The sequence below is a fragment of the Lissotriton helveticus genome, chromosome 5_1, assembly GCF_964261635.1.
Source record: "Lissotriton helveticus chromosome 5_1, aLisHel1.1, whole genome shotgun sequence".
NCBI lineage: Eukaryota > Metazoa > Chordata > Amphibia > Caudata > Salamandridae > Lissotriton > Lissotriton helveticus.
Window position 1 is genome coordinate 297,344,885 of NC_136065.1, and position 72,089 is coordinate 297,416,973.

Here is a 72,089-nt window from a genome sequence, read left to right on the forward strand (position 1 = left end):
GGTGGGGTTTCCTGTGTAAGTATTTTGGGATTCCTAAAAATGTTTACAATTCTAAAATCTCCTTCTGTTTGTTTTTAGTAGCTTCAATGGCAGCTGTGTAGAAGTCCGCCTTTGCGCACCTGATAAGGGCATGATATTTTCTCCATGCCATTTTATAGAGACCTAGTTCCCTGATGTCATAGTTACGACGCCATCTTCGCTCAAGTGTTCTCACTTCACTTTGCTTTTCTTTCAAGGTCCTAGAGAACCAAAGTGCAGATTTTTTCTTGCAGCGGGGTCTGGTATCTGGACTTAAGGGATCCATACGTTGGCACTACTTGGCACAGGTCAAAATGCTTAAAATGTCTGATGAATGTAGGCAATTGTTGGATGGGGAGATCACAGTTGGTGGATACTTGAAGCTATAAAGGAACTATCATGGGGAAATGCTTCTGGGGACGATGGATTCCCTAGTTAGTTTTATAGCATTAACAGCACATAGGTTGCAAAAATAGCACATGATAACTTCAATGAATCATAGACATTTGGTTGTCTCTGACTAGAGTTCAAATAAGACACTAGCGTATCTTCTCCCTAAGCCTGGAAAGGACCTATACTACTGGGATAGCTTTCGACCTATATCTCTCATCAAAACCGGCGTAACAATTTTGTCCAAAATATTGGTGTCCTGTCTCTGACAAGTAAAACCTATTCTTGTACATTGCTCACAGGTTGGCGTTGTACAAGGCTGATTCTCCAAGAATCATCTCAGGACCCTCTTTGATTTTTTTTATAGAATGTTAATGCTGATCAGAAATACATTGTAGCAGTTTCTGTGGATAAAGACAAAGCATTAATATCCTGTATAGTAAGAAGGGTTTACCAGATAGGGACACATACCCACCCACCATGGTAATGATCAAATATAGTTAAATGTATGCCACTTAATTCACTCCGACTCTCGACTATGGCATAATGCTGGTCCCGAGGTTGATAACGCCACATTTCACTGTCTGCATGGAACACAAAGGGCATACTTCGAATAGCAGATATTTGGAAGGACAGTGCACTGGAAACCTTTGTGGGACTGAATTTGGAATGCCAGCTCCCATATTCCCATGACTAGCACTATACATAAACTGGGTGGGGCCTCATCTTTGCATATTGCTGGCTTATATCCTTGCATACATTACCAGCGGGGGCACAGCCAAAGGAGTCATAATAGGTGCCTGTACTCATTTAATAAACAATATTCTTGAAGACTGTACAAAACGACAGTTGAATTGACTTGCCAGAAACGATTGAATCTAGATTGCTCAGAAGATAAATGGTCTGAGGTTGCTTAGACATGAGCTTCATGGCATAATCTTTCGGCATTATCAGATCAACTTAATGCACGTGTATTTTGCGGACTGAAGGAGCTATATTTTGCATAAACCCTTTGTGTATATAAATTAGCACCCATCTGGGAAGAAATGTTTTAGTCCAGAATGGCACAAATTGCGGAGTGTGTCTGCCAAATATAGAACATTTTAAAATGAATACTATTTGCACTTGGGGCAAGCCAGAAACTAATCTGCATCAGAGGAAAACACTGCCAGAAAACAGATTGCTTCCAGAAGCAAACACAGCCATTTTAACCAAGTACTGAAGCACACATTTCTGTAGATGCACGAGGATCAAAACTGACAGAGAGGAACAGCTACCCTGCTGAACAAAAACGGAACTCGAAAGGATGTTTCACCATCAACATGTTATGTCACTTGAGTTTAGTAAATTTAAAAGGGCGCTGCATCTGGGCAAAAGAATATTGTTTTCTGATTCCTGACTTTACTTTCTTAGACCTTGTGACCTTGGACAGGTTTTTGTTCACTTCTGCCTTTATAAGCAGCTAGCGAATTGAGTTAGTGCTTAGACATGCTCAATGTCTTTGTTCAATACAAACAAAGATTTCATCGTGCCAGCGGGGAGGAAAAGTTGCAAAACTTGTTTGCAACTCTTGAGAAGGCATAGTGTTTAGTAACCTTATGAGAAGGAAGTTGAAATCCTCAGGATGTTGCAGGGTATTTCCACACTGTGCAACAGAAGGTGTGCCCTCGTTACTCCTATTCCAGCACCACGTTAAATGTGTCTTCATCATCAGACCCACTTTACTGCTTTCTATTTACGGAAGCCCTGCACCTGTTTAATCTGCCCCGCCTTTACCAGGAGTTTACATTTCCTGGTCATCTGGCTGCTCGGGTGGCTACTTTGTATTCTGGTGTCCTGCATGTTTCAGTATTAGTTATTACTTTTTTTTGTGTATTGTGCGAGTTATTTACTACGAGTTAGTGCAAAATTATACGTACGACTCCATAATTGGGTGAAAATATACTCTGAAGAAGATTTTTAGTATAGAGTTTTGTCTCCATTTTTGTAGAAAATTTCACCTGCCAAAATTCTCAGTTTGTGAAGCGTCTTCCAGGAACATAGGCAAAAGCTGAAACAGAGGATTATTTTCAAAATCCGTTTTTATCAACTTTTCTCTGTGCATATTCCTAATATTTCACAAAAAGTGCTGAAAATGAAGTTTTACAGTTTTGCACACCCCTAACTGTAGGCTCATTTTGACTGTTTTTATTTGTCTTCTACCCGAGTTAATAGTCCGTTGACCTGGGATTGAAATGCCACCCAATCAGTTTATTAATTAACGGAAGTCCTGTTTAAATACACCAATTGCAAAAGCTAGATTTGGAAGCAATATTAGAGATGGCAACAAACGAAGGGCCTCCATGATTTTTTAAAGGCAATGATTAGGACAACTGTATTTTGCCAGGAAGAGTGTAATTGAAAGAAGGGGTACTGAGCCCACAATCTGGAGCATGCCATCGGTCTGGACTCCCGGCACGCTAGTTTCAGTGCCACTACGCGGACACACTCCGGAAGAAGCATCACAGCTCAACTGTCATTGGATATGGTCTCATTGCAACGCTGAATGTGTCTTTCTGGATATATAGAAAATATTCAGGATTGGTATGATCAACACCACTTCAGCTAAGTCTTGAGACCAGATGTGCATGCAGAGACGGAGTCCTGTGAAGGACAGCAGACCTTCACCTGCAGAAATAAAATGGTCAAACGGAAAAAGGCAATTTACACATTGTGAAACATTTTGGGGGGTCCTATGGCAATTAGTAGTCAGTGGGCAGTATTCAGTCTGGGTAAAGGTTACAGTTAGTGTCCCAGTGTCACAAACACGATTACCCTCCAACCGAATAACCAAGAGCAGTGACTTGGGCATTTTCATGCAGTCTTATCTTTATGAAAGTTTTTCTGGAAGTATGGGGAAAGATTGCCTGCTGCTAGAGGCCTTTATCAGTTTCTAGTTATGGTTAGATGTTCAAATCAAATTCCTCAAGAGTCTTATGCATGAGTTTCAGTCCTCTTTATTGACGTTTATTTATTGTAACAGTTACACATCAGCCCAGCCAACGCGTTTCGTCTATACGGACTTCATCAGGGTTAGGTAATTACTCATTTCCTATTGCTGAACGAAATGTCAAATAGCTGTGTTCCAGTAAAAGTTCAATGTAGTAAGTTGGGTGGTATAGGACCCCCTGTTCAATCTCATTCGTCCAAGTCAAAGTTCCATATCCCATGCAAAACGGCCTTTATACACTTGTCATAATGCTGTTACTTGAGTTAAACTGATTTTATAATTTGATGCCCCTTTTCGTTTGTTATTGTTGGTATTTGGATTGGATTGTCAGTGACTGCAGGGCAGTGGGGTCACTTGAAGTTGAGCATAGGCAAAACTTTTAGTAACACTATTATACACTAGTGCAGCATCTGATTGCCCACACTGCTGGTGCATCATATTTGTAGGTCTAGTTATGGATTATTAACAGTCCTTGCTTGAGATATTGCAATTGAATTTTTAGTGTGCCCTCCAAATACCCTGCAGTGATGTGTCGGGGCTAACCATAAATCAAAGAACAAACAACTGAGATGATCGTAGATCTGGTTAATGTTGGCTTCCCAGATAAGTCAGCATCTCATCCAAAGTACGGGGTACTGGTTGCCTAGTCTCATAGGAGAGATATTTGTGGAGCTGGGCTTTAGTGGAGCTCTCTAGTCCCTGCTGAACCATGCTTGCAGCTTTTCCTGACGAGGGCAGAAACATGTTGGCCTCTCTGGATGGGTCTAATAAACCTTCATATACTTTAAATCCTATCCTGCAGGGAATGGAATAAAGCAGATCAACGTCGAACACGGAGGTAGTTTTAATAATTTTCCACTTTACCCAGTTAGCCCCACACCACCATTGCCTGACTTCATCAAACAAAGGGCACCCATTGACCATCCTGTTCTCCCTACTCCCAGATTATAGCTCGCACTTGGATGTGAAAAACCAGTACAAGGAGGTGCCCAATGTTGAAGCGGGCCACATTTCAGTTAGTCCACCACAACCAACAAAGGACAGCCAGCAGGGAGGCCACAATCTTGTGCAGCAATGCACACAATGTCCCAATGGACACCCATAGTTCAAGATCTAGAAACACACATACGGATAGGCTATTGACTTAGAGACACCTGGATGGAATGGCAAAAGGAGAGAAAGTAGGCACTCTTTGCAAGAGGGGGACATTATAAAGCACCTCTGAACAGTAATTTCGCTGACTCGCCTCCCCAAGAATGTAGGGTGGGCTGGAATGGATAAACAAAACCTCTTAGGGGAAGGTAGGCTCCATATAACCATAAGAGGAGGAAATAAGCTCTTCATGGAGTGAGTAAAAGGAGCAAGGGGTGCCAGGGAGGGGGCGTGCAAGACGGCCACACTCTTGCAAGGCTCCGGCAGTCGAAGGCCCCAATCCCCAAAAAGTTGCGCAAATGCTCTGGAACCTGAGCAGCCACTCACTATGATGAGCCAGAGAGAGGGCTGTTTTCATGGAACTTTCCCCGGCAGTGGTTTGCTTACCTGATGCCTGCACTCTGGCAGCGGTGGCCTGGCTAGGCGGTGCTGTAGGCAACTTGGCTGCAATCTGCCCTGGGCCTGCTGCGAGGAACAAAGTGACATCTGCGCCCTCTCCTCATCCGTGTCTCTAGCTATCTGACTGATGAGGTACGCAGGAGGGGGACGATGATGCAGTCAGCGCCCGAGGTTTCTTTGGCAGGCTCTGGCCCAGTGGGAGGGATGGGTGCAGTATAGAAAACTGACCACTGTTTGTGTGTGAAAAAGGCTACTTTATTGAAGCAGGTGCACATCACAAATATTCCTGGCAAAAATGCCTTACAAGACTAAAATCTTGCTCTACATCTAGTGAACTAGCCCCAACTACCCCACCCCTACAGTCCCCCCAACATACCCACCCTGCAGCGAACTCATTTAACTGTATTGCATTTCAAAATTTCCAACTTTCTATTTCTCCTACATCCTATGACTATATGTATGAACCTGTAAATAACTAGATGTCCTAAACTGAACCCTGAACTACCAGCCTTCCCGCCCCTTGCACATGGTTCCCCAACTGGCAATGTCAACCATCTTTTACCCACTCCTGGCAAACTTTTCATCCCCCCTCCAGACAAGGGGGGTTGGGACCCCCCCCCCCCCTTTTCTGCCCCTCTCTGCCTTTACATGAGGTGGGTGATCTGATCGCCCACGCCTAACATTCAAAGCCTTAGCCAACACTTCTCTGATCTCCAGAAAGAATAAGTAATTTCCCATCTGAGACGGATGTACCCTGATCCCCACTGAAAAACTCTGTTAATCTCAAATGTAATGTCCGAGTGACAAATTTGACCAAAATCGATCCCACTACAAACATGTGACATCTCCATATTCAATTTTCTCCAGGCCTTATCTTTTGCCACTGGCTTGCACGTCAGAAGTGGCTGCTCTATTGAGGCCATAAGGGTGGCAAGCCCCCACAATCACGGGTCACTTCTTGTATCTAATTTATTACAATACTATAGCATTTACATGTAACAAAATGATCTCACTGATCATTTGTGTACATGTAAAAGCTGCAGTATCAACTTGAACCAGAAGAGGCTCCCCTGGGATGTATTGCACATGTGTCAGCCCGTCCTTTCACAGATGCAGTACATTTCTGACATGCTGCACTAGCGTCAGGCAGTGAAGAATGTCAGAGAAGGGTGATTTGAGGCCCGTCAGTCAAGCGCCCTTATGTGACATCAGATGCCACGATATAGGAAAAAAGACAGCCTTCCTTCCTAAGGAAACTTCTCATGGGCATGACGGTGTGAGCCTCACTCTGGCGCCTTGTTTGTTTGATGTAAAAGTTGGAAATCGACATGCAGAGGAAACTGTATGCTGAAGACTTCCCCAGGTAAGTTTCCATGTTTTGTGTATGAATGAGAACATGATTATTTATTTATTTATTTATTTCAATGGTTTTATATAGCACTTGCTAGACCCAGAGGTATCAGAGCGCTTTACAGAATCAAGAGCAAGTCAATAATCATAGGTTACATACAATTGTAAGGGAAGTGAAAGTCAACAGAGGAACACACATTAATATGTTTATGTGCCTGTCGGCAAGCTTGTGCTAGTGTGTGTGTAAGTGAACGTATGTAAGTGTTTGTTTGTATGTGTCCTGACTATTGTTTTATGCTTTTGTGTGATAGCCCCATCACTTTCTAAATTGACCAGCCGCCAGTGGTGAACATTCCTCTCCAAGACCACCGCAGCACAAACTCGGTCCATAAAACATAACACCCTGCCCAACGTTCTATTATTTCCAACAAGTTTCATTTCATAGTCCTCAACAACAAAACCCCCTTCTCCTTCACTATATCATTCTCCCTGAGGTGAAGAAGCAACACATTCGGGCACCTTGCCCAGACCATCATGCCATTCAATGTGTGTAAAAGATCCCTTACCCTTCCAAGTAACCCTAAAAAGACGGTCATTGAAACCCAGATTAGATCCCAAACCCCTCTGGATGCCTTGATAGCTGCCCACTTAATGAAGGAGTGGCGGACCACCCAGATATCTCATTCCTTGGCCGCAATTCCACGGTTGCAGTGAAGTACCGAAAATTCTCTACCACCTCCCAATTATAGTTACAGTAAACCCCAATTACCAATAATTAGTCAGTTGGCAGTGTAGAAGTTCCAAGCATTTATTATGACAAACAAAACTCTGCCAGAGGAGCTTCCTGCGACCTAACCCCACGAGGTCCGCCAAGAAGACTGCTGGCACACTGTCAGTACATCACATATATACAGTCGCATTGGCATCATCATATCCCAACATGGAAAAGTACAAATTGGTACAGGCTGGCACAGACAGAAAGGGAAGCCCATATATGGCACACAATGCGCTCCTGGTTTCGCTCATCCTAGATTTAGCAAGGTCGAACGGGTGACTCCCTTCTGCTGTCTCCAAGACAGTCCGCCCCGTACCCCTCCCGGAATGTGCTTATCGGTCCTTCTTCTGCTACCTATAACCTTGACAGGCCTAACGAGCTGAAACAGCAGTTTTAGCAACAGTTGAGTTATTTCTCAGGAGGACGACTCTGGTGCAGGGAACAAATGGGGCTTGTTAATGCAATGCTTTCAGCAAGGCCACAATATGGCGTTAAAGCGTGAAGTGGTGCAAGGAAATAACGTGTAAGGCTAATGTGTACGTACATAAACGAAAGTATTTAGTGACATTATGCTAACCATAACATATCGATTATAAGTAGTGCTTAATCGGAAATCAATTCCGGTTCCTCAAACCCTCCTTTTAGCGTGGTGTATCTAAATACAAAGTCAAGCAGTCAATCTTCAAAAATCTCTTCATTAATGGCTATTAGTTCATGTATCCCTTGTTGCAGCATTTGGTGTTTAGTAGGGACAGTGGCAGGCACGCAAAGCGTAGTGACTCGGGAAGCACAATAAGAGCAACATGCTGGACCACATTGTATCAGGACACAACAGGTAAAGATGATACCGGCTGCCCCGCCCAGGATCAATAATAATTTCCATCCCCAAGTGGACAAGAGTCCCCGAAACCAACCCGACAGTGACCAGGACCCATTTTCGGTGTGCATTTCAGAAGCAATGCAGTGCAGTTTCTGGATGGCCAGATGAACAGAGGGGGCGGAGTCAGGGATATATACGCAGCAAGAACTGCCAATCACGCGGCATGCTCCACCCCGATCAGCCAAGATAACGTCTAAAACCATGCGGTTTTGGAGCGCCACGAGTCTTGTCGCCTGAAGCTCCACAGTGAGGTTGGCTAGGATGTCAGTTGTTATGTTAATGACATTTTCCACTATTCTGGACAATCTCCTTATTTCCCTGCTATTAAATATGGGACCCCAGAACGGTGTCAAACCCCTGCTAAAATCCGTGAATTGCTGCAAAGAGGTGTCTGTTTGATCAACTTCGGTCATATCAAGTTGCCTGCGCTGTCTATTGGGTAATGCAGTGGAAGCAGTGCTTATCGGGAGTGACCGCACAGGGTGTAGCTGGTGCGTCTTGTGATAGTGAGATGGTGCTATGTATACAGGCGGGTAGAGGAAAGACAAGTAACAACGTCCTGCCCAATTGTGTGGTAACCAAGTATATGCATTCTCTCCACAGACAAAATACACATTGGGTGGAGTTATCAAAGGAGGGCTAATGCGTTTCTTCAGACGATAGGTGTAATTGCAGATACTATCTCCAACCTGTATCCGGCCCACCCCTTGCACACAGAATCCAGAAGAAACATTCAAAATAGGAATAGGGACAACACGGTCTCTGGTAACATTGCGTTCAATAAAAAGCTGAAAATATTGTGTGGCATAAAGTTCGTTCTGTAACCAGTATTGTTCATTGCTACCAAATACAGCTGTATACACGCCTGTGGGTCTTTCATTCCGCGTCCCCCGTTTCCTGTTTTGTTGAAACCATAGTGTGCGCCAACATAGTCTAGAATTATATTATGCTCATTAACATCGAAATCCCTGCGATGTTCACCCCCATATCGGTATATGGCTGAGAACAGTTTGTACCATGCCTCGCAGCTGCCCAGATAGGACAAGGGTAGTGAGAGAAACAGATCATGATTGTGTACTGCAGATGGTAGAAGCCCACAAACCCAGCAATCAGTAGTGTTGGTGACACTGTGCGTCTGATGAAGCATTTCAACAAATACATTTTTAGCATATTTCTGACGGTGTCGTTCTTTGTGGGGTGCCAAAGTGAACAGCAAATGCTCAGAGGGTGCAGCAGTGGACGGTAGGAACTTCTGCAAAGGGTATTTATACTCCAAATATACGAACAAGCCCACGAACACCGCTACAATAACAGCTATAACCACTACAAATGCTACTTTGACCATCGTGGTCCATGTGGAAAACATTGGCTCATAAAAAGGTACGTGTCGTGGGCAATTGGGAATTCTTCTTCTAAAACAATACGGCCAAAAGGGTACATTCCTAGCTAAAAGTCCAAAAGTAAGCCTAGCAGTCCATCCTGCCAGAGGGTTCTTCTTCCCTGTGTCCGTCAGAGTCTCACAGGCAGACTCCTAGCGCTCATCCCAAAGAAAACCAACAAGCAGTGGTCCGAATCTTCTCCGTTGCACAACCTAGGCCTTTTGCAGAGTTGAGTCTTCTTTCTGAACAGAGCACAATATTCAAAGTTTCAGCTCTCAACGAGTTCAGTCCAGTGTCTTGCTCAGCACCTCAGACCAAGAAGCTAGCAAACCCTGTCTATGCACTTGAGTCTTTCCCTATCTCCTGAGGATGGGGTCTGAGGCGCCGTGTTTTGGCTTTCTTGGCCGCAGGTTGTATCGCACATTACCCGGCACTTCCTGATCGGAAAAGAGTGTGTCAGGTACTTTTCGCACATGGGAACTTTCACTTGCCGGGGTACTGAAAGCAGGATTCAAAGCAATTGCAGATTTAGTGGAGACCAAGTCATCTGGTCTCGCCTCTCCCTCCTCTAGCCTTGGTTCAATCTCACAGGCGTCAGAAAAGGGTACGAATGCAGCGGCTCTCTCTGTTTCCTGCGTCAGAATTCCCCCTGGGCGTTGTCGATCATAAGGAAGCGGAAAAGGCAGCCTTTTTAGATGGGAGACGTGGATCCAGTGTTTTCTCCCGTCCACTTTAACCGCCGTCCGGGTAGCCAGGAGAATCTGTCGTGGCTCGGACCACATTGGAGCCAAACTGGTGTCACGTTCAAATTTCTTCACCAATACCCACTGGCCGGGTTGCAGTCGATGACCGGGGCCCTCTGGCAGCGGCTGCAGTACAGAAGTTACCTGCTGATGAACAGAACGAAGGTCTTTAGTCAAAGCATAAAGGTAATCAATCAACATAGGATATTCAATGTCCGCAAAAGATCGTGGTCTGGGTACCCCCCATACGTTAGCAGGTCTGCCAAATATTATCTCATACGGGGAGAGACCAGAACGAGAGTGTGGGGTAACACGTAATGACATGAGGGCTAAAGGTAAGGTGTCAGGCCATTTTAACCCAGTGCTTTCCTGTATCTTGGCCATTTTGAGCTTAAGGATGCCGTTATATTTTTCCACGAGCCCTGCTGAGTGCGGATGTCGGGCAGCGTGGAACTTTTGCTTAATGTGCAGACCCTCGCAGATATGATTGACAAGGGCCCCATGGAAGTGCCCCCCATTGTCCGACCAGATCAAACGGGGCAATCCAAAGTGGGGCACAAACTCTTTTAAGAGGGCTTTTGCTGTGGCCATTGCAGTATTTTCCTTGGTGGGGTGGGCTTCAACCCATTTGCTAAAAGCACAAACCACCACCAGGACGTATTTCATGTTATTGACGCGCTCCATATGAATGTAATCCATCTGGAGCACTTCAAAAGGCAATGTGGGAGGTGCAAAATTCCCGTTTAAGACACTTTCCCCTTTCCCTGGATTGTGTTGCAAACAGACCATACAGTATTGGACCAAGCGGACAGCCGTCCTTTGGATATTATGGTTGTTCCAAACTGGGTCCAGGAGCCCGCAGATACCTTTTGCTCCTATGTGTGCAGGTCCGTGTGCCATGGTCACAACAGCCTGTACTAGTGCATTGGGCAATAGCCATCTCTGCCTTTCTGTCAAGTCAATCCAACAATTATTTTCATCCAGTCTTCCTACCTCCGTTTCCCATCTCTCTAACTCTGCAGGGGTAGCCTCTTTCTGCAACTCTCTCACACTCTCCATAGTATTATCAAACAATTCAGACTCCTCCACCCATCTTGCAGAGGAGTTGACAAACATAGCGGACATCGGGGTTTGTGCTGTCTGTTTGGCCACCTGATCCCCAAAAGCATTTCCCTCCCCCACCTCATCCACTATTGCTTTGTGTGCACTGCATTTGATGATAGCTACCTTTTTGGTTAGGGCGAGGGCGTCTAACAGCCGCAAGACCAAGGGACCGTTCTGTATTTTCTGGCCATGGGAAGTAAGGAAACCCCGCTCCCTCCACAACCGCCCAAAACTATGGGCCACGCCAAAGGCGTATTGGCTGTCCGTGTAAATGTTGACATCCAATCCCTCACTCAACTCACAGGCTCGCAACAGGGCCATAAGTTCGGCAGCCTGAGCTGACCGGTGAGGTATTCGGAATGTTTCGACAACTGTCTTCAAAGTCGTAATTGCATATGCAGCTGTTGTTGTCCCATCTGCTAGTTTAAAACAAGATCCATCCACATATAACTCCCATTGAGGGTCACCTAAAGGGGTGTCAGTAAGGTCAACTCTGCCTTTAGTTTCTTCTTCAGTGCGATAAATGCAGTCATGGAGGTCTGTATTATGTTCACTCGTAGGGAGTGGTAGCAATGTGGCAGGGTTTAATGTCGCACATCGAGTAATCATAATATGTGGTGCAAACAATGTCAGTTCATATCCAGTGAGACTGCACTTGTAAGGTGTTGCGTTTTGGTTTTATTTAGTAATGTGTCCACTGCGTGCGGCACCATTACGGTCAAATTAGAATTCAAAACGAGCCCGTCCGACTGCCGGATTGCCACCGCAACAGCTGCTGTGGCCCTCAGACAGCTAGGAAGTGCTCTTGCAACATTATCCAATGTGGCTGACAAATAAGCGCACGGTCTTTGCTTACCACCAAAGTCCTGCGTTAACACTGAAAGTGAGCAACCGTCGACCTAGTGTACGTATAGTACAAAAGGTTTACGATAGTCAGGAGTGCCCAAGTCAGGAGCGGAACACAAAGCAGTTTTTAAAGAGTCAAAAGAGTGCTGACATTCATCCGTCCAGGGTAGGGGTTCATGCACATCTTTGGTAGTCAGGTGCAACAGAGGCTTAGCAAGCAGGGAAAAGTTAGGCATCCATTGGCGACAGTAAGAGGTGATGCCAAGAAAAGCACGAACTTCACGCTGCGTGCAAGGTACAGACATGTTAGAAATGGTAGTAATACGTTCAGGTGATACCTTGTTCCCTTTAGCAGCCAGATGGTGCAACAATTTAACCGTGGCCTCTTTACAGCCTTCTTTCGTGTCGGAGGCAATGAGCAAGTCATCCACATATTGCAAAAGGACATTGCCGTCCGGCATGTCCAGATCGTCCAGCAAAGCCTTAAGGGCTTGGCTATATATACTCGGGCTTTCAGTATAGCCTTGAGGTGCGCGACAGAACCGGAAGCTTCGACCAGATAACGAGAATCCGAAAATCTGCCTGCTATCAGGATGAATGGGAATGCTGAAGAAAGCATTTTTCAGGTCAATGACCGAAAAATATTGGGCAGGTTGGTGGGATCATTGTGAGAATCGTGGTGATGTCGGTCACCACGGGATACTGTGGCACCACTATTTTGTTAACAGCTCTCAGATCAATCACAAAACGGTAAGCAGCACCCTGCTCACCAACATCAGAGTTCGGGAGGATCGTGCTATTGCAAATATTAGCAGCCGTTTCTTCTACCACTCCTTTATCAATCAGGTCCTGAATAATGCGTAGCAAAGCTCGTTCTCCTGCTGGTGCTATTTTATACTGCGGGATGCGCGGTAATTTGGCGCCTTGTTTCAATGTAATGTGAACCGGAGGAATATCCAGCTTACCCACATCCGCATCTCCTGCCGCCCAAAGTGTGGCTGGAATGCCATCGAAGTCAGACGGAAGGCGTTCACCTTTAGCGAAACATTGTTTCATGTGATCAGCATAGGGTCGGATCGTTAAATAAACCCCGTCCGCAGAGCAATGAATTGTTGCATTTATTTTTTTTAGCATATCTAATCCCAACAAATTTTCCCCGCAATGCGAGGTCAGTAGTAGAGGAGTGTCAATGGTGGCAGGACCGATCGTGAAAGGGAGAGGTCTAGAGATGGGACTGACAACTGGGACTCCCGAGAATCCCACTGAAACATTATTTTGCCCGGACAGAGCCGCCCGTGGAACCAATGATCGTGCAACGGAACTATTCATTGCTCTCGTGTCAATTAGGAAATTCTCAGAAGTCCCCAACACTTCCCCTTTTACATAAGGTCCCCTTTGATTGACCGGGATCGACACTTGGCCCCCACTCTGTCATTGGCTGTCCTATGCTGTCACATATGCGTCTTGATCCTCATATTCATAGCCATCGTGATAGTACTGTCTGCCTTGGTGACCGTCAAAATGGTTCTTTTCTGACTTGCCTGATCTCTCTTCTCTGTGCATATCACTTCGGTCGGAGCCGCCTCGTCCTCGTCCTCGCCCTCGGACCGCTCCGTTCAGGGCAAGCAGAAACGGACACTGTGCTTTCCAGTGCCCCTCCTCTTTGCAATAGGAACACTGGTTCAGACCTATTGTCGGGGCTCCTCCCCTACCCCTGCCTGTACCCGCCCCTCTGGGCATAGTTCCTCGGCCTCCTCTCCCCCCTCCTTGTCCCCGAACTACTTGCTGCAGCAGTACTCGAGTTTTAAGATCTTTGGTCTTCTTCTCCACCTTCTCTTTATTCTCGTTCTCCCTATGTTCATAGTACTGGGCCATGCTTAGAATTACAGACGGGGTAGAGGTAGTCCACGTACTTTCCGCCGCCTCTAATCGTGCTGAAATTTCCAGAGCCAAGTTCGTAACGAATCTGTTAACGAACAACCTACTTCCACCTTCAGTCGCCAAATCTTGCCCACTAAAATCAACGAAAACTTCCTCAAACCTCGTGAAGAAGTCTGACACACTTTCATCCTTCTTCTGCCGGCAGGCAGACAATTTATCCCAGTCAACCTTTCTTGGCGGTAGCAAAGTATGCATGTAGGCTATAATTTTTGCTGGCAAGGACGTTATTTCAACTCTTGGTTTGTCTCCTGGCTTGCGATCCTGGTCCCACCGCTTCAACTACTCCCATGACCCCCCTAGCTCAACGTGATCTGAGTCGTGCACCTGTCGCCATACGTCAACAGGTACTAATAACCCAAAGAACAACTCGACGTCTGCTAATGTCATTACAGCGGAGGCAGCTGCCTCAGTCAATTCTTTATAGTATGCGGTAGGATTCTTTCGGGGGTCGGGTAGTTGGGATTTCAGGGCCAGAACCTCACTTCTCTTCCACGGGGTGTAAACCCATTGTTCCTGAAACCTGGCGGCTATTCCTGCCCGTGTGATTGCCTGATTATCATCTCGTAGTTCAGGGACCTCGGGATGATAAATGGGATGAACCTCCCGCATGGGATGCTGTGAAGTCCACTGAGGACTCTTCAAGAACAGTCTACCTCGGTACTGAACCAGGGTATCTATGTTCTTGAATACCTCCCTAGGGGTCAGACTAAATTTATGGGACCAGTCCCGGATATTATACAATATCTGAGGGGCAGTTCCATCCTTGAAACTGACCTCCCAAGACCAAATGAGTGAATTAGACATCTGGAATATCACGTGTTGCTGCATTACCGGCTCTAAGTCTTTGACCGTACTCCATATGTCAGTCACAGTGTACGCGTCACTCCTTATACACCTAACGGCCTGATCTTCTAACACTTCCTTCTCGCCATATCCCACGGATGATCTAGTGAACAGTCGTTTGCCGTCCATCCCTCCGGATGCCCCTCTGGGAGTCCGCTCCGAGACGCCGGGGGTGGCGTCGGCTGAGGAAGGAACCCACTCGGGAGTCGGGGTACTTAGTTGTATACTTGGGGGTGCTGGCGCCTGCATGGAATCGGGGACAAGTGTGGCCAGAGGGCATGGAACGCTAGCATCTCGTCCAGAGGTGACAGAGCCCCTTTCCCCTGGCTCGGATGCTCGCGGTCTGGCTTCGGGCTGGACAGGTATTGCGGGATATACGCGCTGCGGGGCATATGGCGGAGGAGGTCTCGCATCCAGCAGATCCTCTATCTCATCTTCAGCTCCTTCTCGAGTTACATAGCTTTTGTCCACCTGTAGTCTAAATTGTCTGTCTGCAATTTCAATATTCTTTTCTATTCTATTTTTGTCATGGGCAATAGCTTTCTGAGTTATAGTCTGTCCTTGCTGTATCTTGAGGAGCTTCTCCGATCGAATGCGCCTCCTCTTTGCCTCTTTCTGCCATTTGTTAAGAGTGTCGAACATAGACTGTCGACTTCGTTTAACAAAGAGGCGCTCTTGTAAAAACTGAAGCTTCTTTTCATCAAAAGATCCAGTTTTTGGCCACTGCAATTCTACGTTGTCCTTAGTGTATTTGTGCCATAAGGAATTAAAAATAAGGGGGCCAATACCGTGCTTGCAATACATATCATGGCTGGGTGTCCCTTCCGGAGGGGCTGGCTGACTCTCGTCCAGCCTTATGCCATCGCTACGGACACAGCCGAAGCATAACTTGCTAAGACACGGCATTTCCCTTTCCTTTGTTTTATTTCAGCTGAAAAGGAATAAGTTCTATTAATTTACAAAATAACTAAACCAAATGTCATTCAATCACGGTGCTCTCATTCACATGGCCATGTCTTCATTTAAAACCATACACACCTTGCATTATGCGGCTTCGAGGTGACATAACATGAAAACACAAAACGTACTAACAGGAACACAAATATTTGCAATCAAAAGGTGGAGCCCGTCGACTCCCACCTATGGAGAACCCTTTTTCTACTATTCAAAAAGCTGCAAAGAACATTTTCCAACAACAGTCTCGTCCTCAGACTGCCTGGAGATAGTTACACAGGTTTTAAACCACAGACCGGCCTACAGACCATCCAACAGTATTCATGGTTCACCTCCCGAACTATTCTGGCTGAGCCCGCGTTTTAAGCGTCGCTCCAGATTTGTCCGGGTGCTACCCAATCTCAACCATCGGCCTTCCCGAGAACAGTCCGGCAGAGCGAGAACCGCAGTTCCCCTGAGGCGTGCAATCCTTATCTCCAGTATTTTACACCAAACACACCAGGAGCGTCCGCACGTGCAATCTCATCATTGCCCCCGTCAGACCCCCTATTCAGAGTTTCTTCGTGACCATAAGTCACCAAATGCTGAGTACCAAATCTATTCAGAGTTTCTCCGTGACCACAGGTCACCAAATGCTGAGTACCAATATCCAGATCTGCAGACGTAGTCCAACACAAAACGAGACACAACACTCACCTGGTGCACGCAGGTCTGATTGAACGTTCTCCACTGCCAACTCTCGATAACTCTCGATAAGGCCAACGTGGCTGGTTCTCGGGTCACGCCCGAAGGACACTGCGTGGGGCTACTAGCAGCTGAGGTCCCCTGGATCGGGAAGGCGGAGCAAACCCCAAATTCTTGCTGGTCTATTCTGAACCCCCCGAGCGAGATCACCCCTTTCAATGTCCCTCCGATCGTCTGTGAATACACAGGGACAGCCCCAACGCGGAGTCCCGGCGGAGTCGCCAACTGAAGTACCGAAAATTCTCTACCACCTCCCAATTATAGTTACAGTAAACCCCAATTACCAATAATTAGTCAGTTGGCAGTGTAGAAGGTCCAAGCATTTATTATGACAAACAAAACTCTGCCAGAGGAGCTTCCTGCGACCTAACCCCACGAGGTCCGCCAAGAAGACTACTGGCACACTATCAGTACATCACATATATACAGTTGCATTGGCATCATCATATCCCAACATGGAAAAGTACAAATTGGTACAGGCTGGCACAGACAGAAAGGGAAGCCCATATATGGCACACAATGCGCTCCTGGTTATGCTCATCCTAGATTTAGCAAGGTCGAACTGGTGACTCCCTTCTGCTGTCTCCAAGACAGTCCGCCCCGTACCCCTCCCGGAATGTGCTTATCGGTCCTTCTTCTGCTACCTATAACCTTGACAGGCCTAACGAGCTGAAACAGCAGTTTTAGCAACAGTTGGGTTATTTCTCAGGAGGACGACTCTGGTGCAGGGAATGAATGGGGCTTGTTAATGCAATGCTTTCAGCAAGGCCACAATATGGCGTTAAACCGTGAAGTGGTGCAAGGAAATAACGTGTAAGGCTAATGTGTACGTACATAAACGAAAGTATTTAGTGACATTATGCTAACCATAACATATCGATTATAAGTAGTGCTTAATCGGAAATCAATTCCGGTTCCTCAGCAGGGCCCGCTACTGCACCTGGAAGGAAACAAACAAGCAGGAAATAATTCATCATGCATCACCCGCTACGTGTCCCTCATCCCCATAGCCCCCTCATAGCGATTTTAGCGTTCAGACGACCAGCGGCCCAATTACTTGATATCTTTGCGCTCCCAACCCCTATTTCCAGCTTCCGACGCTGCCCCAATGAGAAAATAGTGTGTGCTGTACTCTGCTGCCTGCAGTCCAAGACAAACCAATGCCTTTCGCAGCAATGCTAGTAGCTGATAGGCCGTTACTTTACCCCCAGTGATGTGTCGAAAGACTGGACCACCGTCTGCCGTACAACAAGGTGCCAAGTGCTCCTCCCTTGCCACTGGACATGGGCCCGGCGAACCCACTGAGTTTAAAATGACCCTCTTCCCAGCCATATCTCCAATCTCCCTGTCAACATTCTCCCTACTGACTCCATCCGTGCCCCTGCCCTATAACAAATCAGACACTCTGAAGTCCCCTAAAAACTTCCACATCATCAGTGTTGAAAATAAGCAAGTTTCTCCAGCTTCCCTACACACTTCAGACTGTTGCTGCAGCACTTTTCCAAGTAAATTCCAGGACGAGGGCTTTCTAGCCCATCCCCTCTGGCCCTGCTCCTGCGCCCAACCTTCCAGTATCCTGCCTCCAAGCTTGTAGATGGAGGATATTCCTGTAACAATTTTCCCATAAAAGCCAGTCCCACCAACTTTCCCACAATGGGCACCTGCGATAAACCCTTGTCTGCTAGGTTCAAGGTATAATGTATCACATCATCCACCTGTAAATGACCATCCTCCCAGGGCTGCGCACTCAACGCTAGAAATTCCTTCCATGCCTGAACATATGAACTGCGCTTTGATTCTGCGAGAGACCCTACCACCAGCCGTACCATCCTGCATTGCCAATGGACCACAACATCTCCAGCTTGGGCGTCAGGTCTCTGTCTGCGTCCTTGGCTAACCCACGGAATCTCCCCCACTGTGAACGAGACAAAGCATCTGCAATGTAATTGTCCACCCTGGGCACCTGTTGCGCCCTGGAAGAGATGTCTTAGCACAAGCAGTCCAACACAAATACCTCCAACATCTTCAGGACCTGCATGTTCCTAGCTGATTGTCAGTTGACCACCTCCACTACTGACATGTTGTCGACCTGAAAAAAGACTTTCCTGTGTGCTAACTCCGCGCCCCATAGTGTCACTGCTGCCACCAAAGGAAACACTTCCATGAAGGCAATGCCCCTGCCCTCGTTGCTCCACTGTCCCGGCCATGGCTCTGCGCACCATCAATAGACTCCAAAACTCTGCCCCCCTTCTGCATCTGAAAAGAATTGTATGTCCTAGTCTACAGTCTCCCGTCTTGCCAAAGGAATGCCATTGAAAGCAAAAACACCACATTCTCAGGTCCTCCTTGACCCCTGCCGAAAGCTGGACATGGTGATGAGGCAGTGAAAACCCGGATAATGCCCACCCCAACCTACTGCAGAACATCCTCCCTGCCTATACTACCCTGCGCACAGAATTGAGGTTACCCAACAGGACCTGAATTGCCCTAATTTTCACTTTCTCCCTTCCCAGCATGCACATTAACAGTGTCAGCATTTTCGCCTTTTTGTCTTGTGGTAATCTGGCCTCCATCCGCATGGAATCAATCTCCATGCCCAAGAACGATAATACTATTGGTGGATCTACTGTTTTCTCCTGCGCCAATGGCATCCCTGGTTCACCCATGAGTTCTTGGAACCTTGCCAGGAGAGCCTGGCAGTCCACCGAATTGGGTGCGCCCATGATGAAGACATCATCTAAATAGTGGGTTACCAGCTGTTGACTTATATGCCATGCAGACAACCTTTGCAAGAAGGGACTGAAACACTCAAACTAAGCGCATGAAACGTAGTTACCCATTTTAATGCTTTGTCCATGTACCATATTCCTTCAAATTGCAAACGCAGTAGTTGAAAGTCCTCAAGGAGTATCAGAAGCAGCCAAAAAGCTGACTTCACATGGCATTTGGCCAGTAACGCTCCTGGGCCTGCTGTCACCACCAGTGACATGGCCACATCTACCGAAGAGTAGGAAACCAAAGCCACTTCCTTTGCCATGAAATCATTCACTGACCCACCCTCGGGCCAAGACAAGTTCTGTATCAAATGAAATTGGCTCTTCTCTTTCTTTGGCACCACTCCAGTTGGTGACACAATCAGATCTGCCATTGGCCAATCATGAAAGGGTCCCACCATTCTCCCCTCTTTCTGCAATTTCTCTTGCACCACCTGTCTGTGCTCTTTTGCTGAACGCAAATTGTCTGCCCATGCCCACTTCCAAGAACCCCTGTGCCCCAAGCAAAAACCTCAGTGAAACCCCACCCGCAACAGCTTTGCCTCCTCAGATCGCCCGTAAAACCATAGTCAGTACTACAACCATTAGAGATTAACCAGAGTACAAGCCTTTTGCATCAGATCCCTGAGCCCCCCTCCCACCGCGGGAACCTAAGAATTGCCGCTGATGCCCTCCTTGGCTACTCCCATATGCTGTAACCGTCCCTCACACTAGCCATAATATACATTCCCTGTCCCGTAACAGTTGACAAGGGATTGCCGCTCTGCACATTTCGACCATGTCTGGCGGAATTTGCGATATTGTCATGTTCACATTCCTTTATTAAAATTCCAGCAGGTGCCCACTGTCCCTGGTTGTGCCTTTGGTACCCCTCCCATCCCTCCTTGGGTGGGACATCTCTGAAAGGAGTGATATACTCTAGGCAGACAACGCGCTGTAAAGATGGTCTTCCCCAGTTCCCTGGCCCCCATGGTTTGCGGCCAGAGATCCAAATCCAGTTCTCCACATTATGCCTCTGGATTCCAAGCCAGTGGCGCCCTAAATGCCTCGTCGTATTGCACCCATGCATATCCCCCGCCCATGAGTTGGGCTTTCCGTACCACATCCATGTACTTGAACATGGCTGCTAATCGCTCTGAATATTTCTCGCAGTATATTCTGCCATAAATCAGAAATGCTGCGGTCCAATTTTCTATTGTGAGGGGTACCCTTGGCACACTGCAATGTTTAAATTGCTAAACATCAAAGAGGTATGCAACGTTTACGACGCAACCATTACAACGCCGTTCCATTACGACGCGGTCATAACAACGAAAGTTGTTACAACGTATTGCGCTGGGGGGCACTCAAGGATAGTAAATCATTTAATTTACTATCCCAACACCTTCCCTACTATCCACGGGGACTGGTGTTGGAATAGTAAATTCAATTTTTTTAATTTGCGCCCCCCCAACGCAAGTCGTTGAAATGACTTGCGTTGTTACAACCGCGTTGTAATGGAACGCGTTGTAAAAGTGTGCGTCGTAATGACGTACATCCATAACTTACTTCAAAAATGGCACGGTACTCATCCAATCAGCCAACAAAGATCTTGAGCTGTTTGATGACTTCTTTGTCACGTTAAAAGATTGTGTTCATAACATATCTCCCTCAGCTCACTAACAAGGCGGCACCGCAGACACCATCCCCATACTCCACTGAGGGTAACGGATAAGAGTGATAGCGGGACAGATCAGGAGAGTCAGCACCCTAGAACCCCCGGTACAAGACACAGTACACAGACACACCTTATAGCCAACAATCCAAGATTGCATATACACAAAGCAATTATCAATGAACCCCTGGAAGCAAACCAGTTAAATTCTAGCAAGCTGTCCAATCGGCACACCTCAGGGTCAACTACCTCCACAACTTTACAAATAGCTGATCTCTGGGATACAGCACCCATCAGACAATAGTCCAGGAGGATAAATCTCAAGACCGATAATAATAAAGGGCTTGCCCCTCAGATTAAAGAAAAAACTACAGAAAGAACTAAATGTATCCACAAGCAGTCTGAAGTTGAACCATCCCGCATACCGTTTCACTGGTCAACATTCAAGTTTCAAAAGCATTATCTCTCTCCTCCCTCAAGAAGGGAATTAGACATTCTCAATGCCTAGACAGATAGTATAGCTACGGACATGCAAAATGCTATTAGGAACATGAAGAATATTCTTCTTCTCTCAGAAATCTATCTCTCCAAACTTATCCAGAGTAAAAAATCGGTACACACTCTCCACAATAAGCTTAACACTACCCCACTGCCTCTGTTGAATAGGATGTACTGTCCACTTATTTTCCTTTGATCTCTGATGGACTTTGAAACTCAAACCTTACTACTATCTTAGGAGGCGACATCCATCCTCCCTGCTGAGATAAATGAACAGAAAATTCAAGTTGTCCCAATTAATGTAAACAGAATAACACAAACTAATCACAGAAAGCGAATTCCCAATACCCTGAAAGAAATAACGCTAATTCCCGCTGGGCAGGACTCTAACCTAGATAACCCTACAATAAAGATCTCATGCCTAATTATTAATTGCCGCTCAGCAATGAAACATGCCGCTGACATTGCTGACCTAATCCTGAACCAAGACATTGACATGTTTATTCTAACAGAATTGTAGCTATCTGAATCATCATTTCCATGCCTAAACCTACTTGTGCCACCAAACTACAATATTATAAGACTAGACAGGCTAAACAAAACTTGTGAAGGTGTGGCCTGTATCCACAGATCAGACATCACCATCTCTAAAGTTCTCTCATACCCTATCGATTCATGTGAATACCTGGGGCTCTTGGGACGATTCACAGATAACCAACTGTGCAAATGACATGCATTCTACCACCTCCCAGGCAAAAACCTAAATTTCTTAGATCAGCTAATGGAAATTAATATAGCAAACTCAGAACCTCACTCTAACGATATTTTCCTAGGGGACTTAAAACTTCATTGGAACAACATCAAGGATAATCAGGTCAATATTCTTAAAGCATTCCTAGCCGACTACTCACTAGTGCAAGCTTGTGCTCTGCCAACCCATAGATTGGATCATCTCCAAAGAAAACGCAATCCAATCATTTTCAATCGTTCCTTGTGACTAGTCAGATCACCACATCATCACTTTCCAAATACCATCCACAAAACAGAAAACAATCTCACAACCAGTCAAACCCAAGCATTGGATTAGAGACACTAAAAGTCTGAACACGAAGAGTCTAACAGTATGGGGCGAGAGTAAACTTCAACCCCTTCTGAATTGATAGACGTCAGCGAGCCTATGGATCATTACAATTGTACAATGTCTAAAGTAATTGACAATATAGCCACTCTGAAACTTAAAAGAATACAGGTTAAAAATAAGAACCCATGGTTCAACGGTTCACTTGATCAAGAGAGATGGAAACTCAGACTAACAGAATGGAAATGGAGGCAAATTCCATCATCCCCCCCGCCTAAATCAATTAAGAAAGTCCAGGAAAACCTACAATTAAAGCATACTTGAATCAAAATAAGAATTTTTTAGAAATGAGCTTGATAACACAAAGAACAGACCAAGCAATTTCTTTGATTTGCTAAAAGAACAATCAATCAAATTGGCCAAATCCTCCCTATTAACTTCTAAATTGGAATTGAGCTGTGAAGATTTTTCAACATTCTTTACCGATAAAGCCAGCTCACTGGAGAGAGAACTCAAGAATACCACTGACAAAGCCTTGAATCTAAAGAATAAAAAGATTGAGAATCCAGCCCTACCTGCACAGGCAATACCCAAAAATAATGCTCATTGGTCAACCTTCAAACTTTATGACCAGCATGACATTGCCAAAATCTTACTAACTTTGAAACCGAATAACCATTACAATGACCCTCTTCCTGCAAAATGTTGGCCCACATTCAACTACATGATCATCTCCTATTGGACTAAGATAATTAATGAATCACTAGTCCAAGAATCTTTTCCTGACTGTCTAAAAATTGGCCAGGTCATTCCTCTCTTAAAAAATCTACTGAGAACCCCTCGGACCCAAACAACTTTGGGCAAGTAACAACCATTCCCTTACTAGCCAAAGTACTAGAAAAATGTGCTCAACAACAACTGAGTCAACACATTACTGAATTTAAGCTTCTAAACGACTGCCAATCAGGCTTCAGATCAGATCACAGTACGGAAACAGCAATTCTGCACATAGTAGATGCCGCTCTGCTTGCTCTCGCCCACAACAAAACCTGTCTCCTGGTCCTTCTTGACCTATAGTCCGCATTTGACACCGTAAACCATCCCAAATTATTTGACCACCTGGAGAATAGGATAGGATTATCAGGAACAGTCCTGAAATAGTTTTATTCCTTCCTAGAGAACAGATCGCAAAGATTCCTGGTGAACAACAAGCTATCCCCACCATCTCTGATTCAAATTGGAGTTCCACAAGGATCAGCTCTATCCTCTTCACTATTCAATCTGTACAGCGAACGATTAACAGAAGTATTACAACAGTCTAACATTTCCTTCCACATGTATGTAGACAACAATCAGCTGTATATAAAGATTTCATTTCCAGAAAAGGTCAACATAATGAACCAAGCACTACAGAGAACCGTTGAATGGCTAGCTGGCAATCATTTTAAGCTTACCTCACAGAAAACCGAATTCCTTCTGATTTCCCTCCCTAAAAGTTCCACCTGGATTAAGGAATGGACCAAGATGATCACTGTGCTAAACGGTACCCAGATTCTTGTGTATTCAATTAAGTCTCTTGGAATCACGCTGGATGAAGAATTAAACATACGTACCCACATCAACACAAGGGCAAAAAACACCAGTTTTCATCTGAGTTACCTTAGTAAATTGAAGCCGTTCTTGATTCAGGTGATCTTAAAACGGCAGTCCAGGTTCTGGTCATATCAAGAATTGAGTATGGATGCGCAACTCTATCTGGGCTTCCTAAGATTTCAACAGCTCCCCTAAAACCTTGTCTCTATGCAGCAGCTAGACTTATAACAGGATAAAAAAAAGGCACTCAACTGGCTACCATACGAGGCAAGAATTCAGGTAAAGATTTTATGTATTACACACAAGGCAATACACCACAAAACTCCACGTTACCTGGCCCAGAAAATTACGCTGTCTGGAGGCAGTAGATTCTCTAGGGGATCAGAAGATATTTTACTGAAACCAGCATTCTGCCGTAAGAAGAGAACATACCATAGAGTGTTCACAAGAGCTCTACCAAGGGTTTGGAATGCGCTCCAACTGAATATCAGAAGAATCATCTACGCTCCATGATTAAAAAAGCAGGCTAAGCCCTTTCTGATGAGTAATTTTCTCCCATAACAAACAACAGGGGATACGTAGACTTTTCTGAGAACTGCAGACAACCCGTCAATCCTCTACCTTCAGCTGGTCAAGTAGGCTACTGTAAGCAGGATTAAAGTCCTGCTATTCACAGAACAAAGAAACTGTTCATTGTACAAACCAGTTTACTTACATTGATTGGGGCCTACTGGCTATATTCAGCTACGTTGGATACATTTAGTCCCCTCAACTGTCAACAGCGTTGCTGTCTATGGACAGGTATCTCGTTCAATCCACATGTATATTTGATTAGACTAGCAATACTATAACAAGTGTAGATATTCAGGATTTTCAGTAGTGGCTCTATTTTGAAATTTAATTATGATATGGCATGTTTTACTGTAATCTAGTGATTTATCGTATTCTTCATATTGTGTGATTTGTGTAAGGGTAAGCATATGTCAATGTTATTGGAATATGTATACTTTGTACTTGGCATTAAAGAATTGGATATCTGCTGATTTTGAAGGTGGTTGTAATGTAAAGCGCCCCGATACCCACATTTTGGGTCTTGTTGGTGCTATAGAAAACACTGAATAAATAAATTGATAAAATCCTGAAATTCCCCTTTTTCCAGGCTATCCTCCTCATAGTCCAATATTGTAACCACTAGCATCATTGGACAGCATTCTCCTGTAAGTCACTCACACTGATTATACTAATGTTAAACTAAAACCTAAGTCAAACAACCTCTCTAGATTTGAACAGCTCTAGAAATTTCACAACACTATGCTCCCTGCTACCAGCCACCAGGTTACCTGAACCTAAATTGGTGGCAGGTACCCAAACTATATGTTGGGCTAGGTTTTGGCTACAAACATAGCCCAATATAAAAAGGCAATCACTGGACTGCACCACCCTCGCAATCTGTCCGGGGGGCAGGATTCAATCTGGTCAGCTGCCACCCAAGCCCCCCCATGGAAGGCTGCCCAAACCCTAACGGGCCCTTATGGAGCGATCCAAGGCTGTGGTCCGAGTGATTACCAGTGGCAGCTGCCTTTGCCCTCGGCTATGCGGTACATAGTGGTGGCCTGGCTGTTATGATGATGAGCAGAGCCACAAGAAGATTAGAAAAATCCTAAAATAAAGGAGCCCATGCCCAGCAGGTCCTCCTCCTGGGACTTCCAACTCGAACTGCCTTTGGCTCTGTTGGTTGGGACTCACAGAGAGCAGGGCTAGAACATAGAATGTGTTACAAAAGAAAACACACCATATAAGTAAACATATATACGGAAACAAAGGTAGGACTAAATATAATACTCTACATCATAAATATAGTACTATACATTGGGGGCTTGATATGTCCCTAAATTTAAATAGGCTTGCGGGCCTCTGTAGCCCATCCGTACCCCACCTTGCATCTGAGAGGGGCTACTCTCTGTGGACCTGCCACCATTAGAGCCTCATTGAGGTCCACGGCATTGGACTCCTCTTCATCTACATACTCAAGTAGGCTGCTTATGCCCCACCAACTCATCTCGCTTTTGGATGCAGCATTGTAGGGGCAAGGCTGGACCGAACACAGTGGCACAGCTGCGGCACTGAGTTTGAAGGAGTGCTATTACTTCCCCCTTGCACCCTGAAATTCTGCATCCCCACGGTGAGGCATTAACCTGCCCTGAACAACCTGCCTAGAAGGCACAGAGTGTTCAGCCGCCTTCCCTCACCAGTGCTCATTCACGGCATATCAGACGACAATATCTATTGAAACACGCCCAGTGACCAGCTCAAACACACATAACAGTGGGGAATTCAGACGCCAAGCAAGCCAAGCTCCATTTTGACTTGTACAGCAGTGCCCTATCGATGACATCTGATTAGTTCCATTTCTCAGGAGCAAGGTGCCCCTTGACAATGACATGGAGGCATGTTTGTGCCATACACAGTACCCTGGTTTACGTAGAATCAAAAATGCACACACTGAATGCTAGAATGGGCACTGTAGGAGAGTGGGGTCTGCAATCCTATGGTCACACCAGATTTTTGCTTTTTGCTTCACTGGTTTACGACTTTCCCTGGCTGTGGGCCTGCTAATCAGACCCACAGCCTAGCTGTTCTCTCTCTAAATTGACAACCATGTACTTTAGGTGCATTTACCAATTGGTACTGGGCCACCTTATCAGTCCCTGTACAGTGTACCTTAGGTATCCAGGGCATAGGTGTACCCAGGGCCTACCAGGGGCTGAAGCATGTATTATGCCACCCCTGGCTGGCCATCCAAAACTGACACAACTGGCTGCAAGACAGCTGGGGCAAGGTGGTGTAATCACCCTTTGCTATAGATATAGTATACCTATATCTAACTCTAAAATGGACACATATATTCCTATCAGTCACTCCTATGGCAGGCCTTATCGATCCTGAAGGCAGAGTGCTTGGAATTATGTGAGATGGTGCTCTGGCATGAGCTGAGCCCGTCTGCAGCTTGCGTAACCAAGTCCTAATAGCTGTTCCATGATAAAGCTATACCATATACTCTTAAGTGCATTATAATCCTCGCGGTTAAATGCTAACTTTGGTATAGCATTATCAAAACATGTCGAGTAAGGTGTCATACGAATTGGAATACTACCCCCATGCCAATTCTGGCGACGGGGGTAGCATTCCACCCTTCTAGAGGGACACAACATGTATGTAACTGAGAACCCCGGTTAAAGTTAACTCGAGCCTTGGCATCACAAAATGGATGCTGCCACCACAGACACAAGTCTGACCTCCTGCTGCTGGGAGTCCTTCCAGCGAGGGAGGCTTGGACAAAGGGTTTCCTGCCTTGGGAGGTGCTAGCACCACCCCAGACAGGATTTTGTGTATTGGGTAGGACAGGCCTGAAAGGAATGAGACATGCCTGGGGCACACAAGGTGTCCTGTGCATACACCGGGTCAAACCAGTTGCTGGGGCATCCCTGCCCCAGCTCTGGTGCGAAACCGGACAAAGGATAGGGGGTGTAGCCACCCCCCTTCCTGGTCCCACCCAGGGGAGGGACCTAGTCAGTAGAGCAGCCCCCTTTAGGAGAATAAAGGTAGGAGCTGGTCCCATTCCAGATTAGATTAATCCTGAACTGAAACTCTACAAGAAGAAACTCTAGACTTCGACTTTCTACACAGAAGACTGAAGAAATCTCCCTTGTGGGCAAGGAGTGTCCACCCTGCACAAGCAGGCACCATCAAGCGTCCAGCGGCTTCACTTTGTCGTCTTCCCTTGAGGATCCTGACTTCAGAGCCCGACGAGACCCGGACTCCCAGACCTCTCCGACCTCTACCTACATCTGCAGCACAGCTGAGATCCGTGGGTGCGACGAGACACGTGGGACCGACCATCTTGAAAGAAACTGCACTTCGCTTCCAGCACGACTTCTGAGGTAACCTCGACAAAGTGCTTTGGGGACTGAGAAGCCCCAGCCCCGAGCAGCTCCTGCACCGAAGATCAGCCCTCCAGCCTCCACGAGATCTGCATGGGGCCCTTCTGCTTGCCTGCTGCTCGACGCGTTGTCTGGTCACTTGCCGGCTGGCTAGTGACCTCCTAGACGATGATCCACGACAACTTCACTGCTGGACTGGTTGCTCCAGACTGGCCCTTGCTCCCTTCCAAAAGAGGAGCACCCTGGACCCTCCTGGTCCACTCCAGACGCCGTTTCCACTCACCGCGTGGTTTGCCTTTGCCAAGGCCTGTTGATGCCGAATCCCGATCCAACACCGCCGACAGTGAGGGCCTGCATGGGACAGCTCGTGCCTCCATCCTGGTCGTCGAAGACACCTCCTGGTCCACGTGGCTGCAGAGACAAGCGTCCACTCTTCACCTGATCGCGACGACAGTACCTGGCTCCTTCCTGGTTCCACACCGGTCACTGGCTAGTGACTTTGAACACTGTCCCCTTTCCTTTCACGTCCTCTTCTTCACCGATCCACCCTTGGATCGCACCGGACATCTTCTTCCTGGTCGCCTGCAGCATCTTTTCTTCCAGGCTCCATAGACTTCAACGCGAGAACCCGACACACTTTGACACCTATGCACCCGCAGCCCGTGGGTGAGGTAACGAGAGCATTTCGGTGCTCAAGGGTAGTTTAACTGTCCTAGTGTCCAGTTCCACAGTTGTTTTAGTCCTAACTAGTCAGGATTGTCCGTACTCACCTTTAACTTGAACTGTACTGTCCATAGACGTTGTTACGCATCTCACGTGTGAGTTCACACTCTGCACACGCGTCCCGTGGGCCTCCTATTACTTACCTAAAGTTAGGACAGCGTAGTCCCAGCGATCCTACAGCCTCTGGACAGCTCCATTCCTTCTATTGATTTCCTTATACCATTTACTTAGTATATGGTTTGTCGTGCCCCTAGGGCACCATTGTAATTTTGTGCAACTTATCGTATTTTTCCTAAGAGATTGTCATGTGCTTAGCCCTCTGACCTCATAAAGAGTTCAGAGGTGTTTGTTATTAATAAATATATTGTTTATTTTCATAACAATCTGTGTGGTGTCCTTTCATCTGGTATTCAAGGGGTTATATGTGGTAAAACAGCTGGCTTCACATGCCAAAAGAGTTTAGCCTAAGACTGCTTTGTCCATGCTACCACTAGGATAGCTGGTCTATAAGGTTGACTTACAACCAATCACCATAAGGGTTGTTTGGACTGATACAAGGTGATCACTAGAACTAGTGAGCATCATATATCAGGCCAACTTCTCACATTGGTGTGCAGCGGTTGGGATTTGAGCTTGCTGTTGTTTTTACCAAATATAATCTTGAAATATCATTTGAAAGATCACATATGGTACCAAAGGTACATATAACAAGCTTAGAAATACTCTGAGTTCTACTGAGCCAGCTGTTGTAGTAGAAAGGGCCTAGCACACCCTGACTACAACTCTTAGCAAGGGATCAGTAGGAAAACCCATAGTGTAGGTAAGTGCATCATTTGCACCTCACTAGAAAGCATGTCTACCCATGGAGAGACTTCAGAGACTCCCCTAGTGGTTAGTGACCCTCCACAGGTCCTTTCCAGATATGCAGCTCTCAGTTTCCAGGAGATGAGACAATTGTGTACCTCCAGGAAATTGAAACAGGGTTCTAACCCTACCACTCCTTTTCTGTTAGGTCTCTTAGAGACATGTGATGCTAGAAGGGCTTCTAACACAGGCCCCACTAATCCAGATGGGAGCATGCCCCCCTTAGAAGGTACACCTGGTGATCCAGACTCTAACCTCCCTGAAGCAGGGAATGAAGATAGTAGGGAAGAAGGGGGTGTATCTGAGGATGAGGCAGACAATGGGCAACCTTTAGTCAGCAGACTTACAAGGGCCAACTTAGACCTACATAAGGAAGGAACTGGGGGACCCCCAGTGCCATCCACTAGCAGGCCTAACTTTGGGGTCAGGAGAGATAGATCTCCTTCTAGGGACTCCAACAGATCTGTTCACTCTCATGCCTCTCATGCATCTGCTCAGAGGAGGATGACTTCCCCTCAGAGGAGAGAGCATGAGGCAAATATGAAGGAGGTTAATCTGAGGATTCAAAGGGAAGAACTTGCCCTTGCCAAAGAGAAACTTGCCTTTGCTAGAGAGCAACAGTTGAGTGGGGTAGTCCCCACTGGTGGCAGCAATATCCCTAGGGATAAAGACAGGAGTTTTGAAAACAGAAACCTGAGCAAAATAGTGCCCTCCTATAAGACAGGAGATGATATCCACAAGTGGATAACTGCTCTGGAGAGGGCCTGCAAAGTACAGCAGGTACCCCAGAGTCAGTGGGCAGCTATATTGTGGCTCTCCTTTGAAGGCAAAGGTAGAGATAAGCTCCTCGCTGTTAGAGATGAGGATGCTAATGATTACCAAGTCCTGAAAACTGCACTGATTGATGGGTTTGGCTTAACAACTGAACAGTACAGGTTAATGTTCAGAGATACCCAGAAAACTCAGGCTCAGGATTGGACTGACTTTGTTGACTGTGCCACTAAGGCTTTGGAAGGCTGGTTACTGGGAAGTAAAGTTACTGATTACACAGGATTGTATAATCTAATTATGAGAGAGCAAATCTTAAATAATTGTCAGAACCAGTTGTTGCATCAGCACCTGATTGACTCAGATCTGACCTCTCCCCAAGAATTGGGAAAGAAGGCAGACAGATGGGTCAGAACCAGGGTTAAGCAGCAGAACCAGAACCAAGGTGGTGGCCAAAAGAAAGCAGACCAGAAGGGTAATAATGAGAATAAGCAAAATGACCAGAAGTCTTCAACAGGTCCCCAACAACCTAAGGAGGGTGGGTCCCAAAATTCCCAAAAGAAGAAGAATGATGGTCCTAAGAAACCATGGTGCCAATACTGTAAAAGTAAGACTCACTGGTTTAGTGAGTGCACCAAGAAAGGCCAAACTCCTACCACTACTGTCCCTAAGACACCTGCACCCCCTAGTACAGTTAGTAGTGGTAGTGTACCTCCCAAGGCTATAGTTGGGTTAACCCTGGGAACTGAGGTGGATTCTGACTTAGTCAGGATACCTACTCAGGCAGTTCTTGTTTGTACTGGGGACATGGATATGACCCCTACTGTAAGTCCTAGTACTCTGGGCAAATACAGGCAAACGCCTTTAATCAATGGAAAAATGGCTCAGGCCTACAGGGACACATGTGCCAGTGTCACTATGGTGACACCAACACTAGTGGACCCTGACCAGATCATGCTAGGTTCAGACCACCTAGTGACCAATGCTAGCAATGTCACTACCAATCACAGTATGGCAGTTGTTAATTTCTCCTGGGGAGGGGTAACTGGCCTCAAAAGGGTTGTAGTTAGTTCAGACCTCCCAGTAGATTGTCTTTTGGGCAATGATTTGGAATCCTCACTGTGGTCAGATGTGGAGTACAGGACTCATGTAGAAAGGTTGAGTTTCTTGGGACAGGGGGACCTTCCAGGGCAGACTTGAGGCAGGCACAGTTAGACTGTTCCTCCCTTGAACCCCTCAGACAGCAGGCTGCTGCTGAGGCTGCAGGGAATGCTATAGGTACCCACAAGGTGTACTGGGATGATGGACTCCTATACTCTGAAGCAAGAGGCCCCAAGCCTGGTGCTACCAGGAGGCTGGTCATCCCCTTGTCTCTTAGAGGTTTCCTTCTTACCTTTGCCCATGAGATTCCCCTTGCAGGTCACTTAGGCCAGACCAAGACTTGGGACAGGCTTGTTCCACACTTTCACTGGCCTCATATGTCTGAGGACACAAAAGAGTTTTGTCGCTCATGTGTCACCTGTCAAGCCAGTGGCAAATCAGGTGGCACAACAAAGGCCCCCCTTATACTACTACGTGTGGTGGGAGTTCCCTTTGAAAGAGTGGGGATTGACATTGTTGGACCAATGGACCCCCCAACAGCATCTGGGCACAGATTTATACTGGTGATAGTGGATCATGCCACCAGGTACCCAGAAGCTATTCCCCTTAGGACCACTACAGCTCCTGTTGTGGCCAGGGCCCTACTTGCAGTTTTTACTAGAGTGGGGTTTCCTAAGGAGGTTGTCTCTGACAGAGGTGCAAACTTCATGTCAGGATACTTGACTGCAATGTGGAAGGAGTGTGGTGTAAATTACAAATTTACCACACCCTATCACCCATAGTGCAATGGGCTTGTGGAGAGATTCAACAAGACCTCAAAGGGATGATAAAAGGGTTACCAGACAAGCTTAGGCGAAGATGGGACATCCGTTTACCCTGCCTTCTGTTTGCTTACAGAGAGGTCCCACAGAAGGGGGTTGGTTACAGCCCTTTTGAGCTTCTGTTTGGACATCCTGTAAGAGGACCCCTATGTCTTGTGAGGGAAGGATGGGAGTTACCTCTCAAAAAGCCTAAACTTGACATAGTGGACTATGTACTTGGTCTCCGCTCCAGGATGGCAGAGTACATGGAGAAGGCATCTAAAAACCTGGATGCCAGCCAAGAACTTCAAAAAGCTTGGCATGACCAAAAGGCTGTCCTTACTGTTTACCAGCCTGGACAGAAGGTGTGGGTGTTGGAGCCAGTGGCCCCAGCAGCTCTCCAAGACAAATGGTCTGGACCCCACACCATCATTGAACAGAAGGGAGAGGTCACCTACCTGGTGGACCTTGGAACTCCCAGGAGCCCTCACAGAGTACTTCATGTGAACAGGCTCAAGGCATTTGTCTGCAGGGAGGACATGGGCTTGCTCATGGCCACAGATGAGGGACAGGAGGAAGAGAGTGACCCTCTCCCAGACCTGCTCACTCAGAACCCTGATGATGGGTCAGTAGATGGTGTAGTCTTTTCAGACAGCCTCTCTGAGCATCAACAAGAGGATTGTAAACAGGTTCTTCAATCCTTTATGCAAATGTTCTCACTGACCCCCAGTCAGACCAACTGGTGCACCCATGAGGTGGACACTGGTGACAGTCTGCCTATAAAGAGTAAAATCTACAGGCAACCTGACCACGTCAGGGACTGCATAAAGAAAGAAGTACAAAAGATGTTGGAGTTGGGAGTCATTGAACCCTCAGAGAGCCCTTGGGCTAGTCCTGTAGTTCTAGTGCCAAAACCTCACACCCAGGATGGTAAGAGAGAGATGAGGTTTTGTGTAGACTACAGGGGTCTCAATGCTGTCACTAAGACAGATGCCCACCCAATACTTAGGGCAGATGAACTCATAGACAAGTTGGCTTCTGCAACCTTCTTGAGTACATTTGACCTAACAGCTGGTTATTGGCAGATCAGGTTAGCTGAGGATGCCAAGGCCAAGACAGCATTTTCTACCCCAGGAGGTAATTACCAGTTTGTGGTGATGCCCTTTGGTTTGAAAAATGCACCTGCCACTTTTCAAAGGTTGGTGAACCAAGTTCTCACTTGGTTGGATGACTTCTGTGCAGCATATCTAGATGATATTGTTGTCTTTAGCTCCACCTGGGGGGATCACCTGATCCACCTGAGGAAAGTTTTGGAGGCCCTGCAAAAGACAGGCCTCACTATCAAGGCCACCAAGTGCCAGATAGGGCAGAGTCAGGTTGTGTACCTGGGCCACCTTGTGGGTGGAGGCCAGGTTCAACCATTGGAGAGCAAGATACATGCCATAAAAGACTGGGCTCCTCCAACCACCCAGACACAGGTCAGAGCTTTCTTGGGCCTGTCTGGTTACTATAGGAAGTTTGTCAAAAAATATGGGTCCATTGTGACACCACTTAATGACCTGACAAGCAAGAAAATGCCAAAGAAAGTACAGTGGACAGTTAGCTGTCAGAAGGCATTTGATGACCTAAAGCAGGCCATGTGTACTGCACCTATTCTCAAGAGTCCTAACTACTCCAAAACCTTCATTGTCCAAACAGATGCATCTGAGTTGGGTGTGGGAGCTGTTCTATCTCAACTGAATATTGATGGTCATGACCAGCCCATTGCTTTTATAAGCAGAAGGCTGACCCCTAGAGAGAAACGTTGGTCAGCTATAGAGAGGGAGGCCTTTGCTGTGGTTTGGGTCCTGAAGAAGTTGAGGCCCTACTTGTTTGGAACTCACTTCAAGATTCAGACCGACCATAAGCCCCTCTTATGGCTAAATCAGATGAAGGGTGAAAACCCCAAACTTCTTAGGTGGTCCATTTCCTTACAGGGGATGGACTTTACAGTGGAGCACAGACCAGGGACTGACCATGGCAATGCAGATGGTCTCTCCAGGTATTTCCACTTAGAACAGGAAGACTCACCTGGTCAAGGTTAGTTTAATGTCCCTAGGTTTGGGGGGGGTTATGTAGGAGAGTGGGGTCTGCAATCCTATGGTCACCCCAGATTTTTGCTTTTTGCTTCACTGGTTTACGACTTTCCCTGGCTGTTGGCCTGCTAATCAGACCCACAGCCTAGCTGTTCTCTCTCTAAATTGACAACCATGTACTTTAGGTGCATTTACCAATTGGTACTGGGCCACCTTATCAGTCCCTGTACAGTGTACCTTGGGTATCCAGGGCATAGGTGTACCCACGGCCTACCAGGGGCGGAAGCATGTATTATGCCACCCCTGGCTGGCCATCCAAAACTGACACAACTGGCTGCAAGACAGCTGGGGCAAGGTGGTGTAATCACCCTTTGCTATAGATATAGTATACCTCTATCTAACCCTAAAATGGACACATATATTCCTATCAGTCATTCCTATGGCAGGCCTTATCGATCCTGAAGGCAGAGTGCTTGGAATTATGTGAGATGGTGCTCTGGCATGAGCTGAGCCCATCTGCAGCTTGCGGAACCAAGTCCTAATAGCTGTTCCATGATAACGCTATACCATATACTCTTAAGTGCATTATAATCCTCGCGGTTAAATGCTAACTTTGGTATAGCATTATCAAAACATGTCGAGTAAGGTGTCATACGAATTGGAATACTACCCCCTCGCCAATTCTGGCAACGGGGGTAGCATTCCACCCTTCTAGAGGGACACAACATGTATGTAACTGAGAACCCCGGTTAAAGTTAACTCGAGCCTTGGCATCACAAAATGGATGCTGCCACCACAGACACAAGTCTGACCTCCTGCTGCTGGGAGTCCTTCCAGCGAGGGAGGCTTGGACAAAGGGTTTCCTGCCTTGGGAGGTGCTAGCACCACCCCAGACAGGATTTTGTGTATTGGGTAGGACAGGCCTAAAAGGAATGAGACATGCCTAGGGCACACAAGGTGTCCTGTGCATACACCGGTTCAAACCAGCTGCTGGGGCATCCCTGCCCCAGCTCTGGCGCGACACCGGACAAAGGATAGGGGGTGTAGCCACCCCCCTTCCTGGTCCCACCCAGGGGAGGGACCTAGTCAGTAGTGCAGCCCCCTTTAGGAGAATAAAGGTAGGAGCTGGTCCCATTCCAGATTAGATTAATCCTGAACTGAAACTCTACAAGAAGAAACTCTGGAGTTCGACTTTCTACAAAGAAGACTGAAGAAATCTCCCTTGTGGGCAAGGAGTGTCCACCCTGCACAAGCAGGCACCATCAAGCGTCCAGCGGCTTCACTTTGTCGTCTTCCCTTGAGGATCCAGACTTCAGAGCCCGACGAGACCCGGACTCCCAGACCTCTCCGACCTCTACCTACATCTGCAGCACAGCTGAGATCCGTGGGTGTGACAAGACACGTGGGACCGATCATCTTGAAAGAAACTGCACTTCGCTTCCAGCACGACTTCTGAGGTAACCTCGACAAAGTGCTTTGGGGACTGAGAAGCACCAGCCCAGAGCAGCTCCTGCACCGGAGATCAGCCCTCCAGCCTCCACGAGATCTGCATGAGGCCCTTCTGCTTGCCTGCTGCTCGACGCGTTGTCTGGTCACTTGCCGGCTGGCTAGTGACCTCCTAGACGACGATCCATGACAACTTCACTGCTGGTCTGGTTGCTCCAGACTGGCCCTTGCTCCCTTCCAAAAGAGGAGCACCCTGGACCCTCCTGCTCCACTCCAGACGGCGTTTCCACTCACCGTGTGGGTTGCCTTTGCCAAGGCCTGTTGACGCCGAATCCGGATCCAACACCGCCGACAGCGAGGGCCTGCGTGGGACAGCTTGTGCCTCCATCCTGGTCATCGAAGACACCTCCTGGTCCACGTGGCTGCAGAGACAAGCGTCCACTCTTCACCTGATCGCGACGACAGCACCTGGTTCCTTCCTGGTTCCACACCGGTCACGGGCTAGTGACTTTGAACACTGTCCCCTCTGCTTTCAGGTCCTCTTCTTCACCGATCCACCCTTGGATCGCACCGGACATCTTCCTCCTGGTCGCCTGCAGCATCTTTTCTTCCAGGCTCCATAGACTTCAACGCGAGAACCCGACACACTTTGACACCTATGCACCCGCAGCCCGTGGGTGAGGTAACAAGAGCATTTCGGTGCTCAAGGGTAGTTTAACTGTCCTAGTGTCCAGTTCCACAGTCGTTTTAGTCCTAACTAGTCAGGATTGTCCGTACTCACCTTTAACTTGAACTGTACTGTCCATAGACGTTGTTACGCATCTCGTGTGTGAGTTCACACTCTGCACACGCGTCCCGTGGGCCTCCTATTACTTACCTAAGGTGAAGATAGCGTAGTCCTAGCGAACCTCCAGCCTCTGGACAGCTCCATTCCTTCTATCGATTTCCTTATACCATTTACTTAGTATATGGTTTGTCGTGCCCCTAGGGCACCATTGTAATTTTGTGCAACTTATCGTATTTTTCCTAAGAGATTGTCATGTGCTTAGCCCTCTGACCTCATAAAGAGTTCAGAGGTGTTTGTTATTAATAAATATATTGTTTATTTTCATAACAACCTGTGTGGTGTCCTTTCATCTGGTATTCAAGGGGTTATATGTGGTAAAACAGCTGGCTTCACATGCCAAAAGAGTTTAGCCTAAGACTGCTTTGTCCATGCTACCACTAGGATAGCTTGTCTATAAGGTTGACTTACAACCAATCACCATAAGGGTTGTTTGGACTGATACAAGGTGATCACTAGAACTCGTGAGCATCATATATCAGGCCAACTTCTCACAGGCACCATTTAGAGCACACTGAAAAGCATAATGGCAGACTTCAAAAGGCTTAGCAACACAATCTTGAAGAGGGCTTCGTGACAAAAAGTGAATAGACTTGCAATATGGAAAAGGTCCTGAAATAACAGCTGCTAAAATTCAGGATTTGGAGGCATGTTCCTGCCTGAATAACATTCACATATTGGGAATTCCAGAGTCCACCAATACTAGCAGGCTAGAAGACTATATTGACCTTTTGCCTGGCGTTCTACCGTCGTGGGAGCAATACCCTGTACCTGCCTTGGTCTTGCCTGGAGTAAACGCCGGACTCTTCACCAGCTCCTTGCCGGACCCGCTGCGCGGGTCCCGCTGCGTTGTCTGCCTCTGTGCGGGAGCTGCAGGGCTGCGAGCTGACCCGCAGGGACTCGCTATACCAGGAGCCCCTGCGTGAGGTCGAGACCCGTAACACCTGGGTCGCTCTCCCTGCCTGCCCCGCCCTCGCCTCAGCAGATAAGGATCTGCTGCACCTCCCCTCGCTGGGACCTTTTGCCTGGCATTCTACCGTCGTGGGAGCAATACCCTGTACCTGCCTTGGTCTTGCCTGGAGTAAACGCCGGACTCTTCACCAGCTCCTTGCCGGACCCACTGCGCGGGTCCTGCTGCGTTGTCTGCCTCTGTGCGGGAGCTGCAGGGCTGCGAGCTGACCCGCAGGGACTCGCTATACCAGGAGCCCCTGCGTGAGGTCGAGACCCGTAACACCTGGGTCGCTCTCCCTGCCTGCCCCGCCCTCGCCTCAGCAGATAAGGATCTGCTGCACCTCCCCTCGCTGGGACCTTTTGCCTGGCGTTCTACCGTCGTGGGAGCAATACCCTGTACCTGCCTTGGTCTTGCCTGGAGTAAACGCCGGACTCTTCACCAGCTCCTTGCCGGACCCGCTGCGCGGGTCCCGCTGCGTTGTCTGCCTCTGTGCGGGAGCTGCAGGGCTGCGAGCTGACCCGCAGGGACTCGCTATACCAGGAGCCCCTGCGTGAGGTCGAGACCCGTAACACCTGGGTCGCTCTCCCTGCCTGCCCTGCCCTCGCCTCAGCAGATAAGGATCTGCTGCACCTCCCCTCGCTGGGACCTTTTGCCTGGCGTTCTACCGTCGTGGGAGCAATACCCTATACCTGCCTTGGTCTTGCCTGGCGTAAACGCCGGACTCTTCACCAGCTCCTTGCCGGACCCGCTGCGCGGGTCCCGCTGCGTTGTCTGCCTCTGTGCGGGAGCTGCAGGGCTGCGAGCTGACCCGCAGGGACTCGCTATACCAGGAGCCCCTGCGTGAGGTCGAGACCCGTAACACCTGGGTCACTCTCCCTGCCTGCCCCGCCCTCGCCTCAGCAGATAAGGATCTGCTGCACCTCCCCTCGCTGGGACCTTTTGCCTGGCGTTCTACCGTCGTGGGAGCAATACCCTGTACCTGCCTTGGTCTTGCCTGGAGTAAACGCCGGACTCTTCACCAGCTCCTTGCCGGACCCGCTGCGCGGGTCCCGCTGCGTTGTCTGCCTCTGTGCGGGAGCTGCAGGGCTGCAAGCTGACCCGCAGGGACTCGCTATACCAGGAGCCCCTGCGTGAGGTCGAGACCCGTAACACCTGGGTCGCTCTCCCTGCCTGCCCCGCCCCTCGCCTTACCCCGCCCTTATTACTGTTCTAGCACCGCTGCGCGGGAGCGCCCGGGGCTAAGCCCGGGCAAAGGGCGGGCCCTCTGTGGCCCTCAGAGGCCTGAGGAGACTGGGCTGGGCCCATCCCTTAACATCTGTAGACCTGCTGTTCCCGCTCCAAGTTCCCGCTACAAGCAAGTGTAATGGCCTTGCCGTCTGTAGAGGGAACACCTGGGAAGATGGGAAAACTACGCAATGGGTCACTGGACAACTATTTCCCTAAGGTTCTGTGTGACGGTGATAAGGAACTATCTATGGCTGAGCGAAGGGCGGAACGGCGACGCTCTGTCGAAAGCTTGAAAAATAGATCCCTCACTGACATTGTTCCTTTTACTACTGCCCAGGAGGGAGGTTCACCGGATATGTGTGGGGATATTGTTAGTCAAGAAGGTGTCCCCTTTTTGCTGCGAGATTGTACCCCCACCCCTTGTTTGCCCTCAGATCATATTGTAATTGTCTCTCCCACTCCTAGTCTTCGTTGTACTATTGTTACAACAAAGTCTAGGACGACGAAACCTAAGCAACTAGTGGTGGCCAGATACATGGCCCACCACCAAGTAAAAGAAGGAGGAAATTAAGGGTACGGCAAGGCAAAGTTAAAACTCCCCACTCTGATTTTGGCAAAGGGACAAAACCTCCCTCCACACCTGATAGGGCAAGAGTGGAGGTGCCAGTATTGCCATTACCCGGCGGACCACTATTAGAGGTTATATCGCCTGTTATGGACTCAAATGCTGTAGGTTCTGATATCATCATGGGGACCACAGTACCAAATACATTACCTCCCCCTCCATTGTTAGGGAATTTGGAATTCTTACTGAGATCCCTGCTCCTACCAATTAACGAGAGCATTAAGAAAGTGGAAATCAGATTGACTCTTCTGGAGACTGCTGTGAACAGCATGGTCACCATAACCAAAGCCCAGGGGAGCGGGGTGGTGCAACCCATAGTCCCAGCCAGACCACCCACCAATAATGCGCCTAATACCCCACTTGCTACACCCCAGCCGCCCAAACAGCCGCCCAAACAGAAACCACAGCCTCATGGTAGGGTTGAGCCTGGCTTCCAAAATCCACACCCTCAAAAACATAAAAACACCTCACTAGTAGGGACGGGTGGTGACCCCCAGAGGGTAGCGTCGAGGGCCCCCATACCAAACAAATGGGAGGAACAAGGGGAAGGAAGAAACACTAGAGGTCAAGTAAGTAAGGGGCCACAAGTGGAGATTCCCCCACAAGCAGTGCCCTTTGTGGTAGTTTTGACTGGGGTTCCACTGTTAGTAGAGAACAAGAAGGAGGGATATGCTCAACTGAAAAACAAAATAATTCATTGGTTGAGGACATATAGGCCCATAGCACATAATATCGATGGAGATATAGTGCATGTTAGGCGGATTAACTGGCTGGGCAGTAGACGTAAAGACATTGAAGGGGACCTAGTGGTGGTTAACTTTAGAGACCCTCGGGCAGTAGACTATATTCTAAACTGGCCCACTGGAAATGGGGATAATTGCATCACCCCTCGGGCCCTAACATACTTCTATCCGAGGTCAGCAGTCTTCCCCCATAACCATCGAAATGAGTTCTACCCCTTCAGACCTAACCCCCCATTACTACATAGTAACATCTATCCCCCGCATGGGCAGTACCCCGTCCAGGTCGCTGATCAGTTTGGCTGGATTACAGTACCCCAGAGACATATATTGACTCATGATAGTAGGATGGAGCATTTGAGACCCTTCACCCCTTTGGACACTTGCAATAGGTTTTCCCAGCTATCCGGTATGGAAGACTGCGATTGATGTTTACAGCCTAAGGGGGAGAGAGGTGATCGATTAGGTGTGGAGGCTCCACGGCTAGTTGGTTGCGAAGCCACAAGTCAGGAGGCTACTTTTGTAGTTCAAAATGCGGTTAGCAGCAGGATGACCGGGGCCCCCACGGAAGCTCTGAGTATGGATAATACTGCTGGTTTCACTGTACCCTCCAACCCATCTATTTGTGTGGAGGATACTTGTATGATCAAGCCGGGTGGTGGGAGGGGGTGCAAGGGGGTCTCTGGCACAGTTAGTAAGGGCCGCCGAGTAATAAACCTGTTATCTTGGAATGTAGCAGGACTAAAAAGGAAGCTGGATATACCGGAATGGCATACATTCATCGAGAAGTTCGATGTTTGTCTGTTTCAAGAAACCTGGAGTCTGCTACCAATAAACAAATCGGTTTATACCACCTTTTCTTCTCCAGCAATATCTAGAGGGAAGGGCAGACCAGCGGGAGGTCTCACGATCTGGATAAAAATCGACCTGGACTGGGATATGGTCATCCATGACTCTGAGTGTAGTGATATACTACATCTCTCCTCTAGGGGTTATACTGAGGGGAATAGGCTCGAACTATTTAATGTGTATGCCAGAGGGGCCCCGGGGGATACTTCATCAGCAACTATATTAAGTTTAGACTCAGCATTAGCCAATTGTCCTCCTGCAGCAAAAATTATTGTGGGGGGGGATTTCAATTGTATGTTCGAACCTCTCCTTGGAGATGACTCCCTAGGCACTGAGGAAGAAGATTCTAAATGGTCCATCCCCGCATTATCAATACCCCCCATTCGAAAATGGTCGGCGAGGGCAATCCAAATTAATGCCCTCACTAGGGAACACAAACTAAGAGCACTTAATGGTAGGACCCTGTCTGACAGGGCAGGTGCAATGACCTTTAATAGGCTAACAGGTCCCTCCAGAATTGATTACATCTTAATGGACGTTAGTTTGTGGACTGACCTAATTGACATGGAGGTGGTATCTACCCAGGATAGTGACCATAATCCTCTGTGCAGCAAGTTTAAGTGGGGTAACCTTAAAGATAGGGTGGTGAGAGCCCCCATGAAAATAACTAAAGAGATTATCCCATATAATAATAATCGTAGACTGAAATGGGATAAGGCTCAACTGAAGGAGGACCAACTAGGGACCATCAAATCCTTTGTTGTGGATCTGACCTTGGACCTGGAGGTATGGGACCGGGAAAATGGTAGTGCCCCGAATCCCTCCATTACCCTTGCTTCAGTTTATAAAGGCACAATAGACCATGTGAGCCACTACTTCCTCTCAAATGGGAATAGCCGCAGACCGAATAACACCCCCCCCATTTCTAGCAATCCTTGGTATTCAGCCCAGTGTAAGGGGAAAAGGAAAAAATTGACAGCGGCTCTACTGTCAAAGGATCCATTACTAGTTAGAGCGGCTAGGAGGGATTATTTGAGAGTATTAGCGCTGGCTAAACGTGAATGGGAGGAACAGCACTGGCAGGATTTAACAGATGCTGTGAGTATGAGGAACTCGATGTTATTTTGGGACTTAATCAATAGAGCTAGGCAGGGGAGATCCCACCACTAGCAGCCCATATAACTAGCCAGCAATGGTTCAATCACTTTTCAGCTTTATATGGCGGAATTGAAGACACAACCAGCCCCAGGGTAGCTAGCTATGGGGGAAGGGAACTTACAGGGGACGATTATCCATTTACGGCCTCAGAAGTAGCAGTGGCTATTAGACATTTGACCCCAAAGAAGGCAGCAGGTCCGGATGGGATCCCAGGGGACCTTTTGATTGCGGAGCCTATGGCCTGGGCCAACTTAATAGCCACCATAATGAATCTGATTGCAAGGGGGCATCCTGTGCCAGATTCCTGGAAGGGAGCAGAGGTCGTCACTGTGTATAAGAAGGGGGCAAGAGATGACCCTGCCAATTACAGACCTATCAGCTTGATAGATGTAATCCAGAAAGTGGTTGGCAGGGTCATCATTTCAAGGGTCGGCGACTGGATGGAGGAGGAAAGTATCCTTTCCCACCTCCAAGCGGGATTCCGCCGGAAGGTGGGTACGATGGACCAGGTCTTTCGTTTTTTTGTTATCTATTGGAAGACAGTTACCATCAAAAAGGGCAGCCTTTATATGGCCTTCATAGATCTCAAGACAGCTTTTGACCTGGTCCCTCGAGCTAAATTGTGGGAGATCTTAGGAAGGATGGGCTTTCCCAGCTCACTCTTGAATTTAATTGCAAGGCTCCATGAGGGGAATTATGCGAGGATCAGATGGGGCACCCAGGGACAGCTGACAGATAGGGTCCCCGTGAGGAGTGGAGTCCGCCAGGGATGTGTTATGGCTCCGACCCTCTTCTCCTTGTTTGTGAATGGAGTGGTGGACCACCTGAGAGGAGAAGAGACGGATGCCCCATCCCTGGCAGGGGAAAGAATCCCCACTCTACTCTTCGCTGACGATACTATACTGATATCCAAATCCCCTGTAGGACTGCAAAAGCTCCTGCATCGATTCAGCTCCTTTTGCATAGATAGAGGCCTAACCATCAATACCTCTAAAACCAAGAAGATGGCTTTCTCACCCTGCAAAAGATTTAAAAACAACTTCACGCTCAATGGGGCCCCCCTGGAGTTGGTCGATTCCTTCGACTATTTAGGGGTGAGGATAAATAGTCGAATGAACTGGAAGGACCACCTGGCCAAAATGCTACTTGGTCACAAAAGAGTATCTGGGGTGACCCTGAGGGAGTATCGGGAGTCAACCAGTAAACCTCTGTCACCGGTCATGGCTATTTATGAGGGTCAGATACTCCCTGCTGCATTATATGGCTCGGAGCTCTGGGGGTTCGAAAACGTTTCGGATCTAACTACAGCGGAAAATAAGTTTCTGAGGGATGTGGTGGCTCTCCCTGTTTCTACCCCGTTGATCCCCTTGCGGCTAGATTTGGGCAGACGAGCCTTAAAAGATCTAGTGAGGTTGCGCCCACTGCTCTTTTGGGTCCGTCTAAGAAGAACTAAGGAGCTTGCCAAATATGCCGAAGGGTTGGATGATCTAATACTGCTTGATACTGGCAATAAGATTGGTTGGCTGTACAATGTGAGGCACCTACTCTTCCAATTGGGATTGAGAGATGTGTGGGAGACCCAAATACCTCCGCCCAAACTAGTGATTAAGAAGTTATATTGGGATTGGGTGCAGGTGGAGGCTACACGCTGCGGGGCTGGGGGTTCACTCACTGAACGGTTCTTTGAGTTCAAGTGGGCTAAGAAGTTGGAACCCTTCCTCGATCTCATAACTAAGCCGCTAGACAGAGCCCTATATCTAAAACTAAGGTACAGGACCCTCCCGGTGCATGAATTTACCGCGAGGTGGTCTAACCCTGGTGGCCCTTCGCGATCGTGCCCCGGTTGTGCGGCCCCTAAGGAGTCTGTGGCCCACCTACTTTTTGCCTGCCCCGCTTACAAAGTGGCACGGAAGATTTGGCTGAAACCAGTCTGTAGGGGGTTGGGATTGAGGTGCCACAGATTGGCCTTACGAGTACTCTCTACAGACTCATCATCTACTGCCACTGTATGCGGGGTGGCAAAATACCTGAGTAGTGCTTGGCTGACACGCTCAAGGTTATTGAAGCTGCACTCTAGGCCACCAAGTGACTAGATTGGTTGTAATTGAAGGTCTTCCACTACCACATAATGAAATGTTGAGAATGTCTGACTAAGGTCCATACTAATTGTTTTGTTGTATTCTGTGTTATATTTTAAATAATGGTTTTATTGATGATAGTTAATATCTTTTATTGCGGGGAATGTACCCTTTTAATGTGTAAAATGTACTCTTTTATGGTGAGCAATTTTACCGAATAAAGATATTCAAACAAATATTGAGAAGCAGCTGGCGTTCCTCTTTAGGATGGTCGCCTTTTCTAAAATGCTAGTAGTAGAAAGAGCACAAAGATTGCTTGCCAATAACCCCCGCCTGGCGTGCCTGCACACCCCATTAGTGCCCACCTTCTGAATTATAGAGATGGGGATGCCACCCTCTGACTGGCTCAGTAGAAGGGCCCTATGTTCTTGAAGGGTAAACTCCATATGCCTCTTTCTGGACTATTCAGGGGAGCTGCAGACTGCAAATCAAGTTTCTGGGGAAACATGCTTTGTCCCAGATTTATGGGGGTGATGTTGCGGGTATAGACCTGGTAAAACTTTAGATTGGGGTTTTACACAGAATACTAGACACACAATGCTATCATCACTTCTAAAACCAGCTTTAGTTAATTACATTATGGGTCCAAATTAATCTTGCATGACAACATTCATCCCTGTCTTGGTGGCATGTTACGAATGGATGGATCTCCTCATCAAGTCAAGAACATTCGAATTAGGATTCTTGAGAGCATTATCTTGTCCATGTAGAGAGAAATCAGAAATCTCCTTGTGGGGAAAGCAATGCTTCTTGGGGAGGGATATTACCTAAGTCGCCACATGAGGTACTCTACTGGGCCAGCCAAGATGAAGGGCAGTAGGGAGCAAAACAGCCATGTACTGCTGCTAATCTATGATACAGTTGATCTGCACACCGCACTTTAGCACCGCACATCATGATGGTGAGACATATGGCAGCCTGTTGCGTATCTACCCTTCTAAAAAAAAAAACTATATTCACCGTGGAGGCCTCAGCTAACTGCAAGTGAGAATTTGAGTGTGACCTGGGTCCCACTCAGGACAGATTTATAGAAATATCCCACAGGTGGAATGGTAGCACCCAACAGGTGGTGAAGGAGCCAATCCCCCTCATCAACCTTTCCCAATCATATCTCTGGGTATCTGGTGGGTAGGGGTCCTAAGCAGGCCCATTGCAAGGAAAACAAAATACAAAAAGGCAAACCAAATTACAGTCCCCACAGCCAGAAAGGCTAATGAGCAGGTAGTGTTTCCTCAGAATCCTACATTTTACAGAAAGTACTGCATACACTTAGTTTTGCCCATGTCAACATCTGTAGGTAAAACCTGCCGAAATGTACCATGGGCAATGTCTGGTAAATACTGATACTTGTGGATTTTGTATGTGTTCGTAACACCAATTTTGCATGTCATGCCCTTTTTAAAGGGTGCCACTTGTAACATGGGGATAATTATTATACCTTTTAAATTCTGCTCCCCTGGGTATCACATTTTAAAAGGCGTGTTCATGTTTTGCATTCCCAGTCGGGTCACTCATATTGAGGAGCATAGAAGTGGTGAAGTCACTCGGAAATACTGGGCCTTTCCCAGGGTGACCAAACAAACATTACATCCATTGAGAAGACTCCACTGGCCAACCTCTAAAATCCCAAAACCAGTTAGAGTGTTGGTTGGTGTTAGATGAGGAAATCCATGAAAGCCAGTAGGTTTAGAAGTCGTAGTTTACTGATATAAATACTCCACCCATAGCATGACGCATCCGACCATCAGAAAGCCCAATGGTGACTGATACAACGTTAGAACTCTCTACAGAACGGACCCACCATGCATGAGCCATCACATTTGAAACATAACACAATGTAGAATATGAAGCGCGTGAAATGTGCGAGGAACTAAGAACATAGAATAAACATCGCGCGGCGCACCCCGCGATGTACACTAAACACATACCACTACACCACCTTCCCCCTTACAACAGCAAAATAAATTAAAAAAATTTAAAAAAAATAAAGAAGAAGGTAATATCACATTCTTCTTAAAATCTGACAAAACTATCAAACTTTTTAGGAACTCTAATGGTCCTGCCACGAGAAGAGCACATAGCAACATTTTGAAAATTTGAATGAACATTTGAATGACTATGTGACACAACAGCTGGAATGGGCTCCGTACTCTTATTAGAAACATCCAGCCAATGACTCCAATCCAAATCCTCTTTAGATTCACAATGTCTATTTTGCATAATTTCCACTTGTCGATGAGAAACTTTTACCAGCTGACGTTTGTTCCACCAACCCTTCCTATCAACAAACGAAGCCCCTTTACTGACTTTAAGGACTTGGACTGGCTCGAGGAACTTTGATTCTCCTTTTTTTTTACACGATCTGGTTTTTTAATTAAAACCCAGTCCCCAACCAAAATATCCACATTCACAGAATTCGTTTTCTTAACAAAATTCTTTTTCATTAGATTCTGTTTGTCATCTACTTTTTTACGAATAGCACCCAGATCAATCTTCCTCTCACCAGCCGTATGCTGAAGCCAAGAAGGAAACAAAACAGAATGAGCCTCCCTGTTCCTCAATAAAGTAAATGGAGGAACTCCTGTGGTACAGTGTGGTGAGATGTTGTAATGCCACACTTTCTGTTTAATGAATTCATCTACATTAAGGTTGCACGCTAATGCCGTCTGAACACCTTCTTTGATCACTTCATTCCCTCTCTCCACCAAGCTATTCGATGAAGGTGAGTATAAAGCGACTTTTAACTGTTTGATGTCCAATTCCCTTAGAAACTTACAATTTTTTTCAGATATGAAATGCGTGCCATTATCAGTAACTATTACTCTAGGATTACCTTCCACATTAAAATTTTTCCTTAAGAAAGAGATTGTAGAATCAGAATCAGGGGCTTTAACGAACTCATGATACATCCATTTTGAATAATAGTCAACCAATAAAATCACATATTTATTTTCTTGACTCAAAACAGAATATGGGCCGGAAAAATCTAGCCCGACTTTCTCCCACGAAGTATGTGGGAACTCGGTTGGATGTAAAGGAACTTTCAAAGTTTGCCAGTGTTTGTCCGATAAAAGACATTCAGGACAAGAATCAATCAACTTCCTAACCTGATCATCCAAAGAGGGCCACCAGTAGTGCTACTTTATTCTCATGACAGTCTTGGTAACCCCTAAATGACCCTGATGAGCTACATTAATAATAGAAGAACGTAACTTGAAAGGGGGAATACATTTGTCACCTCTATGAACGATTCCATTCTCAACTGAAAGTTCTTCAGAGACTTGGGCAAATCTGCGCAATTCACCTTCTAAACACCTAGGCTCAGGCCAATGCTAAGAACATAGAATAAACATCGCGTGGCACACCGCGCGATGTACACTAAACACAAACCACTACAGTTGGACCAAGGGTGTTCCTGCCCTGTTAGGCAGTTGTTCTCTGTGAAGGTAGCAGAATAAATTTGGAGTAAAACTGTGTGTCTTGATTGCTGTCTTTTCGCCTTCTCAGTCAAGTGTTCTTAGGCAGGGGAGGGAGGTGGGAAATAGAACCTTAACTAGGGTAAGGGGTGGTAAGAGAAGAGGGAGAACATTTTGAAGTTACCACAGTGTATCCTGACTGCTGCTGCCTTCTCTCGTTTTTATGGAAGGGAGGAATGCCAGGATCCTTGGCTCCCAAGTGAAGAACAGACACTGCCTATCAGTTTAGTTAAACCACTCTGAGGGACCAGTGACCAAAAGAGAGAGTAAGAGACTTTACTATGGACTTAAAAGACTGCAATGTGATCGGAAAGATTATCTCAAAGAAGAGAGAGTGCATAATAATTTTAATTAAAATAGTTACCCAGTGATGAGGATAACTTCTCACAGACTGTTTCTAAATTAATATTTTTTTCCCGAGGGTCTTGTAAGAGGGTGAAGATTCTTAACACTGCATGATTATAATTGGGAACATTGATATCAGAGTGGACCATATGATGGTTGTCCAGCATAGCTACTTAACGGTTGCAAACTAATTTTGTGCTACCACAGGTGGTCAGCAAGGCTCATATGATATAGCACTAATTGAGTGAAACCAACAGCTGAAATCAGCAGCCATGGAGATTTAAGTCTCTCACAAAAACCTCACTTGAGTGTTTGAGGCCAGGGGCTGCCCCCGAAAACATTATAAGATCTGGAAGCGGTGGGCAGACTACAGGGAACTGACCTTGGAGCCTCCCGTTGACATGGATGATGGACTGCCTACCGGTAGAGATCTCGGGGCCTAGGTGGCTCCAGGACGCCTATTTTGCTCTAATCTGTATACTGCAGCTGATAGTGATCACGTGCACCGGGCTAGGGTGGGATAAGGGGTGGGTAGTGGGGGATTTTGGGGTTGTTGGGCGGGGTAAGGGTGTGGGAGGGGGGACAGTTGAACGTTTAGGCTATTCATGCATTCTGTTGTATGCTGACCACTGACAGTGTTCTCCTGATTCTGGAGAACTGTACATATGATCTGCTTAAACTTCTAATAAACACGGTTGTGAAAAAAAAAAAAACCTCACTTGTGTGCAAGATTTTGTAAATTCTCTACGACTTTCCAGTGATGTTAAGTGCTCTGTTGCTCTCCAGCTGCCTTACTGGGGCAACTGTTCAACTGCCAGAACATTATACCATGACTGGGTGTATGAGATTTCAATGCAGCTAAAACCAAAAACATTGAAGAAGTGAAGTCCTTGATTGAGTCACATTGTTATATTGTGTAACATCCACTTCGGGAATTAAAAGAGTGTTAAGACCTTACCTGGCATGATGTTTGCATGGCTGGGCGGCATGCGGTCATGCGCAGTGCATACTTGGGTGCTCCTGTCTGAATGACCACACCGGTCCTCCCATGATCCCGGTGAACCAGAGAGATGTTCCACAAGTTGTATGGACCATCGAGCAGGAAGGGCAGCAGCAGAGCAGTGGAGTGCAATGAGGGACAGAGGATATCATACTTCTTTGTATAGTAAAATAGAAGGTTTTTTTCATGTGAGATCAGTTCCTGTCTAAACCATATATAAGGGGTCATCTACAAGTGATGATGTGTTTCAACGCAATCATTCCCTTATTTTTCGTTGCTTTTATTGCCCGTGTGCTGCTGGTTTTGTTCCTGACTTTTGACCCATTGTAGCTGGAGAGGCTTCTGGATTTCTTTTGGATTTTGTATTAGTTTTGCTTGGCTCTCCTCCACCCTGATGCCAGTGAGTACTCAGTGAATCTTTGATGCACTCTATGATAATGTTCATCTGCAAGCACGCGCTCCAATATTACCTGGGTGATATAGTACCTTTTGTGTGTTTTCCCTTCTTTTTGGGACCCTCTTAAGAAAACAGTTGGCATCTTTCACATCTACTCCTAAGTGCAGAGTTGCGCCAAGGTGAGGAGTCATCCTTTCCTTAGACAGAACTTCTCTGTCTCCAGTCATTTTACATAATTCTTCGAATTCCTCTGTGCTCCTGGCTGTCTTTCTTTATCCTACCTGTTCTTGCACCGCCAATGAAGTTTCGAGTAGTTAAGTCCAGTGGATATGAATTCTGTTGTGGGGGGAAGTTAAATACCTGTACCAGTTACCAGTAGGTCTGCAATGTGGGTCAGTCTGCTACACCGAAGAAGTGATAGGAAGTAGGGGCAGCAGGAGGACACAGCTTCCTTTAACTGATCACGGCGTTGTACTCGCGAGGTTTTCTAACTCTAGTGGATCTTAAAGTGTGACTTTAGAGGAGAAGTTACACACCTGTAAGGGTCACTCTCAGGTGTGGGTCTGGTCTTCAGATTCAGACCAGCCACTGCATAGCAGGAGCTCGTAAGCACCTGATTTGGGGACTGGGAAGCAGGGTGGGAATTTGGCCAGAGTTACAGTTGCACTGGCAGCCCTGACAAGTTTCCCAGGTCCATGCGTGATGTGCTGTTTTCCCTTGAATTCTGGGCGTTGGATTCTTATTTGTTCCACTATAAATCAGGACTACAGGTCCCAAAATGCAAAGATAAAAACCTGGATTGGAACAGCACATCACACGTGGACCTGGGATACTTGGCAACCATGCACTGGATGTGGGACAGAATAAACACACTTTTGAAATGATCAGAACCACGCCCTGTCCTAAAGAACACTTGTTCAAGGAGATGTACACAAAGAGAGGCGTGGGCAGGAGATAGTGCGTGATCTGAAACAAATCAGCCTGACATTGGTTCTGATGTAGAGATCCAGTTCTTTGCTGCTCTCTGTGCCCTGATTACTGCTCCTAATTATAGTCAGCGGATGATTCGATTACCAGGGACCGGGCTCCGAGCTGAGCAGCGTTTGCATACATGCTAGGACACGATCAACCAAGCGTCAGGGCGTTTGAGGCCTGTGCCATCTAATCTCTCTGCTTAACCGCATAGGCAGTGACGTCTGCCAGACAGTTTTTTCTCTCCAAGTTCGTATGATGTCAATATTATCGCAGAAGGTTTATGCGTTCTTGCCTCTGTTATTAAAAAGCATCTAATAAAGCTGTCAATGTAATATAACATTTTGAATATAATATTTTGTTATATAGTGTTTTATACCATACTTTTTTACCATGCCTAAGCACTGTACGCATCAGATCTTACAATTACAAAATGTAATGATACCCATCATAGCCTTTGTAATCCATGAAACAAGTGCACTAACAAATACAGATTCACATAGAACTTACTACAGGGCAAAAATCTAAATTAAGAGTTATTCATATAATATAGCCTAAGCATCATGGGAAGTCCCTGCTTATTACTCACATTTGTTCCATGTGACAATCACTTTCTAAGGAAAATAACCTATCCCATTCTCACAAGTTCTATTTAATAAGACCAGGTTCTGTTTTTTGTTAAAAGACTGTTTATATTTCATACTCCCTAAAAATAGCTTGCCATAAATTATCAGTGCAGATGCACCGAGAGTAATACGGTATTTATTAACATTGTTGAGGGAAGGAGGGGCATGGTGACACACTCGAGGTTTTGTATCCACACTTTACACTTGACCCATCTGTGTACCTAATATGCATTTTCATGATCATCTTCTGCTCTCCATCTAAGTGACTAGTGAATTCTGGAACAGATAACTGTTTTACTTCAGCCATATTCACGATTGTTTCTAGCTACTGTAATCGGTTTTCTTGTATTTTGTTTTTCAGATTGTAATAGAGCATCTCGGTTAAACGCAGATGAATGGTTTTCTGCAGTTAATCTTGGGTTCTGGTTCCTGATGTTCTCCTGGTCTGTCACCTTCCTGTGATTTCGCAGCTTCTGGTAGTCTTAACTTTTATAATTAGATCCTGACGAAAAGACCCAGGACATTATTATGTGTCTACACGGAGGTGACTGCGCCTCGCATGTAAACGGCAGGCCTGAGGAGGGCATTCTGTGCGGAGTCATTCACTCTCAGAGTGGGACACAACAGTGGAGACATATTTTATTGGAAACATCGGGAAGTAGGACTGTGATATAAGATGCCACAATACATTGTCTAAATCATTATTAACAAGATATGCGGTGAACCTGAGCTGTGTCGAGTCTGTTACATTTCAAGCGGGCTGTGGTGAAGGACATAGGCGAGTATATGTATAAGTGTCTCACTAAACCCCCGGGTAGATCAATCGTATCATCCAGGGGCAGTTGTTGGGAGAACACTTCACGATACGTGGATTTCTTCCTGCAACCGCTTGTACAAAACCTTCCATCATACCTCAAAGATTCAGGGGATTTCCTTAGAAGAATCGATGGCATCAAATGGGCACCTGGGTGGCAACTGGTGACCCTAGATGTAAACAGTCTTTACACCTGTATCCCTCATCATTTAGGGATACAGGCCTGTAGACATTTTCTTGAAGCAAGATCGATTTCATACTTGATGCATACTGAAATGGTTCTGGACATGGCATTATCATGCCTTACCCAAAACTATTTTATTTTTAATGGGGAGATCTACCATCAACTCCTCGGGACCGCGATGGGATCCTGCTTTGCTCCCAGCTTTGCTGGACTGTATTTGGGCTGGTGGGAAGAACAGGTGGTCCGACAGTCCCAGGAGTTTCAATCTAAAGTCATAACCTGGCTTAGATACATTGACGACATTTTCGTCATCTGGAATGGCACTGAAGAAGAAGCCCTTGATTTTGTGGAAATGCTTAATATCAATGAATTCAACCTCTCCTTCACGTGCCATTCGAACAGTCGAGAGATAGATTTTCTTGACCTCAAGATTAAGGTGGTGGACAATGTACTTACTACTGTGTTGTTCAGAAAGGAGACGGCAGGAAACAGTCTCCTACACGCTCAGAGCTGTCACCCCAAAAACCTTGTCAATTCAATACCGTTGGGTGAATTTCTTAGGGCCAAAAGAAATTGCTCCAATGAAGGAGATTTCACCAATGAGGTCAAGATTATGACAGACTGTTTTAGAGTCAGGGGATACAGCAACAAATGCATAAGGTCAGCCATTGCAAAGGTGAAGACATTAGATAGAGGTAACATTTTGCAAGAAAAGAAAGGTGTAGATGACAAAGTCACCAACACCACCAGATTCATTACTGATTATCATGGCCAGACAAGAGAGGTTAGAAAAGCCTTCAATAAATATTGGAATGTCCTCAAATTAGACAAAGATCTTGCTGCAGGAATCGGTTCCCACCCCCAGATCCCTTTCAGGAGAGCTAAATCTCTCAAAGACATTGTCTGCACTAGCCTTATCCCCGGGAAAACTACACTAAACCCTGTAAAGGGATTTTTTGTCTGTGGGAAATGTAAGGCTTACAGACACAGTGTGAGCATTAAAGCTATCAAACTTTCTAAAACACTGGAGGCATTTAAAATCCTGTCGCACACTTCATGGAGTGGTGTGGCTCACTGGTTAGAGGCGGCAGACCCGGGAGCAGAAGTCGGCCCGGGACCAGGGTTCAATTCCCGACGCGGCAGGGTCGTGGACTTGGGTCAGCGGACTCGATAATTCTCGCTTCGGTGCTTACTCTAATCAGGGGTTCCACTCGGCAACTCTGGGCATTAGCTTGCCTAATCTCCACAACGGCCCCATCAATTCCGGGGATGCCTGGCTCCACCTTGGGGACTCCCAGCAGGGACCATCCCACGGGGAAAGCCAGGACGGGTTCCCCAGAGTTATACAGCGCCAGGAAACCCCTGACGGGTAGCAGTGCGCTTTACAAGCTCAAATACATTTACATGCCACACTGACCATGCTGTCTATGCCCTCACATGCCCATGCAAACTTAATTACATCGGCAGCACAAAACTTCCAGCCAAAGACAGGGTACTGCAACACATGAGGGCAATCACGAAAAAAGACAGGAGCTATCCCATAGCTAGACATTTTGAGGCTCAGCACAAGAGCAATGCTAACCTTCTGTCCTTCTGTGTTTTGGTGTCAGTCCCTCTGAGAGAGAGGGGAGGTGACAGACTTCAAGAATTACGCAGACTGGAGTCAAGATTAATTATCAAATATCACACAATGCAGCCAGATGGGCACAACTTGGATGAAGAATTAGAAGTGCATCTAGGTTAGCTGCCCCATAACGTCTGAAATGTGGTATCATATCATGCCTATCAAGCTCGTTAGATTTTAATAGTATGTGAGATGTTCGCTGTTTGTGTAACTGACTGACATGCACTTGTTTTTATCTTTTCACTTTGGTCGCAATGTTTTGTCTTTTATTTTTATCAGATCTCTGAAAGGATGCACAAGAGAATTCACTGCACCATCATTTAACTTTACGACACGTATGGCAGTTGAGCACGTATGAATTGGGATACTGGCATTGCATCACCCCGTTGCGACGACTATGCCTGAACAAGCATGCCTCTTGGTTATGCCCACTTGGGCGAGACTGTGAGAATCAACATTTTTGCCCACTTGGGTGTGTTTTGAATTGACACTTTCTACTTACGGATATGTGTACAGTCCTGGAAGGTGGGACTGTTTGATAAATATTTTGTTTCTAGGCAATGGCATGGGGTAGCCCACTTGGGCGAGACAAAATACAGTGAAGTAATATTTTGCACACTGTTTGCCAGGTTCGGCACCGAAGTTAATTTAATTTATTTTTCATTTAAATGTTTTCATTTACTTTTTAAACGTTTAAATGGCTAAATGTGCAATTGAATGTATCAACATTGCCTTACAACGTGTCTACATTTATTTTGGATATTTGTAAGTAACAAACGTGCTTTGTAGCTCACTGAAGTTCATACCTGGGAGTCTGTTAATTATGTTCATTAACATGTGACCATATTTAAAGCACCAATGCACTGACACTCACGCTCGTGACCAAGAGAAAGTTTTTCTCGAAACGCGTCGAGTGGAGCTGAAATAAAGAGCTAGTTATTCTGCAACAAGCTGGCCTGGACATTCCTTTTTTGACCAAATTGTGGATGCAAGTTTGGAGATACCTTGGGATTCGCTATCCCGTCTGGGCCCTCCGTTGTGAGTGGCAGGGGTTCAGAGCGAAAAATAGCTTTGGATATATATCTATATATATATATATATATAATTATTTTTTTCACCAACAAAAAAGGTACTTGCACTCATCCAGGCTTTTGAATCAGCAGGTTTATTCACAAAATTGCCATTTCAGTTAACAGCACTCTGCTCCACCTACGCGTTTCGATCAAATAGATCTTGTTCACGGTTACAAACATTTGTCCTTCTTCTGTTTTGCTAATTTATACCAGTAAACCTATTCAGCAAGTTATGATGCATTATGGGGCTGGTAGTAAAAAAACATTAAACATGATTTTACGCCATACGGTTCCTTTACATTTATGCGACAGTTTCAAGTGTATTACCAGTATATATACTATGATCTTTGTTCTGCACATTTTTAAATATTTCATTTAGTGATTGACATACCCTCATTTAGTATGGTCGTCCATATGCAAATCCTATATAGCTCCCTTAGTGGAATAGCCATAATTGTTATACAATTTACAGACAATAAGTATGTCAATTTTACTTATTGAGGGTTCAAATGTCTAATTGACAAATTAATGGGACTTAGTGCCCTCTATATCACCATATGTTTTATCTCATGTCGTCATAGCGCATCATGTAATTCTGCTCGATATAATATCAGGTCTTATGCTAGTACACCAACTATACGATATTATAGAGATCAGTTCATATCAGAGAGGTACATGTAATTCCTCATCCCCGTTCAGACCCTGCGGGATCTTTGTTTTGAAACAATGATGAGCCTCGATAAGTGGACAGATGGTACTCCCAATATATCTTTTGCCACAATAGCATTCCAGTAGATACACCACATGGGTCGTCTTGCAGGTGATGGTGTTTTCAACGGTAAAGGTTTTACCCTGAGGATCATTGAGTGACTTGATTGATCGTCCTATTTTACAGGCCTTACATTGGCTACATTTGTTGAAACCTTTTTGTCTGTCTTGTAGCCATGTATTTGAGATCTTCTTCTGGAAGTGACTTCTGACTAATTTGTCAGACAGGGATGGTGCCTTTCTATATGCCATCTGTGGATGTTGGCCCAAGTCTTTCCCAATATCTGGGTCCTTCAATAAGATGTTCCAATACTTGTTCAATATCCTCCGCACTTTGTAGCTTTCTTTACTGTAGGTAAGTACCATTCTGATTGGTTCCTTTTGATTCTTTGTTTGTTGGAGATCTTTTTTCCTTATTAATGTATCTGCTCAACTTTTCTTTCTTGCTCTCAATTCTCCACGTCTTACATCATTATATTTATATCCTCTTTTCATAAATCTTGCAGTAGTGTCCTTGAATTTTTTATTCATTTCTCCTTGATTTGAACAGTTCCTTTTCATCCGAATAAATTCACCATAGGGGATATTTTTCTTCAGGATTTCAGGATGAAAGCTCTTCCCATGTAGGATACTGTTCATGGCCGTGGTCTTTCTATGGACTGTTGTTTCTATTTGACCATTGTTGACATAGACCTTAGTGTCTAGGAACACTATCTCACTAGAGCTGATTGAGTGAGTGAATTTAAGTCCCACCTCGTTATTATTGAGGACATTTAGGTATTCCAGAAATTTAGCATCTGACCCATTCCAGATTATAAATAGGTCGTCTATGAATCGTAGCCAGAGAATCACTCTGGCTACGTGATGGTCGTTTTCTTCTCTCCAAGCTACTGTTTTTTCCCACCAACCCATTACTAGGTTGGCGTAGCTTGGAGTGAAGGAAACTCCCAGAGCTGTACCACAGCTTTGAGAATAGTACACTTTGTTGAAAAGGAAGATATTATTTCTGAGACACAGTTCTATCATTTCAAGCAACATTTTGCAATGTTGTAGTTGTTCAAAATGTTTTTGTTTGAGATAGTATTTTACTGCTGTCAGTCCCAGATCGTGGTTTATTGAGGTGTATAAAAAGACCACATCGATGGTCACCAGCCGGTAACCATCAGTCCACCCAATGTTCATGAGTTGTCTTAAAAAGTCCCCAGTATCTTTAATATAAGATGGTATGGTAGGTACTATAGGTGCTAGAAAGTGGTCAACATAGGTTGCAACATTCTCGTACAGTGATCCACAACTGGAGATGATGGGTCTCCCTGTTTTTTTTTTTAGGGTTTTATGTACTTTCGGGAGAAAGTATATGGTCGGTGTAATGGGATTCTGATTGCTTAAGAATTGTACTTCATGTTTGTTTAGTAGGCCAGAATCTTGCCATCTTTTTAGACGATTGTCCAGATCAATAATCAAATAATCAAATCATTTATAGGGTTATTCTTCAATTTTTCATAATTGCTGATTCACTTAATTGACGCATAGCCTCTTTAATGTAGTCTTCTTTGTTTTGGATCACTATATTACCGCCCTTATCGGCGGGTTTTATTTCTGTCATTTCATTTGTCATAAGTGATTCCAGGGCAACGTTCTTCAATCGTCAGATTTTCTTTTCTACTTGTCTTGATATTAGTTAATTTCTCCAATTCTCTGCTTACGAGATCGAAAAATGTATCAATCTTGTTCCCCGTATACAGAGTAGGGCAGAACTTTGATTGTTTCTTGAAGTTGGTCCTTTGATGGCCATCTGTAGTCTGTCCCATTTCATCCAGGACCTGGGTGTCCGAAATATGTTCTTCGTTTATCTCATTGGCTAAACTATAAGTGGTTCTTAGTGCTGGAATTTCTCCAATGGTTATTGGTCGATCTTCATTTTCACTGTTATGCTGTACAGTTTCATCCAATCTTTCATTTTGTCTCTCTTGTTTTTTAAAAAATTTTGCCAATTTTATTTTTCGTATGTATTTGTAAAGATCAATTTTGGTCTCCACTATATCCAGGTGTTTTTCGGGCCAAATGTTAAACCTTTATTTAATAAACTTTCGTCAGCCCTTGTGAGTATATGTTTCGACAAATTGATGATTAGATATGGTTCTGTATCTTCCAGACTTGTTACATATTCGTCACTCTGTTCCGTAGATGATATCCCTTTGTTTTTTCTTTTGCTTCTTCTTGTTTTTCGTCTGTTGTTCCGGTTGCTTGATATCCTCTCCCTCTTCCTCTCCCTCTTGAGAATCCCCGTCCTCTGCCTCTTCCTCTGCCTTTTGGTAATTGTTGGTCTAAGTATACCAATTTCATTTCGTCTAAAAAAGACGTTCGTTGACCTTGTGGTGTATATTCTTCACCTTCACTGTAGTCAGTGTCTGATTCACTGGGGGTTGTATTTAGTGACTCTGGTAATTGTTTTTTATTTGCTCCCAGTTGTTGTTTTAAATTTATAAATCGCTTTGCGAATGTCAGGATTGTCCCAGATGCCTAATCATGCTCGTCTCTTCTTTATTTTCTTTCCTTGCGTCCTTCCACTTCTTTCTCATGTCTATCAAGGTTTCCTTCCATTGTTTTCCTTAGTTTCCATCTGTCCACTTAGCAAAAGAATCCTTGAACATATACGAGCCATAGAGAATAAAGATCTATCTTATGCAATGGCCAAACACATGTTGACTCATGAGAACAAAACATGGAAGGATGTGACCTACAGTGGAATGGCAACTGTGCCGATTAAAGAAAGAGGTGGAAACAGAATGCTCATGCTGCGACGCCTAGAATCGAGACTCATCATCCGTTTCAAAACAAAGATCCCGCAGGGTCTGAACGGGGATGAGGAATTACATGTACATCTCTGATATGAACTGATCTCTATAATATCGCATAGTTGGTGTACTAGCATAAGACCTGATATTATATCGAGCAGAATTACATGATGTGCTATGACGACATGAGATAAAACATATGGTGATATAGAGGGCACTACGTCCAATTAATCTGTCAATTAGACATTTGAACCCTCAATAAGTAAAATTGACATACTTATTGTCTGTAATGGTATAACAATTATGGCTATTCCACTAAGGAAGCTATATAGGATTGGCATACGGATGACCATACTAAATGAGGGTATGTCAATCACTAAATGAAATATTCAGCTGGAGCTCAAAATGCATGTACTTTGCAGAACAGAGATCATAGTATATATAGTGGTAATACACTTTAAACTGTCGCATAAATGTAAAGGAACTGTGTGGCGTAAAATCATGTTTAATGTTTTTTAACTACCAGCCCCATTATGCATCATAACTTGCTGAATAGGTTTACTGGTATAAATTAGCAAAACAGAAGAAGGACAAATGTTTGTAACCGTGAACAAGATCTATTTGATCGAAACGTGCAGGTGGAGCAGAGTGCTGTTAACTGAAATGGCAATTTTGTGAATAAACCTGCTGATTCAAAAGCCTTGATGAGTGCAAGTACCTTTTTTCTTGGTGAAAAATAGATTTTCAGGGAAAGTCCGTCCCCGCTACTTGCACCAGCTGTGGAATAGTGCGCCCTCCGTAACGGGACTGATTTGGTGGCATTTATATATATATATATATATATATATATATATATATATATATATATATATATATATACACATACATATGTGTGTTCCCAAAGAACAGTTAACTACATTCTTTACAATATAGAGGTAGGATTATAACCAAGAATGTAACAGTTGTTTCTGCAGTGACGAGTCCCAAATTCCATCTGGGACCACGCTAAAGTTGTACATATACATATGAATTATTTTTTTAAATAAGGCATTTATTATGGTATTTTGTATTGAGGATTCAGTACTTGCACGTTAAGGGGCCTATGTGGCCAGATTTAACACCTTATGCACATCTAACACTTTACAGTTTTATTGCATACTTTGCACAGTATATAGCACTTTAAGAATAGGCAATTTTGCACAGGAGATAACAAGGTTTTAAGATATGGCTTAATTAGGATCATTTCTGCAATGCTTTGCACATTAGCATAGTTTGCACATTAGCATAGTTTGCACAGTTTGAGAAAGTAGCATGTTTATAATGAACTATAAAATGTCCATGTATGAGTTGACTACTCTGGAAAACACACAGGGCCCCTGAAAGAAAGGATACTACCCTAAAATGGAAGACAACTTATTGGGGACAAGAACTTGCACCGGGCACAGTGCTGGATAATGCAAGGAGAAGCAATTAAACCTTAGACCCACAAACCAAAACATGTGAGCAATACAACTATTATATAGAAAAATATATTTACTTTAATTTTACTTCTTTTTTTTGCTTTGCACATTAGCATAGTTTGCACATTAGCATAGTTTACACAGTTTGAGAAAAGATCATGTTTATAATAAACTATAAAGTGTACATATATCAGTTGACCACATGTACAAGCATTAAGGCAGTAAAGATGGTTGTAACCATATTGTATAGTTGGCAATAATTTGATATTAAGTAGGACGGGGCAGCTATATTTATATGTTTTTAATATAGTAAGAGCATAAAGCCGCAATCAAGGATTTTATTCTATTAGAGTATTAAGAGTGATTTGTCATTTATGTGCAATCAACTATTTGTGAGAATCAGTGCATCATAGCAATGATGGACATTTATCTATATATGATAACTGTGCATTTTAAACCATATATGGATTTAGCCAGAAAAACAGAACATTTGTTTATAAGTGCGAGATATTGAAGAAAAGAATGTCTATGCCATCATCCATAATGTGCACAGTGAATAAATGCAAACACTGTGAGAAAAAGTAAAAAAAGTAAAAAAATAAAACAGACTAAATGAGTAAAGATCATTGCTAGTATGTCTTTTATGTTCACATACCACGAGGGGAAAGCACAGCAAATTTAACGAGATTCAAGGGCAAGTGTTGCCCGAAACGCGTCGTTCTGAGGAGCTAACGAAATAAAAGATCTTTAAGCCAAAGATTCCTGTGGTACGTGGATTCTCTGTTCGCCCTGATTTCTACTAGTAATCCAGTCCAGTTCCCGGTGGAACATAGATCTAGTTAACATATTGGCCAAGGAAAGAGCATTGCGATATGTAATGCTCTGATGCTGGCCTACTACCTCTTTAAGATGTCCTTTTTTTTGTTTTGTTTTTTTTAAATTGAGAATATACTGGTACAACAACAAAATCCAATACATACGTAATTCACTATCATATGGTATTGCAATTTACCCAAGAAGTAAGAAACAAAGGAAAAAAGAAAACAACAAAAAGAAAAGAAAATTAGACTTTTTAGGATCTTGTACGATATACAAAACATAATAAAGATCATATGGTAGTTCATTGTATGTTCGGCCAATCTGAAAAGCCCAATTTATACCTTCCTACATATCATACTTACAATAATTAGCTTCAGTTTTGAGATTAATTTAGGCTTATAAATTAGGTTAAATCTGTCCGTCCCTCCACTTTTTTAGCGGGGCCCACAACGTTAAACCCATCTCGCGTACCTTTCGTCCCTTACCCTCATACAGGGAGGATTCAATATTGTGTATGCCAAGAAGTCTTGTCAGCCATACTAGCATAGATGGTGGGCATGTGTCCTTCCAGCCCGCAGATATAAGAATCCTTAAAACAGAAGTGCATAAGAACACAAAATCTTCCACCTCTTTCCGTAGTTTCAGCCACCTATTACAACCCAGTATCATTAGTGTGGAGGATATTACCACCTACTGAGCTAGTAGTTCTTCCCAAAATATCTCGATTTCCCTGAAGACTGGCTTGAGCTTTTCGCAATCCTGAAACATGTGCAATAGGTCAGCTGGTCCTTGCATGCACCTAGGGCATTTATTGTCCTCCCTTTTGCCCCACATAAACAGTTTATCAGGTGTGTAGTATAGATTAAATAGTGTTTTATAGTGTTGAGCCCTTAGATTGGAGGACCGGAGTATTTTTTTGTCTAGGTGCAATGCCTTCTCTAGATCCACATCCGGGTTATCCAATTTCTGCGCCCAAGAGGCCTCCCATTTCTCAAAATCATCTTGTAGCTCATTCATCAAAATCCCATAAATTATTCTAATCCTACTACCTCCCCTTAAAAGAAAATCCAATAGACTACTTCTAACCCCCAGTAAGATACGGGGTCTCATGGCCTTTACTGTCTGGGATACCTGTAGATATTTGAACCTCTGATTATCCGCTATGCCAAATTTCTGTTGGATTCTCTCAAAACTGAGAACCGCGTCACCCTGCATAATGTCTCCTATAGTTCTAATACCTGATTGTTCCCATTGTCTCCACATAACGTCCCTACTGATTTGTGGGAAAGTCCCAGATTGCCACAACGGTGAAAAGTGATTAATTTTAGGAATTACACACACCTTTTGTATCAATTTCTAGACCTCCCATGCACTACATAAAACCTTATATCTAGTTTTCCTGTAGTAGCCCCGCTCGGTTTTCCTCAATAATAGCCCATACACTTCCCTACCTAACAATAATTCATATATTAACGGTGGGCTTTGGTTCTTTAAGGGTATTTCGGCCCCTTCAGTAGATGGTTCAAACAATATCGCCATCTGGGAGATCAAGCATGCCCAATGATAATGTCTGAGATTAGGAATTCCGAGCCCACCCTGTTCCTGAGGTAATGACATAAATTTCATAGCCCTTCTAGTCTTGCCATATTCCCACAAAAAATTCATGAATATTGTTTCCATTGATTTCAACATAGCTTCCTCAATAAAAAACGGTATTGCTCGGAGGATATACAGGATCTTTGGGAACATCGTCATTTTTAACACATTTGCTCTACCTATAAGGGACAGGTGTAATACATCAATTCTTTTAAGATCAGCAGCAATTGTTTTTAACAGTGGTGCAAGATTGTCTCCTGTAATTGACTCTATTCAATTCAATTCAATTCAAAAAGTCTTTATTTAGATTTTTTTCAATAATAAAAGACAGTTACAGCCTTGGCCATTTTTTACAGTTTAAAATTTTAAAATTACCCTTCATTGACAGCTAATAAAATCCACAGTTCGTCACTTCAACTCTCAATTAACAATTATTGTCCTACCGCCACATAAAACCCATAGATTACAGTCATTAAATAAGTTATATTAAAAAGAAGAAAAGAAGGAACATGGATATATAATTCATTTCATTCTTTAAGAAAATATTTTAAAATTCATCACTAGGTACATTAATCACTAAGAACATTTTACAGTCTCAGGTGTCATAGGCCGGAATTACTGTAGGCTCATTTTACGGGCCCAAATTATCCACATCCAGTGGAGGAATTTAGCTATGGCTATAACTACGGCTTGGGAGTTGTCAGTTCGTAAAATCCTGACAGCCTCACAACCCGTTTTGAGACCTAACTGGACACAAATAGGTTTTAACCAAGATCTCCTAGGTACCTTATATTCTGGACAGGCAAAGAGAACGTGCCCAATGACTTCCCGCTGATCGGGACAAAAGGGACAGGCCGAACCTTGTCCCCCACGCCATTTTGCAGTGAGAGCATTTAGTGGTAATGTCCCCACCCTAATCTGATGATATTTCTTCCTGTCCCCTGGGATGGTAATCCAGTCCCAATAGGCCTCAAAGGCCGGAGAATGCTTAAGTTCTAGGAAATCTGCCGTGAAAGATGGTTCAATACAGCGGCCAAATCTCTTTGACTCCAGCATGTTCCAGTACAGGTCTCGAAATGTTTTTCTAGGTGGAAAAAGATTCCCTACTGGGTCATCTCACAATGGAGATAATCCCATAGCCTTGTATATTGCTTTTACCTCCTTCATCCATAGTATTTTATGGGCCTTATCGGAGTCTCTCACCTCGAGGAAGGCCCGTGCATACTGGGAGAGTTCTGGGGTGACCCATATTCTCCTCCAGTAGGCAACCGATCTGTATCTGGCCATATCCTCGAGGCCATGAGACCCTAGATCATAGTGGAGAGGGATCAATGGAGTGGAAGCCGGTAAACCTGTGATGTTGCGCAAAAATTTATTTTGCGCACCCGTCAACCTTTTTAAGTTACTGAGCCCCCACAGTTCCGCCCCATAAAGAACTGCTGCACCAACTTTGGCGTCGTAAATCTTTAAAACCGGGGTGATTGGCCTGGTATGAGATAAGTAAAATTCCTTAGTGAGTGCTCCTGTCAATTGTGCGTGCTTCGTGACCAGCTGGTTGATGTGCTGTTTCCAGTCTAATTTGGGTGATAAGGTTATGCCCAGATAATTAAATACTTGGGTCTGCTCCAATTGAACCCCATCCATAACCACCTTCCCTCTGGCGTATTTATTTTTGTGTAGGACCATGAACTTTGTCTTAGATGTATTAATGACAAGACCATGGTCGTTACAAAAAGCTTCAAAGACTCCAACGGCCTTTTGGAGGCCCTGCTGTGTCTTCGAAATCAATAGCGTGTCGTCAGCAACCATCAACAGGGGGATCAGCTTGCCATCCAACTTGGGGGCATCGGTTGGTTGCTGTTCAAAATAGCTGATCACCCTGTTGATGTATAGTGAGTAGAGTGTAGGGGCAAGTAGACACCCTTGGCGTACCCCCCTTGCGATAGGGAATTTATCAGTTGCACTTCCCTGCTGGTTCCAGCGGACTCGGGCAAAATTATCTTCATGCAATCTGATTAGGAGTGACAGGATATCCAATGGGATGCCCTGTTCTTGTAGGGCTGCCCACAGCTTAGTACGAGGCACCAAATCAAACGCTGATTTAAGATCAACGAAAGCTGCAAAGAGCATACCCCCCCCAGTAACACTACACGCCAATATAATAAAACAAATCTAAAAACTTGGTCAATCGTACTGGTATGGCTACGGAACCCTGCCTGTAGAGGCGACAAAATATCGTTTTCCTCTATCCAGCCCTGAATACGCTGCAGTAAGAGCCTTGACACTACCGTTTGTATGCAAGCAATAAGGCTAATTGGCCTGTAGTTTCCTGGGTCGAGCACTCCCCCTTTTTGAAGATTGAGATAATTACGGCACCCTTCCAGGACTCTGGTATTGGTGAGCCCATCGCAATGCCATTAGCTAGCAGGTGGATGTAAGAGGCCCAAAGATCCTTGTCATGCATAAAAAGGTCTGCTGGAACGGAGTCCAGGCCTGGTGCCCTAGCTTTTGGGATATTGTTCAAAATTTTAATGATATCAACTTTGGTGAAGGAAAGGTGATTTGTGCCCTCAATTGCTTTTAGAAGAGCCTCACGCTCTTCTCCCTCCTCGTCCACAGCGGCAAACTGGGACGCATAATAAGAGACCCAAGCATTTGGTGAAACATAATTAGTAGGTTCACCCCTTTTAATCCCCCTACCCCATTTGACCATATCCCAAAATGAGCACATAGATCTTTCTTTGCTAGCACTCAGGAGCTCCCTCCAGTATTCATTATCCCAGTCACTTTTTGCCTTAAGTTGCGTTTATTTATACATGGCTCGGGCAGTCTTAATCTTAGCTATATCCTTGGTTTTTACTGCATCTGATAAGGCCCTATATGCAACCCTACAGGATTTGCCATACCATTGATCCTCCTTCCTTGCTGGCCTACTCTGTTTTTTAGTCACCTTTTTAACGAAGAAGGATCTTAACTGATTAAAAAAACTGTCGTGGATCTGACTAACATTTGATACGACTGCCTCCCCAGTGGAATTATTCCTTAATTTTACTATAGCCTGGATAGTCAATTCCCTCATGGCAGCAACACCATCCTCATTCATTACGTAGTTAGCCCATCTGATTCGTCTGTGGTTATTTGAGAGGGCTATCTCCACACAATCACACAGGCCCTCGCGTTTAAGTAAGTCAAATAACCTAAATGACAGGATTAATGGGTCATGATCACTCTCTACCCGTTCCTCTATCCGCATATCATCAATTCTGGACCAGTTCTCTTTGTTTGTAAGGATGTAGTCTATGCGGCTATGAGATATACCGTTGTTAAAGGTAGAGGCGCCCTGTTTGTCAGAACCCATTCTTCCATTAGTGGCACGTAGCCCGTGCTCCACACATGGGACTTTAAGTTGTAATGCTGCCTCTGACCATTTTTTTTAATAGGTGGTATTGTCAGCTGAGGGATCTTCCAGATATAGTCCTCTTCCACTGTAAGGTCCATATCATAGCTGTCTAGGGGTTCAAAGCAACAATTAAAATCTCCTGCAACAATAATGTTACCTTTTGAGCGATATCGCTCAAGAAGAATATCTAGCTGGTCAACTGCTTCAGTGGGTTTACCACCTGGGAGCCCCCTGGAGTAGATATTAAAGACAAAGAGGTCCTTATAATCTGAGCATTTAAGTCTGATTAACAGAATATCTGGGCTATTTGTGACCAGCTGAGTAACGGAATATCTACTATCCTGCTTAACCCATGTCAACAAGCCTCCCTTCGGTCTCCCCCGTAAGCTAGGAATTGCTGGAGTGTAAAAGTTTAAATATCCTTGCTTAAGTTCCGGGGTTACCTGCCATGTTTCCTGAAGGAGGATTATATCCTTATTATCCAAAAAGGCTAGCCAGTCCAGGGATGTTACCTTGCTTCTCAGCCCTGCCACATTCCATGACAACAAAGTGGATTGGGCGAGAGGTTTAATACTGTCAGATTTAGTGCGGGGGTCAATGCTAACCCTGCCCTCTTTGGGTAGTATACCCTCGCATAGACTAATATCTAATGCCTCCAGGTTTAAATCAATTTTGTTTTTTGCTGTGTTGTCAGCAATACAATCAAGTGGTTGATTTAGGCCATTTGTCCCTTCCAGATCCACTAAGATATTACATTTGCCCATTATGTTAGTCTGGGGCGTGGGGATGTCACTTGTAAGGGCGGTGCTCTGAGCTATAATGTCACCCGTTCCACAGACCTCAGATAATCTAATACATGCCGTATTGCGATCCCTCGTGAGTCAGTCGCAGTCATTTAGGCCTGACAGGATCCCAAACCTATTTCCTAGGCTAATCCCCCATTCATTATCTGGAGCACCCACACCCCATCTATTCATCATGGTGTCCCACCTTGGCCCTGGGGTCTTAGGATAAGTCACGTTTTATTTATTTATTTATTTATTTGATTTGTAAAGCGCTACAGATACCCAAGAAGGGTTTCCCGGCGCTGGTAGAGAGATTGAGTGCAGGAAAGTAGGGGAGGGAGATGATAGCCAGGCCAGGTTTACTGGTTGAACAGCCAGGTTTTCAGGGATCTACGGAAAGTAACGAGATTAGTTTCAATGCGCAATTTTAGGGGGAGGGAATTCCATAACTTAGGACCTAGGTAGGAAAAGGACCTGCCTCCCATTCTGAAAAGCCGGACCTTAGGCACGTTAAAGAGGCCCTGAGAAAAGGATCTGAGATGGCGAGTGGGAAGATAGACATGAACTAGGGATTTTAGGTATCTTGGGGCAGAACCAAATTTTATCTTATGCATGAAACAGAGAGTCTTAAATTTTACTCTGCTCTCAATTTTAAGCCAATGCAACATTTTTAGGTGTTCTGACATGTGTTCTCTTCTATGGCACTTGCGCAATAGACGGGCCGCAGCATATTGTACACGCTGCAGTCGTTTCATTACAGCTTGGGTTGCCCCTAGGTAAAGGACATTCCCGTAGTCAAGCCTAGAGGTAATTAGGGCATTGACTACAGATTTCTTGATGTCTTCCGGGAGCATCCATATAATCTTACGGAGCCATCTCAGGATTTCAAAACACATGGCAGTAAGTTTCCCAACTTGAGGCTGCATCGTAAGTCCTTTATCGATAGTTATACCTAGGTTCCGGACTTGGTCACATGGGAAGGGAAGAGGGCCCATGCTGGATGGCCAGTGGGAGGCATTCCATAGATCATGGCTGGGGCCAGAGATTAGAACCTCTGTTTTTTCCCTGTTAAGTTTCAACAGATTGGTCCGCATCCAGGTTGCAATTTTGGCAAGGCCAGATTTCAGGGGCGAAGGTAAGTCCTTGTTTGTACTGGACAGAGAGAAGATTATTTGTGAATCGTCAACGTACCTAAACATGGTTAGGCCTTCATTTTCCGCGATACGGGCAAGAGGGGCCGCGTATAAGTTAAAAAGCAGGGGGCTAAGCACCGAGCCCTGGGGGACACCATAAGGGGACTGATAGACACCAGAGGTGCCTATGTTGGAATTAATTTGGAAAGAGCGCTGATCTAAAAAAGAGGTTAGCCACTCAAGAGCAATTCCCCTTATGCCAACAAAGGGAGTTGAGCAGGATACTGTGCGAGATGGTATCCAATGCTGCACTGAGATCAAGTAATATCAGTGCAGCAGTGAGTCCCTTGTCAACTAAGCTCCGCAGATGTTCTACGACCCCCAGCAAGGTAGTCTCGGTTGAGTAACTGGGTCGGAAGCCCGACTGAGAGGAGTGGAAGATGTCATTTATCTCTAAGTAGTGGGCCAGATGGTAATAAACATGTTTTTCCAAAAGTTTGGAAAATGCGGGTAACAAGGAGATCGGGCGAAAGTTACCCAGAACTTTAGGGTCAGCCGTAGGTTTCTTCAACAATGGTGTGACCTTAGCATGTTTCCATGATATAGGGACAGTGGCAGAGACATGGGACTGGTTTAAGATTTTACAGATTAAAGACACATGCCTAGTGTCAAGTTTCTTGAGTATTGACACAGGGAGAGGATCTACCGGGGAGCCCGATTTTAGTTTCCTAACAATTTCTTGTAGATTTTGGATAGTAATCTCAGGCCAGCAAATTAGAGGGAGATATGTTGGCGCAGATTGTGTTTGCTGATTATTATTGGCAATATTATTATTTGTTTCTTCCGATTGCTGCTTAGAAATATCATCATAGATTCTTTCAATTTTGTTTGTAAAAAACTGAGCCAGTTCGTCACATTGAGCATTGTTCAAAGAGGGGGGATCAGCAGTAGACTTAGATCCTGCCAATTCTTTAACTAGATTAAATAATGTCCTCGATTTGTTTGATGCGGCTGAGATAGTCTGGGTGACATAGGCTGCACGAGCTGCAGCACACTCCCTATGATATTGCTTGAGTTCTTTTTTGTAGGTTTCCCCAGAAATAAGAGAGTAGTCTTTCCTCCACAGACGCTCGTAGCGTTTACATTTGGATTTAGCTGCCTTAAGTGCGTCGTTAAACCATGGCGCTGGAGTGTTATGAGATTTGATTCTCTTATTAGTAAGCGGCAGGCAGATGTCAATGGCTCCCAGGAGCCACCTGTCCGTTGAAGCAGCTATGGCCTCCATGTTAGTTTCGCCACTCAGAAGATCACCAGGGACAGAGTCTAATGCTAAATTCAGTTGAGTCAGATCAAGTTTCTTCCAGTTTCTGTGACCATAGAGGGATGATATGTAGGGAGGGGTTTTGCTGCTCACCATAGAAAAATTTTAAGGTGAGGGGAACAACAGAGCCCCTCCTACGTTGAGGGGGGAGTATATTTGACAAAACATTAGGGAGCACAGCCGAATTAGAAAAGTTCACTACTACACAGTCTCCTTTGAACTTTTTCGGTCTGTTCCCTATCCAGGCTACCCTTCTAGCTGTCTTAATCTCCCCTGCTAACTGCTGTTTCCCTCCTGGAGCCATCTGCACGTTACCTAATAGCCAATGCAGCGCCTTACTAGAGAGAGATGTCGGGGATTCTAACTGTCCAGGTACCAGAGGTGGTACATTTGCCAGTACCAACACCAGAGAAGAGAGAACTGGAGATTGACTTAATCCTAATGACTGTCGCCTTTCGCTATTAATTTTCGTTACCACCTGGACCAAATAGTTATCCATCGTATTGGACGTGGTTGGAACTATTTTTTTCGGCATGCTACACAATTGCAGGTTAACGCTCAGAATAATATTAGGAGTTTATAACATGGAATAAGTGGTCTTCAAACTAGGAAAAGGGAGGGGACAACAATAATAATCCTCTATAGGATTTAATAAGGTAAGGCAGTATAGTCTTACTACAAGGAAATGCCTCGATCTTAGCAGGGGCAGATTGTTCGGCCCAGTCCAGTCGCGGCCAGTCTCGGACCGCCCTTTGTCCGGGCTTCGTCCGGGCGTCCCGCTTGCATCCCGCGACGCGGGGAGAGCGCGCAATTTGAAGCGCCTCCGGTGTCGGGAGGTGACGTGGGGCTCCGCTATGCCCCCTGGGATTTGTGGTTTTTCCTGCTTCCTCCACTCGGCGGCCAGGTGTATCTTGCGGCGGCGGGAGGGCACTGTCCAGGCAATATCTTTTGCGTCTCACAGGGAAAGCACACTGTCCCCTCGCAGGCTCAGGTAGGAAGCAATTCAGCTACAGAAAACCCGCTCCACCGGGAGAGCGCGCAATTTGAAGCGCCTCCGTGTCGGGAGGTGACGTGGGGCTCCGCTATGCCCCCTGGGATTTGTGGTTTTTCCTGCTTCCTCCACTCGGCGGCCAGGTGTATCTTGCGGCGGCGGGAGGGCACTGTCCAGGCAATATCTTTTGCGTCTCACAGGGAAAGCACACTGTCCCCTCGCAGGCTCAGGTAGGAAGCAATTCAGCTACAGAAGACCCGCTCCATCGGGAGAGCGCGCAATTTGAAGCGCCTCCGGTGTCGGGAGGTGAAGTGGGGCTCCGCTATGCCCCCTGGGATTTGTGGTTTTTCCTGCTTCCTCCACTCGGCGGCCAGGTGTATCTTGCGGCGGCAGGAGGGCACTGTCCAGGCAATATCTTTTGCGTCTCACAGGGAAAGCACACTGTCCCCTCGCAAGCTCAGGTAGGAAGCAATTCAGCTACAGAAAACCCGCTCCACCGGGAGAGCGCGCAATTTGAAGCGCCTCCGGTGTCGGGAGGTGACGTGGGGCTCCGCTATGCCCCCTGGGATTTGTGGTTTTTCCTGCTACCTCCACTCGGCGGCCAGGTGTATCTTGCGGCAGCGGGAGGGCACTGTCCAGGCAATATCTTTTGCGTCTCACAGGGAAAGCACACTGTCCCCTCGCAGGCTCAGGTAGGAAGCAATTCAGCTACAGAAGACCCACTCCACCAGGAGAGCGCGCAATTTGAAGCGCCTCCGGTGTCGGGAGGTGACGTGGGGCTCCGCTATGCACCCTGGGATTTGTGGTTTTTCCTGCTTCCTCCACTCGGCGGCCAGGTGTATCTTGCGGCGGCGGGAGGGCACTGTCCAGGCAATATCTATTGCGTCTCACAGGGAAAGCACGCTGTCCCCTCGCAGGCTCAGGTAGGAAGCAATTCAGCTACAAAAGACCCGCTCCACCGGGAGAGCGCGCTATTTGAAGCGCCTCCGGGGTCGGGAGGTGACGTGGAGCTCCGCTATGCCCCCTGGGATTTGTGGTTTTTCCTGCTTCCTCCACTCGGCGGCCAGGTGTATCTTGCGGCGGCGGCAGGGCACTGTCCAGGCAATATCTTTTGCGTCTCACAGGGAAAGCACACTGTCCCCTCGCAAGCTCAGGTAGGAAGCAATTCAGCTACAGAAGACCCTCTCCACCGGGAGAGCGCGCAATTTGAAGCGCCTCCGGTGTCGGGAGGTGACGTGGGGCTCCGCTATGCCCCCTGGGATTTGTGGTTTTTCCTGCTTCCTCCACTCGACGGCCAGGTGTATCTTGCGGCGGCGGGAGGGCACTGTCCAGGCAATATCTTTTGCGTTTCACAGGGAAAGCACACTGTCCCCTCGCAGGCTCAGGTAGGAAGCAATTCAGCTACAGAAAACCTGTATTTACTCAAAAGCTGTATTTATTGTAACCCCAAGATAAACTGCCGACTTGACATATCTAGCATCTGGCTTGACTATATTGTTGGTACAAATTATCTGGGATTTGCCCTCATTCAATCGGTATCCTGACTTTCCGCCCAACTCCCCCGTGATCTCAACAATTGCCCGCATTGCCGACACTGGTTCAGGGGTGATTACCGCTAGATCATCCGCATAGGCCAGGAGTTTCGTGTCAAACCCATTAGTGGTTATCGGCTTGATATCCCTACATGCCAATAACATCCGAATCAGTGGGTCTATGTACAGTGCAAAAAGTATGGGTGAGCATGGACACCCCTGGCGTGTCCCCCTTGTGATGGTTATCTTCTCCGAACTCTCACCCATTAGCTGTACCCTGGCCGTTGGATTGCTATACATAGCTTTGAGAGCCTTTACTATCTTTGGTCCGAACCCACTCCGGGCCAGCACTCCCCAGAGATATTCCCATCTTACACGATCGAACGCCTTTTCGGCGTCGAGGAGGATCATAGCCATCCGTCCCCCCGTGGCAGCATGGAAATTAAACAGAGTGATGGCACGTCTTATGTGGTCAGTTGTTCCGCGACCTGGAATGAATCCATTCTGCCAAGGGGAGACAAGATCGCCCACGACCCTCCCCAGTCTCTTGGCCAAGATCTTAGCATAGACCTTCGTGTCCGCATTTATCAAAGATATCGGCCTGTAGGACCCCGGATTTT